This window comes from Dryobates pubescens, chromosome 5 (genome assembly GCF_014839835.1).
Source record: "Dryobates pubescens isolate bDryPub1 chromosome 5, bDryPub1.pri, whole genome shotgun sequence".
Classification (NCBI taxonomy): domain Eukaryota; kingdom Metazoa; phylum Chordata; class Aves; order Piciformes; family Picidae; genus Dryobates; species Dryobates pubescens.
The window spans coordinates 21,518,618-21,590,400 of NC_071616.1; the positions used below are offsets into that span (position 1 = coordinate 21,518,618).

A 71,783-nucleotide genomic window follows, 5' to 3' on the forward strand; every position below is an offset into this window, starting at 1 on the left:
ATCTTCAGCGACAGTCACTTTTAGATATGTCCTTGGTTAAACTTCAGCTGTGTCACATGCTGGTTGAACCTAATCTTTGTCGTTCAGTTCTAATAGCCAACACAGTACGGCAGATCCAAGAGGAAATGACTCAAGATGGGACTTGGCAGATGATAAATACACAGAGTACAGGGCAGGCATCCCTGGATCGTCTTGTTTCAACAGATATCCTCTGTCGTTCATCTAGGGAACAAGCTGAGGGAAAGCATGTTCCAGGCTATAGTACTTTCAATAAAGACTTTGAGGGCAACCAGGCACAAGATAATTCAGAAACAGCCTCTTCAGTGCAAGCTCCAAGAAACCTGCAGAGCAATGCATGGGAAATGGAGAATCCACAAGAAAATAAAGGAAACTTTCAAAAATCATTAGATCAAATATTTGAGACACTGGAGAATAAAAGTCCTAATTCAGTTGAAGATCTATTTTCAGAAGTTGACAATTCTTACTACGATCTTGATACTATGTTAACAGGCATGATGAGCAATACAAAAATGGGACACTGTGATGGGCTTGAAACATTTTCTTCTCCAGCAACTACAGCTTCTAACTCAAATTGTAAATCTGATCTTAATGAGCTTGATCATATTGTGGAAATCCTTGTTGAATCCTGAAGCTCCTTGTGTAGGAGATAAAAATTTGTTAATGGGAGGAAAAGACTCAAGAAAGCTATTTCCACAGTTTGTTCTGAAATCTGCACATTTATTTTACAAATATCTATATATTATATAGATATATATATTAAAAGCACTTCATATTGCAAAATAGTGTTAACTCTTAAAGTTAACGTGCAACCAGCAGTGTAATAACCTGATCTATTGTCCACTGAACTGTAAGGACATACGGTAATGTTCTTAAGTTTGGGGTCCAAGGCTCTTGAAATTGGGTTCCTTTTGCCAATTTGTTTTAGCTTTTAATGGAGCATATGCTCACTGAGAGTGATTCTCTCATCTCTTTGGTATACTTTCTCCCAGTAAAAACGGTAATAAACATAGAGAGAAATTGGATAACTGGTTTCTACTTTCCTCCAGTTTCCACTTTGTTACCCCACAAAACTCCCATCTTACCTGCTGCTTCTGTTCCAAGTCGCTACATGGCTCTTAAAGAGCAATATGCAATAGTTCTGTTGTCTTAGCTAGCTTGTTCTGGTTTTTGCTACAATTTTTACTTCAAAAATAGTTTTAAAGTGTTTACTGGTGTTTAGATTTTTCCAGGTATTTTCCTAAAATATATTTTTACTACAGATGTTATCTCAGCTGCTAACGTAGTAACTTTTGATCATATCTGCAGTTGATGTATTTTTTAAAAGAATTTTCAAAAAGGGATGTTGTGTTGTGTTTGGTTTTTTTACTGTGGGCTACCCAATGTAGTTCAGTAAAGTGTAAGCAAATGTAAATAATGATTTTATACTTTACATTAAAATGTAAGACCTGTTTTCATGATTCTGTTTTGCAGAGTAGTACTTTACTAAATTGAGAACAGTTAACGCTTTTCATACCCATATACTTGAGTATCATTAGAGGAAGGGCTTTGATCCAGCTAGACACAATTATATCTAATTAATTTTGGACCATACTTTTTGTTAACTACAAACCTAAGCTACGTAGGGTTTTATTTATATTTATTTATATGGAAATGTCATCAAGTGAATTGTTTATCATGAAGTTTACCATCCAATATTTGTTTATATGGGATGACTATCTTGAATTAATTGCTACCAAAAGTGTTATTAGCAGCCTTTAAATCTCAAATGGTATGTCATGATGTCATTTAATGTGCTCCTCTCTTACCAAGGTTTCTTCTTGACTTTTTTTAATAAGATAATACAACATGGGATGATGGTCTTTTCAAGTACTCGTATTTGGTTTAGATGTATATAATTAAGCTTGTTCCTATGAGACTGTGTGGGGTAAAAGGATAGAACATAGACAGTGTGTGATTTTTTTTACAAAGTGATAAATGTTTACCTTCACAAGCTGGTACTGGGGAAGTGCTCTGAAGTAGCAGGGAAGTGTAGAGAAGGAGGAAAATACTGATTGCTTTGTGGAATGTGCTAGCATTGGTTATGCAAAGGGAAGACATCTACCAGTGACTTAGTTGTTTTCTGAAGACCCAAACCAAGCAATTGCTGAACACCAAGAGAATACCTTTCTGTGTGTATCTTCCAGCAAGTGACCTTACCTACTACTACTATCCTCAAATTCTCAAACACCTGTAAGGGGAAGGTGAGGACAGAGGTTGTTAAAGATGTTCCACAGTCACCTCTGCAAAAGGACACCACTGAGCTTATGGTTTCAACAAGTGCTTTAGAAGCATCTGGTTTGGGGAAAACTTACGCTACTTCACTAAATCTTTCAAACTCAATAGTTGAATGCTTTATTAGCTGAGTCACATGAAGTCATGCAGTTGGTATGAATCTAGTGAATTAAAAAATGTTTTTTGTATTAAACTTGGCAGGAGATAACACATTGTTGCTTTAGTAGTTAAACATTGTTTCCTTAATTAAAGCTTAATAACTTCATAATAAAGAATGAAATACCATATAGACACTTGCAAGTTCAGTCCACATGATATAGCTGGACCAAAGCAACAAGCCAATACTGCATGTCTTAATCAACAGAAGTACAACTGAAAGGTGTAGCAGTAGTATATCCTCCTGAAGCAGGATCTGATTATTGATAGGAAGTCTCATATTGCAAAATGAAATAAGTCTGTTTTATTTTTCAGTGTTCATTGTGATATCGGAGATTGCTTCAAAATTACAAATCCACGGGAAATTTTTCTTGATGCTTTTCTGTGTGAATAGGTCCACTAAATCTGATAGCAGATGCCTCAGGGTAAAGCAGAAAGCCAGGCAGTTTGACAGCTTTATAAAAGGGACATGAATATTGAATAACTAAATGTCTATGTCCCTCTGGGAGGGTTCCCCAAAACTTTTCTGAATTGTGGTTGAAAACCTACAGATTTAACAACTGAATATTACCCTCTGCTCACTCTCTATTTTGATTAAGTGAGCAACAGCATGTTAAGGTATTCAAAAAGATGCTCTCCCTCACCTCCTTAGTGTGCATCAGTCTTCTTGTTACAGGTAGGACTTAGTATAATTTGTTCCTAACTCTTAAATGATATCAAATGCATATGAGTGTGTACATACAACTATGTATCTTTCATGAAGCATCTAGGTGGGTGCACTCCTTTGATGAGGAGGCTATTACTTAGAGCGATTTCTAGACAGTCTTTGTAGCTTAACAGGAAAAGTATTGGGTAAGTATAGCATTTATGTAGTTAAGTATTTAAACAGAAATATCATGTTTTATTACATTCTTAAAACTTATGCCAAATCTTATGTGCTTTTACATGTCTGGTATCTTGGCTCAAGTCTTCCACAGGTATAAGAACTTGTATTGCTGAAACTTGCACAGTCACTATACAGAACTCGTGTGCATAGAACTAGTCCAACCATGAAAGGACCAGTCAGTGTAAAATCAGCTTGTCTTCTTACTGTTGTTTTTTTTTTGAGTTTCTCTGTCTGATTCAGCTGTGTATGCTGGGTAGCTTCACTTCTGGGTTTGGGGTGGTTGGTTTTTTGGGGGTTGTTTTGGTTTTTTTTGGGGGGGGTTGTTGGTTGATTTGGTTGTTTTTTGAAAAAGCTTTACTTTCTAACTCACATTTTTGTTATTTCTACAGTATATTTCCCCTCTGTGGATTCATCTTAAATACTGAGAGACATCAGAATTGATGGGTACCTGTAAAATGGTGAATTAAAAATTACTTATTTCGTGAACTCTTACTACAAATAGCAAGAGATAATCCTTGCTGATGATTTTTTTTTTATTATTATTATTATTTTATTTCTACATATGAGTGGGAAATAATTTTACTCTGATAAAGTAGGAAAGGCTTTCGTTAGATGTTGATACCACTTCTAAGCAGCCTTTTTTCTTTACTGTGCTTCTAGGGAAGAAAGCCATGAAACTCGAACTGTCTGACACAAGGTTGTCAGTCTGAGTGATGTAACTCAGCTGTAGACTTGCGCAAAAGAAAGTGCTTTAAAGTAAATTACCAATGTTTCAAGCTAACATCAAATCTGCTTCCTTCTCAGGTAACCATAAATATCTACCTCTGTGCTAGTGGCTTTATTTCTCTTCACTTACCAGAAAATCCAGAACACACAGAGTTTCTGGAGCTTGGGCATTCAGCAAAGGCAAGAAATGCAAGAATCTAGAGTGCATCAACATCTTCTATGCATGCAAACTTGTTTATTGCTTCTGTGCTTGTGTGGTGGTTGTTTGGTTTTTTTGGTACATGCTCTCTTCAAGACACAGCACTCTGAGTTTACCTAGGAAAAGATGTTGCCCATCTTTAGGAATTTGCTGCAAGGACTAATCTAGTAAATGAAGAGGAAATCTTGGGATGAAAAGCACCTTTCCAGACTCTGTCAGACACGCAGAAGTGAGGGGTGTCAGACTTGAGCAGGTTAGAGATTTACTTGAAAGTCTGCACACTTGCCAGGAGTTACCTGTTTTCAAAACTGTCCTTAGACTGTTTTTGAAGTCTGAGGTATGTCTGGACTGCATAAGCAGGCATTTTAAAAAGAATTATTGTAAATTGACTGATAGTATAGTTTTATGTTGTAATCAGACCATTATTGATGACTTGTGCTGCAGAATATTGATTTTGAATGTATGACTGCTTTGCAGTTCTGCAATTTACTCTATATTTCCATATAGCTAAACCAGCTGTCGAAAGCTAGGACAAAAAAACCCCAAACAAGCAAAAAAAAAAAACCCCACCCCTATTTATTTGCTGACATATTGGATGAAACAAGTAACAGTGCCTTCAAAAGTTGCTTCTGTTCAAACCGAAAGTACGCTTATGTCTCACACCTAAGATGTATAGTCCCTTATGTGAAAACCCATAGCTGATTATAACAAATTTTGAACACTCAGCAACTCTTGAGCATGATTTCACACTATGTGACTAATACCTAAAGTACAAACCCACCAATTTCCAAAGAAATTAAATATAAATCGTGGGAAAATAGTCTTTTCACCAGTTTGGCTCATTAAACTATTATCTTTCTCAAGGATTGTCTGAACTCTTTTTCAGTCTCTTGCAAAGTTGACAGTTGATATAAATTTTCCAATTTTTTTAGTGAATTTCCATGAAGAAATAAAATCCCACTGAATATTTTCAAGTTGTCAGGAAAGACTTATTTCAGATGCCTATAGTGACTTCTTTTTGGGCGTTTTGTTTTTTGTTTGGTTGGTTATTTGTGGCTTATTTATAAACCAATGAAAAATAGTAACATTTCATTACATAACATGATTTTCCTAAGTGTGAATGGTACAATTACTCCTTTGCTTAACCAAGATCCCCCCAAAAGGAGTGTATTATAACCTGAGGAATTCTTGTGGTAAATGTTGATGCATGACCAACACGTCAAAAGGAAAATATAAAAGCTAAAGGCAGCTTTCTATTGCAGGGCAAACATTCAGTAATTTCAACTGTCATCTTTTTAGGGAAGAAATGAAGATATAGGTGACTGCATGACTTCTTCATAAACAGAATTAAAAAGAAATAGTATCCACATGTCTGCTGTATTTGGAAGTCCCCTAGGTGCCTGTGGGAAGTGGCAAGTATATACTGCAATAGTAAAATGCTACAGCAAACAAATAGTATGCTACATTTTTAATGTGCTTATTACAGACAAGTTTGGGACATCAAGGAAATTTAATGCAGCTTCAACCTCAAGTTACATGAGCTTTCAAAACTGGGCTTCTAAAGTGAAGAGCAGGTATGTTGTTAAAAAATTACAAACAAGCTAAACCCAAAATGAGACTTAAATACTCAGAAGAGAAAAACTGTTAATTAGAACAAATTTTCTGTGTTCGAGAACATTACTGAGAGATGATAGATTTGGAAAGTACTGTCTGCTGGGATATTATTTTTTTTTAAATTAATTTTGGTCCAGTGAGCTGACTGAAGTTTAAGATAGAATTGTTGAATGGTTTTAATTGAAGCCTAGTACATAGTTTGCTTTTGTGTCTCTGCTTTGTTTGGAAGGAATGGGAGAAAGCACTTTTTCCTGTAAATTGTGACTCTTTTGACAAAATACAATAATGGCTTGCTTAGTGTTTTGACAAAGGTTCAGTAAGGTGGTGGTTTAAAAAAAAAAAGAAAGAAACATCTTGAGCATGGCTTTTTCTTTAAAACTTAAGTGCAGGATTAGTTAGTAGTTCACAGAGGCTTTATCAGAAAAAAAATAAGGTTTTAGTGAAGTAGGTGCTAACCTTTGTCACTTTCCTATGGAAGTAGGGCATACACGATTGCTATGTCATTTATCATCAGAATTGATCATTAATTTCAACCAGAAATTTTAGAAGTTTTAATTAAGATAATTTTTTTTAAGTGTGAAGGTGAAAGATCAGAAGAGCGCAGTGTTCAGTACTTGATATCCAGTAATCCAGGTGAGGAGAGACAAAAGTTTCCAGGCATGAGACCAACTTCAATTAGATCTTGCACCTTAGACACAGAGGCACTTAATCACCAGTATAAATCCATAGGAAAGCAGTTTTCATTAGTTCCTGTGTTCCTGGAACCGCGTGTTTGAATGTATGAAGGTAAGTAGAAATACCAGACCTTCAGTAATCCTGCCAGATGAGTTATGGAGAGACCCTGATTCATTTAGGGTTTGGGTTTTTTTTCTGATTCATACGAAATTTGCTGCAAAAGAGAAAATGAGAACAGTCTCCTAGCCTGCTGCAGTGAGTATGGTCATACTGAAAGACCACGTTTCAATCATAAACCCTCCATATTGTTAAGTTCTCTCTTTGCCTCAAGTATAGTTTAAGGCAATTTGGGAGAGCAGTGAAGACTCCTAGAACATGATATCATTTGAGAAACTAAGGGCCTTTTAGGAAAGTTTTTAAGAAAGATCTTATATGTGAGCTCAAACCTGAATTCTTAACCCTGAGGACAAGCATGGCTTCTCTAGCAGAAGATGCAAGTTGCATAGGACAAACTAAGCTGAACTAGATTCTGGTTCTCTTAGGTGAATCCCACTGTTCACACAGGTGAAAAAGTGACAAAACCCTTTGCAAATGATCAGTGTATTTTATGTAATTTCCATTAAGTTCTTCAAATGGTAGGCCACAAATCTGAAGTTCTAATGCATGTATTTAAACAACTCCACATCAATTTTTTTCATAGATCTTGCCTGAGCATATATGAAACAACTGAAGCACTCCTAAAGCACCTGCTGTAGAAGGCATGCACACACGTTTCTATTAAAACAATAATTGGTTACAAAACAGCTGGCCACATAAGGTTAATAATTTAAGAAAGAGTGAGGACAGCAGGGTGTTGGTGTCTTTGTGAAGAGGAAAAGAATGGCAGGGTGGGTTTGGGTACTGCATTAACTCACTGTAGCTGTAGGGAGAAATGAATTCTCCACTATGCCACAGGTATGGAGGGAGGATGTAGGAGAGTCAAGTCTAGAAAACCTAGTTTTTGCTAGTTATTAAAACTGATGGTTAAGTAACCCTTTTATGTGCTGCATTAGACATAATCATTCCAGATTTGTCTCTTTGATGCCAGCTACCTTTTTATGCCTATCTTGCATCTATTCCTTGGAGGTAATCCCTAGCATATGGCAGGAGTCGATCCTGGTGAAATAATCCTAGTTGCCCCTGGCTGACTTGACCAGAATCCTGAATGTCTAGGAGTCACTCTTCCACTTAAGCTACAGTGTATGGTGGGATTTGGTATGGAGGGTCTTGTATTTCACCTACTCCTCCCATTTTGCGTTGCCACTGGTTGGTTCCCTGCTTACATTTTGTGCAGCAGATGGACCACAGAGGTAGGGGTGTCCCCCCACAGCCTTTTGGTGAGTCATCCTCTCCAACAGCATGTCAGAACATGCTGTCACAAGACACATTCATAAGTCTTCACTCCTCTTCTGTGACCCCTGGCAGCAAGGTCAGAGCACAGCTGTGGCCCATTGCAGGAGAGAGGTGGTGTAGAGAGAGATTCCCCAATCCTGCAGGGTCAGCTACAGCTTTCCAAGCCTCTGCTGCTTCCTATAGATCATGGGCCTGGCATGCTACCCCTTCACAAAATGCTCATTAGGCGGCACAAGGGTTAAAATCTGTTGGATGTGGGCAGTTCAGAGACCCATCCATTGTCTTTATACAATCACAAAAAGCCACTGGTCATTTATGAAAGTTGTAGTTTTATCTCCACCAGAGAACTGCAGATGTTTCTGTTGTATTTACTAGACCAATGTATATTCTATGTGTGCATTTGGTCTCGTTCAATGCAGAAGGAACCTGTGTCATGTGCTTGATTTTTTTGTTTTGTTTTACTGGCCTACAGATTAACTTCAACCCATCTCTGAGGAAGCTGAGCAGCTTTTTGGGGATTCATTAGGTAACCCATAATAGGGATCCACAAAGGTTCAAAAATCAATTTTTACAAAATACTTGAATGTCAGATTTTGAAATCCATTTTGCACAAATGCTTGTGCCACTCTAACTTGATTACACAAATGCAATCAGAAAGCAAATACAAGAGGTTTGAGCATGGCCAAAACCACCTCATTAAAAAAAAAAAATCACAAACGGAAGAATTGTGCAATATTTGTAGTTTTATTGCCGTCGGAGATACGTGCATGCCTTCTCTCACGACTGCCCTGGAAACGGGAGTTGTCAGAATGCTGCTTTACAGAGGCCCTGGCGATTCTTATTTAAATTTGACAATTCCTGTAAGAGACTGCGAGTTTAAACGGGAAGAGGAAAAAAAAAAAAAAAAAGAAAAAAAAATAGGTGGGGGGTGGCAGGCTCGGGCCCCGCCTGGCCGGCGCCTCTGCGGAGGGTTCCAAGACCCACCGTGGGGCAGCCTGGCCCGCTGTGACCGCCCGCCGGGGCCTGGCTGCTGAGGCGGGGCCGCGCCCTGCGTTGCCCTGTCCGCGGGCGGCGGCGTGTGCGGTCGTGCCGCGTGCCGCCCTGTGCACCGCCCCGTGCCTGCCCGCGAGCTCCGCCCTCCCGCTCCCCTTCACTCGTCAGCGGCACCAGCGCAGGCGGGGCCACCTCCCGGAGCGCCGCGCCGGGGGATGGGGGGACTCGGCGGCGCCCGTCTTCCGATTGGGTTAGGCCGGCGCGCGGCCCCGCCTATCTTTGCTCTCTTTGCTTTCTCATTGGACGCTGCCCCAGGGCCAGTCAGGGCTCAACCCCTCCAACTCATCGCCCAGTGAGAAAATGGTTGCTGGGCACGTTGCAGGGATGGTTGTCCAATAGAAAGGCGGCCAGCTGGCGGGCGCGGTGCACTCTTTCCCCCCTCCTCGTTGTGGGTGCTACCGGAGGAGGGAAGGGCGGAGCAGAGGCTGCCGGGGCCCGGCGGGGGTGGTGCTCGCCTCCGCCTCCTCCCGTTCGGAGTCCCAGCTCCGCTGGAGAAAGCCCGGCCGGCTGGCTAGGAAGGGCACAGCAGGCTGCGAAGAAACGGAGGGGTTTCTCCGCTCACAGGTGAGGCTCCGGGAAGGGTCAGGCCGAGACGAACCGGGCTGTGGCCCTGAGGGAGAAGCTGTGAGAGGGCGGGGGGCAGGAGAGTAGCTCCCACCCTCTGCGGGCGTGGAGCTGGCGAGCATGGGGGCAGGGAGACGACACGGCGCGGCAGGCGGGCAGTAGCGGCCGCAGAGAGACGGCTGGGTACGGTGGCCAGCCGAAGCGGGGGCAGTCAGAAGCCCCCCGAAGGGAGCGCTGGGCCCTGGTGGGAGGGGGTGGGGGCAGGGCACGGAGGTCGGGCAAGGGGAGGGTGGGGGCTGGCGGGAACAGGGTGGTGAAGACAGGTGAGGAAGGATGGCGGGAGGGGGAAGTGTGGGCACGGCAGGCGCTGGGGAGTTACGCCTGGGTCCGGCGGTGCGGGGGCGGGGTGAAGCGCGGCCGGAGCTGGAGAGGCCGGCGACTAGGGCGCTAGGAGCGGGGACTGCGGTGGAAGTTGTTAGCGCAGTTATAATTAGCTTGGCCGGGGTCTCTGGTAAGCTGGGGAGGAGGAAGGGGGAGGAGTGTAACTTTTCGCAGCTCGGGAAGCCCAAGGTTGTCTCTGGTTACTGCTGCCCACTACCGCGGGGGGAGGCGCGGGCGGCCGCCGGCAGGAAGTACCAACTAGTCTCCTTCCACAAAGGCCAAATGGTGGCAGGCTCCCTTGGGTTTTATTAGTACTTGTGCACTCGCAGGAGTGGCTGCAGGGGAGGAGGCTTTCCCTGAGTCGCAGCTTTTTAATTCTGCCAGTCGTGATCGCTGCCTCTTGAGAGTTAATGACATTATATATATATATATATGCGCATATATATATATACGTGTATATATATATATATGTTGCATTTTTAATAGGTTTTGTTTGTCTCAATAAACGTGTGCATTAGGCTGAACTGCAAGTAGGTGGGTAAGGCTGGAGAAGCATAAACCTGGTCTCTTCTGTGCATATTGTAAATTCATCTCACTAATAGATGCAGTTAATACTTTCTGCCGTAGATAGTCCTTCAGGAGGCTTGCAGCAGTTTCCTGCTTTAATTTTGATTCACTTAAGATTCTTTAGTTCAGGCAGTTAACTTCAATTAGGAAAATACCATTGACATTGAAATTAACGCACTAATCTAAAATGTCTAAAGCGACCCATAAATGGGTATAAGGAAACTACAAGGAAAGAAAAATACAAAGATCCACTCTATATACAATTCATAGTGAAATCAGCTGCTGTGTGTTAGTTATAGTGTGGTTTTGACAAATTGTAGAAGCTAAACACAGTAAACTCTGAAATCATATGGGGGAAAAAATCGTACCTCAACAGTGAATTTTGCAGAAATCCTTTAAAGTACATAATTAAATTGGATAACTTTTTGGAGTTCCTTCTACCAAAAGGTCAGACTCTGGAAATACAATTAACATTAATAATTTTTTATCACATGCTTTTATCACTCTTTTTTTTTTTTTTTCTTTCAACTAAGGTGCTGAAGTCTAAAATTTCTCAACATTTTAGTACTCTTGTCAGCTTTCTTAGGATTCTTTAATGCTAAATAGATGTCACATTCTAAGACATGTGTTCTTTTATATTCATTACACTGAAAATGCAGTGACCTAATGTGTACACTATAATAGTGGACTTGCAAAGTCCTGCTGTTTCAAAGCAAATAGATAATGAATCTTCATTTGTCTCTTTGGATTTTTATTTTTTTTTATTTGAAAATAGCATGAATCCCCTTGTGGGAAAGAAGTCAGCTTCTAGAAGGAGGAAGAAGACACTAATGTGTTCATTGCTGTGGGTTAGATTTGGCATTCTTAGGTTGTGGGCATTTTACTGCTGTTTTACTGCATCTTTACAGTTCAGGATTCTGTAAATGGAGGAGCCCTTGGCTAGCATCAGGCTATGAGTTGCAGTGTAAGATGAACTGTATTTGTTTACTTGTCCATCTGTCTTAAGTGTAAGATTGCCTTTCACTATGTATTAACATTTGTAAAATAACATGAACTCTTGATCTTGAGGGACTGCATTTATCTGGATCCTTGCTCTTGTGGTAAATTTGTGAAGTAATTGGTTTGTTGGGGGCAGGTATCTGTGTGTATTGTACATGCAATATTGTAACAGGGCTTTAATCCTTGGAATTCAAAAACTTGGATTCTTGGAGTTGAGACCTCAGGAGCACGGATCATGCAATTCTCTCCACATCTGGCCTAGTCCATAGTTTGCTGTCACTTCAGCCTTTTCATATTTCCCAGAGTTTCCAGTGCCTTGATCTAATCCATGATTTAATCCATGTGGTCTCTTGCCAAACTGCAGATGTTGCTTCATCAGGGTTTTGATGAAAATAGTGTCACACTGAATATTATATGTAATCATAGGATATCCTGCCAGCTGTCTTTTCACACTAGTTTCATATATGCTGAAAATGAGAAAAGTAAGGGAATCTAATAAAAATCTAACTCCTTTTGCCGTCTGTGTTAGGGGGTAGTTCTTAAATGCACTTCTTTACAGTTCATGGTATTGTCTCTCCTGATAACATGATTTCAGAGATGACTGTAACTGTAATTTGGTGTTCAGTAACTTGAAGTATCAGTGCAAGGTCTTACCCTAAAACCTAATGCTTAGAGGATCACCATTCTGTTCTGTCATATTCATTTAGGAAAGATTTTTCCATGTTTTATGTATTAATAGGGGAAACTAGTAGATCCTCTTTTTTTCAGTGTAATGATGAGGTTTGGATTTCTCACTCGGTGTAACTGTTTCCGTAGAAATTAGTGCAGATTGTTTAAAAAGTTGTATTAAATTTTGTGCTTAATAGTTCTGGTTTAAAAAAAGAAATAAATTACATAGTAATAAAATACTCTCTTTTTTTCCCCTTAAGTCACATCATCATACCTTGGTGGATGACTTGGCCTCTTGATTAGTTTGGGACTCTTGGATGATCACACTTCATGCAAAATTTGGAATCTTCCTGCCTGGACTCCTTTCTATTTTCTAAGGGTAACTGCTTGTATGTTTTTATTAAATCATATCTCATGTGCATAGTACGTGTCCTGATCATCAGATGTAGATGTTATTTTTGTGGCTTAGAGTGGTAAGCTGAAAAAATAATTTTCTAAAATGAGATTTATAATGAAAATTGAAATGCTTTGGGCTTACCAAGTAGTCTTTTGGTTTGAAGATTCTGAATGTGCATTACTTTTTTTTTTTTTTGCTTCCTTTACCTAGAAGAATTATAATGTAACAAAGAATTGCCATAAGATCACATTTCTTGCAAACCTGTTAGCTGAAGCCTCAGTATTACAGTGAGGTCCACTGTACACCTGATAAAATTGAGTGTTACGGACTTGTGAGAAAAGGTGCTTTGAATACTGAAGAAAAGTTATTGTGTGCTACTTTGAGAGAAGATTTAAAGTGATTTCTGACTCGGGTATTGAAAATTATTTACCTACATGTCTTGTACAGAGAGCTAGACTAAATACCTGGTCCTCGGCCAGGAAAAAAAGAGCATTTTTATTTTGTTAGGTTGGTTTTTTTCTTGGTTGTTTTTCGTGCTAATCATATGATTTTTCTGCTAAAGTATAGACATGCTGATTTATAGTTAAAAAGCTGTAAGTTTTGTTACTAATGGAATGGGTCTTTGTGTAGATCACTGTAACCCTAAAATATATCAGTGTTATGTAGGTGAATACATCCAGTATCTTTGTATCTGAAGTTAATAGATACTGCAAAGAAAATGGCTTGTGAACTGTTCACTTGATTAGAACAAGCTGTAAAGAGGTATGTTACCACATTTGCAGTTCCAATGATCATTTGTCTCTCCAGTGGGATACTTTGGTGGAACTGTGGTGGTTTGAATCTTTTCTGTGTGCCTTTATATTCTCGTTTAACTACAGTTTTGTTTTACTGTGGTAGTTTCTAGATTTAGTAATTCTTGATCATGTGTTAGTTTTTGCTAACTGCTATTGATTCTTAAATTACTCCAGGTCCTTCTGCTTAACAACAAATCCTCCCAGAATAGTCTGTTATTAAAAATATACAGCTGTGAGGCTTATTTGTGCACATGGAATTAAATGCACAAATGTAGAGGGGGAGAAGAAGAGGAGTGACAGTGACTTTATTTTTCTTTATAGTGATAGATAGGAGCTGCTGAGAATGTGGTTCATTTACTGTTGATAACAACCCAGATCCGCTTCTTTTAGCTTGTGGATGGTACACATCCAAACAGAGGAATTTCTTCTCCAGAGTGAAGTGTTGTGACCTGAAGCTTAGCTATGGTAATTTGTAAAGCAAAGCTCTCAACTTTATGAAATATGATGGGAGTAAGGAACTTAAGATGTCCTTGAAGTGCAGGAATTTTTCAGTTCACTTTAGACATAACATAAACGGGTTGGGGTGACTGCGGGAGTGTTGAAGTTAATTTTCAAGGCAAGGTAAAATGTACTCCAGTGTGCTTTGTAAACATCATTTCAGCTTCTAAAATGCCAGTGTATGATAGATATTTATTCTCTGTTTCCACAGATAGTGAAGTGACAGTGAGAAGGTTTTGAATTCCAGATTAATTCTGTGCTAGACTGAGTGTTCTTCTCATTCCTTTTCTCAATTAATACTATTCAGCCTACTCTTATTTTCAAAGTGCAGGAAGGGATGTTATGTATGTCCTTAAGTGTTGGGGGTTTTTTTTGTGTGGTCTTGGGATTTGTTTTTTGAGGGCGAGTTCAGTCCTTTATTAAGTCTGAACAGTAGCATAACTTCATTCTCACTTGCTTTAATGGTAACAGACTTCAGGTGTATTATAAGTCAGGATTTGGTGACCAAAAGCATTGGCATGAATTCTTCTTTCTTTGAGCAGGCCTTTTCTGGTCATTTCTAACTCCTGTAAGAAGCTGTTGCATAGGAGTTTAGGTATGGGAGTAAGCTGGTAAGACTCCTCCCTGTATGCACAGTTTAAGCCATTTGTGCCTTCCCCAACAGTTATTCATCTTGACTAAACTGGGCAGGGCTGGGGAGGTGGGGAATCAATGGACATTTTTGTGTATTTATGTCTCTTCAGGTCCAGATTACTTTTTACTTCGGTGTTTTCTAAGGTGTTTAATCCTCCTTCCCTCACTTCCTTTCAATTTTGCTAGCAGTCAAGATGTGATGTTATGGGGATCTCCAACACTTGCTGAGGACACCAGATCAGATGCACTGTTCAGTGTAGTCTGGCAGCTTACTGTGTTACGTAAGTCATGTTTAAGTGATCAGTGTTAAGTCCGGATGGGAGAAAGGATTTACACTGTGTCTGTTAACTGTACCTTCAGCCTTACCTTTTTCTTGTGCAGCTTTTTATACAGAGAATACTAGTCAAGAGTCAGTCCACCACTTAATTAAAACTGTTAATGAAGTTGTTCCAAAGCCTAAGCTAAAATGCATGTTGGGTAGGGGAAGGATGTGGCATGCATCAGGTGATTCTGGGAAATAACCAGAACTGCAGGAATGTTTTCCTCTGCACTTCCTGCAGATAGATGTGTGTTTGTGAAATGTGTGGAATAGGGGAGAGCCGGAAATGGGTTTATCAATCAGCTTCAGTTTGTTACTGGCACAGGTTTACTATCCAAAGAGCCTTCTGTCTGGTTTTACTGTTACATATTTTCTACTGTTACTAGCCAATTTGCAAAGGAATTGCCCAAATTACAATAGCAAGTAGTCTATAATTTTGATTTTAATACTTAAGTTGCATTACTGAAAACTAGACAGGCAGCTTTCACTCATGAGATGCTTGCACCTATTCAAATCCGCTATTCCTTTCCTCTGAGAAAAAAATACATTTTTGCTTTGGGACAGTCTTAGCCTGAAAAATGTAACACTGTGGCTATATGAAAAGTATTAAGGAACTGTGAGTTTCATAACTTCCTAAAAAGAAAAGCCAAAAGGGACTACTATGAATGAAATTATTTTGACCTGCATAGTGCAGGCCAAGTACTTTATTGATGGTCTTGCTATTTAAGCATATTCTTTAATGGCAAGTGAATAACTCTTGTGTAGTTGACTATACTGCTTGTTTTGTGCATGGAAAGGTCGTGTTCAGACAATGGTAACTGTGACACTTCTGTTTTATATACTCATGCTTTTTGAAGCTTTTCTCTACAGAAAATGAAAGCTCTGTGCAGTTCTAATCATAAATATGGTTTAGCTTGCTCTTAAAACGTTGTTGTTTGGTTTTTTTGGAAGGTGAGGAAGAGGAAATTAAGTACTTTGCCCTGATAGAAGTAGTTGAGGGGTTTCACATGCTGTGTTCTTCTTTGTGACTTTTTCCAGCTGTACTTCCTAACCATGTGTCAGTGGCAGCTGCACTGCACTATCAGACCCTGTGACAGATGGAGCTGTGTTTTTTCCTCTGAAATGGTGGCACGGGTCCTGTATTGTCCACAACGCATCGCAATGTGAATTTTTTGTGGTAGCCTGGAATGTTTCTTCTGAGTTGCTGCATGCTATGACCAGGGCTGTTTGTTCTGTGTGGGTTTGCCAGCCAGGGACATGCCTCTTCCCTCCCAGGTTTTTTTCCAGCCCCAGTATGGTGTAGGGTTACAGTGCATGGATGCTTCTTCCCATCTTAGTAGGGAGGAGTTCTTATTAAATGCACTCCATGGAACTAGAAGGGACTGAGGAGCATGCTGTCAGGGGCAAAATTTCTATGTGCAGACTCCTTTGTAGTTCATTGGCATGGATGGAGAGTTTGGCACTCCAAGATTTAGAGTTCACTTTCCTTCCTTTTCTCTAAATTCGCAAAATAATTGTAACTAAAAAAGCATTCTGCCATAACTGCCTTGTGGCTCAGTTTGCATTACTGTAATGAGAGAAGATGAAAAAATGCCAGAAGAAAAACCACTGAGATGTGGTGTTCCTCTTTGTTGTCATTTTCATGACAAAAGATTCTAAAATGGAGCATCTGAACTAAAAAAAAAAAATTCGGTTGTTGAACTTCTACTTAAAGTTCAAGAGAAAGGTGACTGAGCTTGCTTCTGTTATTATTGAACAGCAATGTATGGTTGGCATAAACTTTAAGCTTGCATACAAATTAATCAGATTGGAACATTCCAGAATCCTGTTACTTGGTCCAGTTTTTTGAGATGTGAGTAGATTCCCTGAAATTAGGCTGGAGTAAGGGGGGGTGCAATTTCTAGACACTCTTTAAATGTATGCCTAACGTGCCCTTCTTTCAACTGACTAGGCTATTCTGTCAGCCAATGGAAAGGACTGGCAGCTGTCAGTTGGTGACAGAGGATTGTCTGGCCATGGTAGTGGATTTTTGTGTGGACTTGTGCTGATTTTCCTTAGGACCGGAAATTGAAGTAGGGGAAGCGCTGCATAATTGTGATCCACTTCTTATTTTGCAGAGTAATGCTGTCAAAAGAGAGTGTTTGAGTCACGTGTGGATTTTGAGGTTGGGGTGTGGGTGTTGCTATGCAGTGCTACATTAGAACAAGTTACTTAGAAAATAGGGAGTAGTTTATTAAGGATATGACCCTATCAGAAATTCTTGTGCTAGAAAGTAAAGTAAAAGGCCTGATAAAATGTAGATTAGCTGGTAACAAAGGGCCTTTGTATCTTTTGTAGGTCAGCAGCTGAGTGTGTTTGACAAGAACTGAAATTTAATGTCTCCTGTAGCAACCATGACACTAGTCATTTTAAAATCCACCATACCAGTGAAGGTCTGGTTTTCATTAGCCTTCTCCAAATTTTTGTGTAACCTCTGAAGTCATCTAGCTTCTGGAGGGAGGCAAAAATCATACTAAACAGGCAGGATTTCTAAAACAAGACAGGACTATGGTTGTGCATTTCTAAAAAAATAAAAGCAAAAAAAGTCTTTGCTGTTTACAGAGTGGGGAGTCTGTTCAGTAGAAATATTCAAAGTTGGAGCAAGTAATATTTCTTGCATTTAATTTTTATAGTTTAGATTGCTGACATGCTCAAGCTTTGTTAGATTCTTTTCTAGAATGCTCTAGGACAAATTTTATTAGGGAAAATTGGGGAACGAAAAGGAAGGTGTCTACATATATGAGCATGAAATGTATAGTCTAATTGAACTACCACATGAATTTAAGTGTTTTATTTTGCTTTTGTGAAATTACATATCCTCACATATGATTGCTGGCTTTCTTAGCTGCTTTCACTATTTAAATACTAGCACGATGTTAGAAATTAACATTATTTGTGTAATTCAGACAAGTCTTGCATTTCCTGTGTGTCTAACAAAGTGTCAATACAGATCTAAAAATACATTAAAAGCAGTAATTTGTCAAAACCAAGCATTCTGAAAGTTTAAAATGTCAGAATTGCTGTTCCCTGTATGTTCTTAATTCTGTTCCCTTACAAGTGTGTATTTTGGTCTGCTTTAATTAGTGGTGAGAGAAAAAGAAAAACTCACACTAGTGTGCAGGGAACAAATAGCTATTTTGATGTATATTTTTATTCTTCATAGTTACAGCATGGGGTAATGCCTTGGGCAATACACATATAAATGTACTTAAAATGGAGAGTTAATAATTTTATTGTGATTTTTGTGTGTGTGATTTGCAGACAGTAATGGTTTTTGTGATATGTTATGAGTAGTTATATTTAGCAACAGTTCTATGGATTGGTTTTTTTCCATAGGTTGTGTCTACAATTACCCACTAAAACACTGTGGACAGTGGTGTTGGTAGTTTGAGAATGCCTCTCTCGCACACACAAAGCCCCCAGAATACTTTCTATTGTTATATTTGGTGTCTGAACTTTGTACCCTGATTTCTTCTGATTTTGTTTGCAGTCGAGAGCTCGGTACTGTCTAGTTCTGTTTGCTCTAAATGGGGTGATGTAATTGGGGAGTAATAGGTATTAACTATGGGAAGATCACCTAGGTAAACAGGCACACCACATGCAGACACCCTTATGGCTTTTTTAGCGAGATTCAGCTGGTGCTGTGGCAGGTCAGCAGAAAATTTTGGAATAAAACAAGTTCTAAAAGTTTAAACTTTTGCAGCACTTGTAAAACTACACGTAATTAAAGGATTCTGTTGTTTTAATAGTGAACATGTTAGTAAACTGAACTACTACCTGTTATGTAGAACTGCATTCTTAGGACAAATTTAATTTCATGCATGTGTGTGTGTGTGTGTCCCCTAAAAAAAAAAAAAGGTGGGTATGACCAGGAAATCCTAAAATCCTGTAGCAATTATCTGTTTTCTTGTGTGCCTTACTGAGAAGTATGCACTGCTTGCTTACTTTCTGTTCCTCCAAAGGAGCTGAGTTCTCCAGCAGTCTTGTCTAGGCAGATGGATGTAGCCATGGAGCCCTGCAGTGCTTCCTGCAAATCTGGAGAAATCCCAAAAGTAAAAGAGGCTTTATCCTGCTGCCTTCTCCTTGTCCCCAAAAGTCTAGCAACAGGCTAGCAGCTGGCAGCTGCAGCAATCAGCTGAGCTATTGCTGGCAGTGTCCATTGCTCACATGAAAAGGAGGTTGGGAGGCCCTCTGCAGCGTGCAGGGTCTGGATCATTGTGTATGAATGATCTGCCCTTAATCTGCTACTGGGTGTCTAATTTATGATTGCTTAATTTTCTTAAATTGTTTGGGAGTGAGGTGTCTGTATTACATGGACACATCCTGAGTGGTGCAATCAACAATTCACCAGTGTTTCCTGTGCACAGTATACTCCTTTTCTGTGTTTATACAAGTGATTGCATAGTGCTTGTTGTCCCTAATAAAACACTTTATATTTTGAATGGTAATTGCTAAGTATCCAAGCATGTGTGTGTTTGGATCACATTTATTTTAAGTGTGCATGCATACAGTTTTTTGTACCACAGTGTTCTAGACCCATCATATTTTGATGCAAAAGCACACAACGTAGACTGAAAACCACCTAAATTCTATTTATTCTTTTAGCTATTTGCCCAAGTTGGTCACTTTTAAAGTGCCATTTAATAGCCTTTTGCTGGATGTCCTGTGTGTTAAGTCAGTAGCAGGTTGTGAACCAGCAGCTATGGGCACTGCTCATCATTCTCTGAGGTCTGTGGCCTGGCCAAATTTCCTCCCACCATTTAATTAAACTACTAAGCTATGGAATGGATATAAGGATCCCATGGGAGGCCCTGTTGTTCTTGCTGGGTGGTTCAACTGTAGTAAAACAACCGTAAGTCACCAAAGAACTGGGAGAGAAATGGGTTCTATAGAGAGGGGTTTTCAGAGACACTGAGCAAGACATTAAGAATACCATAATGAGATGAAAATAAGTGTTGCAACTCTTTAAAGTCTTATCTACTGTACCTAGGAACATATGTTAAAGTGTTGAAAAAATTACAATCCTTAATATAAGCATCTTTTATTTCATTTGGACATTCAAGATGGTTCTCATCAATGAATGTCTGTATGCTGTGTAATTCAAAAGGATAAGAGGCAAAAAACTCACATTAAAGATTTTAAATAATTCATATTCTTATGGTAAAATTAAAAGTAACCTTGAAACCCAAAACTTAGGTGTCTATAGCTTCTTTTTTTTTCTCCCCCAAAACCCCAGTTACTGTATTTCTTCTATGTTTTCTGTTTAAAAATAAGTGGTTCTTCTCAAAGACAGTGTAGTATGTTGTGCAGGATTTGATAATGTCTTTCAGTGCTCTATGGCATTAAAGGCCAAGTTAGACAATACATTGCATGCTACAGACTTTTCAAAACTGTTTTCCATCTTGCCCATGGTAAATTCATATTTTCTCTCTTTTAGGTTCATGTTGGGCAGAGGTCTAAAACGCAAGCTGAGTGACTATGAGGAGAACATGGCTGGTCTCTCGAGTGCCTTTGATTCCAGTCGAAATTTGTCATACCCACTTAAGAGGCAGTTGGTGCTTAATATGTGCCTCACCAAGCTACAGACATACAAAATGTTGGTGGAACCGAACTTGCACCGCTCTGTCCTCATAGCCAACACAGTACGGCAAATTCAAGAGGAAATGAGACAAGAGAGTAATCAACAGCCAATTAACGTCTGCCCTGGCATTACTCCTAGTTCTCACAGCTACACAGGGATGGAGTCATCTGGGATTTCTCTTCAGTTGCCTTCAGGTATTAGTCAGCAAGAATCTAACTGTTGCGATTTGCGGTCTGTGGAAGACCCGATTGAAAATAGCCTGCTGATAGTTTCAGATGATGACATGTCCTCTGCTATCTCATCTATTCTGAAGGATTTAGACTTTGTAGAAGATATAAGCCCGCCTACTTGTCTGGTTCCTACTGCAGATGACCAGCCAAAGTTTCCAGAAAATACTGGTCTTAAACTAGAAGATGATAGGCAGGATTTGAAAGGAGCTGAATGTGTATTTGGTTCCTTTGAGATTTCAAATTCAACTAGCTACTTGAAGGATTTGGCAATAGATGACATTTTTGAAGATATTGACACGTCAATGTACGATTCAGACTTTTGCTGCCCTCCGCTCATGCCGCCCAGACCACCATCTCTCGCTACAGAAGAACCATTGAAAACCTTTCCATCTTGTAATTCTTCTTCCGCAAGCAACATCCAGATATGTAGAACAGATCTGAGTGAGTTGGACCACATCATGGAAATTCTGGTTGGATCCTGATACTTGTTTTACCCAAAGATACTTTTTAACTGCCACTTTCATTTGGTTTCAGGATATAAGCCACTGGAAAAGTTGTAAAGAATTCTTTAAAACCCAAACTAAAAATAATTTGTCCGTAGTGGGATTTTCTAAATAATTCCAAAACTTACAAACCACAAAAGTGGCAGATTTTGGTTTTAGAAAAAGAAATATTTATTTATCAGAACTGTGCAATCATCTTTTTCCTTCCAGGGCGTGTGTGGAACTCCAGGCGCATACCCTTACCACCCCTCATGCCTCTTTCAATAAACTTTTTTATGTGCAATTTTTAATTTGTCAGAAGAATCTACATGCAAAACAAATTTCATATGAGATGATCTTTTACAAAGCCTCCACTTTATTTTTAATATCAGAGTCTATGCCAGGTGGGCGCATGTCGAGTTGCAGAGCTGGGTTGCGTGGATTGCAGGCACATGACTAGAGATGGGTATATTTTAAAGATGAGACACGCTTTGCTTGCTTTCGCTCGGAACAGCAGATCAAGATGCTTATCGACAAAGTCTCTTGCATTTTCTAAAGCATTCAGAACTATTTATTTTTGTAAATTTTATAGTCTTTCTACATTTTACTACGTTACTTCATCATAGTTCAAATGTACTGGACTCGTAGTTGGATGTGTTTAGCACTACCTCTGAGCTGAAATGCTTTAATTGTTTCCAGTGCTTTGTCTAAGACTGCAGATCTTTTGGGGTGGTTTTTTGTTTTGTTTTGTTGTTTGGTTGGTTCTTTTTTTCCTGGGGGAAAGACTTCTAACTCTAGGCTGATCCTTTGACAGTGACCTAGCTGATTTTTGCAATCAAGGGTATTCTATGTTTTAAAACTTTTAAGTATTTACAAATGTAATTTATATGTAGATTGTGCAATTTAACATTTTTTTGTCAGTATTATGTGCTTAGATTTTGAGTAATCTTGGCGTTCGTTAAATTAAAACTTACTGTGTACAGGTAGCTTTTTAATCTGTTTTGGAAAACACTGTCCTTCAACCCTGCTTTCACCACAAAGTTTAAGATGATTTTTATGTGCAATATTATTTAAAAAGATACATGTTGTATACCTGGCATTGTGGAAAGAAACGCTTCGAACTTAAAATTTCCAGCACCTTCAGAGGATACTTGGCAGAGTCAACGTTTCTGTATCCTTTAAGAAACAATGTCGAGAACACTTCACCAGTGCTTACCACTCGGACTACTCCTGAAGTGCTCACTGATGTGGTGAGTCATTGCTGATGACCAAGTTCCATCGTGAGGCAGTCAGTGCCTGTAAGATCTCAGGGGTCTGGCTGCTCTGGGCCTGCCTGGTCTTCAGAGGCATCATAGTGGTTGCTGCTGCCTCTGACTGTTCTGGGAAAGGAGGGGTGTGTGCCTGTGGCAGGTGTGGATATAAGCATCTATGAGTGCACTCGCTAACTGAAGGTGAGATTTGCGGTGAGAACTATTTCTCCCTAAGACAGTTTGGATATTGTTTCAACCTGAACTGAGGTCTGTATTGATCCTTGCTGTCATCTTCTGAACTACACACTTGCACAGTAGTTTTTGGGTTGTTGTTTTTTAGTTTTTTAATTATAAAACTGCTTTGAAAGTTGCGGCACCTGTCTTGTAAGGAAATTTGGAGTTGTAAAAGCTTTGCTTTGGTTTCTTGGGTTTTGGGGGGTTGGGGGGTTATTGTTTATTGCTTTTTTTCTGCTGAGACTTTTTGTGAATAGGGCATCAGCAGAGGAAGAAAATGTTCCCTGTGTGTTGCATCTCACAGAAGCTGAAATCCTGGCCCTGTCATAGGGGCCAGGGTGTCACCTTGTATTTCTAGTCTTAAATGATGCCGTGGCACAGCTGCCGTATCTCCATTTTTTACTGTGACTGTTTTGGTTAACAGTTAGCTGCCGATCCAATTTGGTATCCCAAACCAATGGAGAACCAGTTCAGGTCACATCCTTGCAGCCATCTGGGTTGTTTAGCAACTGAAGGGTATAAATGTATTTATATGCATATAATGTATTGATTCTAATATAAAACTTCTGATCTAAAGTATTTTGAATTGCTGGATAAAGGGATTTGTTTGAAAAGTGTATAAATAGTTCTTGAAGAGGTACAGCTTTGGAATGTACACAGATTGTGCATTGTGTATAGACTACTCTGGCTTTTCCTCAGCCTCTACTTTTGTACAAAAAGATGACTGAATAAATCCTTGAAATATTAAGGGCCTTCTGCACTGTGATGAAGCAGAGTTGTGGTTAAAAATGTCTTTAAAATCAGTGATGAGGGATAAAACAAAAAGACTGCATCTAATTACTTTTTGCATTTGAAAATATGGAATGTTACTATGCAGTAAAGATATTTTGGTATGAAAATTTGTATTATGTAGCAAATAGAGAACACTTAATAAATCCACTTACCTTTCAGCCCCTGTGGGAACATAAGAGAAGACAACTTGCTTTTCAGGATTGACATGCTAAGGATTTTTGTATACTTCATTTAAAAAAAAAAAAGAAAAAGATGAAATTGTTGGTAAATGTTTTATCAATAGTTCAAATTATAATTTTTGTTCAAGTGCTACACAGTGCTGTTTCTAATTGGTTGCTTGCATCACAGTGCCAAGACCATAAGCTGGTATGTAATGCAGTTCAGTTATGTATGGAATTGCGTGCAAAGGGAAGTTTAATTTTTAAATATGCACAAACTAATTTTAAAATCCTTCCATGTAAAATGAAGTTAGAGGCTAGTTGTGGTGGACCTATTTATTGTATGTTTGGAAATAAAAGCCACAGTTTTGCAGTTTAGCCATTTCTATTTTGGAGCCTTCTGTGTTTGATTTTAACACACAATGTTGTGGTACTTTGCCACTCTTCATTTGGTCTTTTACTCTTGAAGCTGTACCGGTTTCCTAGGTGGTTGCTTTTGTACCTTTTTTCTTTTCTTTTTCCCTTCCTTTCTCACTGTTGTGCAAGCCAGCCAACCCTAACAGAGTTCAACAGTAGGTTTCTGCATAAGCCAAAAGACAGATTCCGTGACAAAAGGTACTTTTTATTAGTGGTGCTGCTGCAGCTCGAGCTAGGTGCTACCAAGGGGGACAGCATACAAAGAAATCCCTGGGCAATGATAATTCCCTTAGAGTTGAAGTTCCCTGCCCCTCACATGACAATTTGTAATCTCAAAGTCTGGCTTGATCTTCAGTTTTATTGGTTGGATTTGTTTGCGGTTTTGTTACTAAGCAGTTGCTAAGTGGTCATCTTACACAAATCACATCCTCCCAGTTGGTTTTGGCCAATTCTGCAGTTACATTGTAATACAGTTGCTATGGTTCATATACCACCATCTGTAGCCTTTGCTTGCTTCAGCTGTTCGTGATTGTCTGTCTAGTTGTTATTAATGTTATACGTGTTTGGCTCTAAGTTTCAACTAACTTCTATAACATCTCGTTTGCTTTCTGTCCCTTCCCTGCAGAACAAGGCATGGTGGCATTTGTGTTGTGAAGAGGCCACGTGTCTGTTAGCATTTGGTTGTCCCTCTGGGCTTTTTCTCACCTAACTGCTGTAGTACTCCCAGCCCCTGCAGTTCTTAGTGTTGCTTCAGAAGTTGCTGTGCCTCAAAGCAAGTATCAAAGTGTCCTTGATGCATGCACTTGACACTTCAGGCTTGTCAGTCTGGAACAAAAACACTGCCACTTGGTGCTACCAGAATGTCATTTGCTAGTCTGTGCTAATGTAAAGTACACCAGCAACTTCAGGTTTAAAGGGGTCTATCCTCTTGCGGACTTCTGAGATCCTGACTCTTGCAATGAACTTCATTTTATTGATGAGGCTGCACTGGCTCCTACTTACAGGCCAAAAATTCTTTCTGCCTTTTCTCGTGCTGCTCACAGTGTGAAAAGCCCAGGTCCAGAATTAACTTCTGCACAGAAATGCCGTTCTGGCTATGACAGTTGTCACCCAGGTATTAACTCTGTGTCTACATTACTGAGCAGGACAATATTGTAACTGCAGTGCAGAACTGCTCTTACACCATGGGTCTTGAAGTCTAGCAACAGCAAACGCTGCCTTGTGGAGGTATGCTGCAGCTAGTCTTGTAAGAAAGCATTTCTGAAATACTGTGTTCAGGAATTGTAGGGTTTCATATACTTTCATCACTTTTAGCCATGCTGAACTTGTGAAGTCTGCTGAGCCACACAACTCCGTGAAATGCTGGTTTAGAACAGGGCTAGCTGGGGAGGGGCAGATACTGCCTTGAGTGCACTGTCTGTCAATAACCTATCAATTAATTCTGTGAAGATGAGTTACCAGTTGCAAAACTAATTTTGACCTACTGAAAATCAGTGGCCACTGTGGGAAACTTAGCTATTGAAATTTGGGAGGCTTGCCCTCTACAACTGCCTGAAAGGAGGGTGTAGTGAGGTGGGGGTTGGTCTGTTCTCTCTGGTATCAAGTGGTAGGACAAGAGGGGGAAAAGAAAATTGCACTGGGGGAGGTTTAGATTGGCTATTTGAGAAAATTTCTGTTCTGAAGGGCTGGTCAGGCTTTGGAACAGGTTGCTCAGGGAGCTGGTGGAGTTGCCATCCCTGGAGGTGCACAATAAACGTGGACAGGGCACTTTGGGGTATTGTTTAATGACCATGGTGGTCTTAGGTTGACAGTTGGACTTGATCTTAGATATCTTTTCCAATCAAAACAATGCTATGATTATCAGGGAAGCTGGAAGATTTTTGGCATTGAAGTATTTGTCCAGCTTACACAGGCCTCTTGCCTCGATTTAAAAAAAATACGCGACTTCACTGTGCATTTCTCCTCATTAGGCACCACTTATCCCAGCAGAGCACTTAATGCTTTGGCACCCAGGCTGTGCTGGGGGGATGACAATTTCAGAAGTTCACCTCCCCATTTATTGGAAGGATCAGAGAACAACTGCTAGATGGAACTAGCCTGCTGTGTATGCTGGGTGGGTTCTGTTTTCTTTGAATTCTCCAGAGGGGTCCAGCAAATTGAACTCAGATTTACAGGGAAGTTTGGGGGTTAACAATTTTAATGCAGCTTGATTTTAGCCAAACTGGAGTGACAAACAGAACTATTAAAATTGATCTTTGCTATTCAAAAGATCAGCGTGCTTTTAAATGCTGTAAAGACCCTGCACTTTGAAAAGCCACCAATGGTGGGCTTATGGAATGCTTGTAAATCATCATAGGGTCTGGAATTCCCCTTTTTTTGTTCCCCTTTTTTGTTTGTGGGGGTTTGTTTGTGTGGGATTTCTTTGGGGGTTTGGGGTTTTTTTTAAACAAAATTCCACATATTATTTGGACTTTATATAAGTTTACAAATACTAGCACTATGCTGTTTCTAAAACAAAGCTTCCCAAAAAAGTTGCCTTTCTACTCTGCTCCGTTTCAAGGATTGTTTCTTAAAATAAGTTTCCTGAAATTTTACCTATGTTACACCTTTGACCAGAACATGCATTGAAATGTTTTCAATCTCACAAAGCTGTTCACAGTGCTGCTTCTACAAATGAAACATCTCAGTAATTACATTGCCAAGTTGCTCTTAAAACTTGGTTCTGTGGGTATATTTTCACTCTTGGGGGTGGGGGGGAGAGTCATTTCTCTCTAGCTCTGCTGCCTAAAACTCTTACCTGGCTTTAGTTTTCACCTTTTCAAAATCCTAAGCAAATATCAGAAGTCTCTGGTATTTGCTTTCTGCAAATAGAGTACAGTAACATGTTCAGTTCATCAGAACTCAGTGTTTCACAGCTGAGAGCTCACACCTAAGATGAGAAATGATGAAATGGTAGCTTAAAACATACTAAGATTCAAAGTTTTATTTCCTCTGTGCACCATTTCCATAGAACAAACACCTGCTACTCCTCAGTATGGCTGTGCTTTCAGAGAGTGGGCACACAGCAGTCGCTGGCACATGTGGCTGGGTGCCAGGGAGGGCAGGAACAAGGAAATGACTAAAGGAAATGAACAGCCAGTATTTGTGCAAAACACCCCAGAGGGGTTTCCGGCACCCCTCATTTCCCAGGATAGCAACTCAAGACAAGGCTACTTTATACTATGCAACATGCCTGAAAATGATCACCTAACACTTGGTTTGTCTCTCTGAGCATTCTGCAGTCAGTTAAGAGTATGAGTGCAATTTTCTCTTGTGAGTACCCCCAAACAGGCACATTGTGTCCAGGTTCTGACAAGGGCTGGAGGACTGCCAGGACTATACAACCAGGAAGCCAAATTGGATTACTTTGTCATTTCAAAGCTGCTATTTTATTTCCTTGAAGAGATGAACTTGTTCTTCTCAGCCTGGAGACAGAAAGTCTCTCAGTTATCTTGTGCAGCCCATGTTTACAGGTAATAAGGGCTCAGGTGGCCCAAAGAATCTGTCCAAAAGAGAAAAACCTGAAAGGTTGACCCCATCACCTTTGGAACCCAAATAATTTTTTTTCCCCACTGAATCATAAAGGGCTGAAATCCTTTTTTCCCAATCCATACCTTGGATTGGGAAACCTGTAACACCTGCTACTATAAGGGAAAGACGATTTATTCACCCTTCTCTGGCAACAGGAAAACATTCATCCAGCATCAGCACAGGCAAAGGCAAACTCGAAGGCCCAGAAGGAAAGAGGGCCTCAGCTCTAGTGCGTCAGCCAGTGCTACACATGCTACAGATTGCCCCCTGAAGTCCCTCTGCAGGGCCCTGCTCGTCTGAAGCACAGAAATGGGACTTTATTCTGGTAACTGATTTAAAAAATGTTTGTTATGCACCTCAACTATCCATTATTTATTAGCAATTTACTATTCTATGAGTTTAAAGCCTATTTAATACATATTTAAGTGCTCTGAAAGACTTACAGAGGAAATGGAAAAATAATTCAAATCCAGTGTTAAGTGGAAAAGTTAACCCTGCTCTTGCATCCACATGGAGTTTTCAGTCTGATGGCACAGAATTCCCTCCAGGGGCTGGACAGCCACTGAGCTACTGTCAAACAGCACTTTTCTAAGTAGCCGATTACCATCTACTACTACACAGTTCATCCTCTGCTTAATAGCACTGAGGTGTCATAATCATTACTGAAGTTAGAACTTCAGAGTGGCCAAAGCCAATGGATAAAAAAAGCTGTTGTAGTTGGCAAGGAAACACCATGGATTATATGAATGACAGTGAAGTGCTTCCCCTCCAGCACTCATGCACAAAAGAGATGGGCACCACAGCCAACAGTTACTATACATTTGCAGCACTGTCAGTGCCAATCCCGAACCACATCACTGTTAGGCTTTAACAGGCATGGTTACATGTGGCTTAAGTGGTAGCCAAATGAATCCAAGAAGCCCTGCTCAAATCAGTTTCAGAGAGGTGAGATTTATTTCAGTCAGAAACCAATGCCAGGACAAAATGATCAACCAGCTATACCCACATCATCACAGTAGGCTTCATCAGACAGAAATCAAAACAGTTTTATCTTCCTAAAGCCAAGGGAAAGCCATCAGATGTAGGAGGCTCCTCACATTATGTTCAATGTTGGCAGATCTCACCTGATCCAAAGTGGAACAACTATGAGGAGAGATGGTGATAAGGCACACTTCACAACACACTCAAGGTGTGTTTAGACTTTGGTAGAGAAACAAGGTTTTTGATCAAACAGGCATTAGGTCAGTAGTTCAAGAGAGTAGTCCACCAGAGTATCTTTAAAGTGTGAGTGCAGCTGAATTTACTGTAAGAGATGACCCTGCAGCAAAACCTAGTAGGACAAAATTACACCTTTGACTTCACAACTAAATAGAATAATTATCTTCTAATAATGTGGCTTTAGGTACCTCATATACAGCAGTCGTCACTTTCCTAAAGAACATAGGTAGTCTATAGTACCAAGCCAGTAACAAAATGAAGGTAAACTGCAGTCAGTTAAAAATAAATTAAAAAAAAAAAAAAAGGCATTTGGTTCAACACCCATCACTGTGTGTCGTGAAAAGGTGCTTCCTCCTTGGGGTTGTTACATACTGCATGTTTCCATTGGGCGGTGTGGCTTTCAAAAAGAGGTTATAGCTGAAAAGACCATTTCTGGAATCTGGTGATACAGAAAGCTGAGTGGAAAAGAAAAACTATGTTATTCATTTTTCTTTTTCGCCCCACGGTGAATTAATTGACTCTGCATATTTCAATTGAGTTTTTATAAAACTGAAAAAAAAGGACCTAACTGGGAAGGTACACAGAAAACATCCCACTATGCAATTTAACTTACTTAACGTTAGAAATGGCAACCTAAGTTTCCTAATGAGCTTTGCTTTGAGACACCAAGCCACAGGGTTTGTTCATGGCCTTCAGAGGCTACTCCAGGAAAATACTGTTCATTTCCCTTAACTTTGTATCATGATTCCTTTTAGTCCATCTACCATGAACCACTTCTCCTTTACCTAAACCTTGTCTCTGTATTTTACACAGTTTCAAGTATGTGCCAGCTACTGTGATCTTGCCCTCAGGTTCTCACTGAAGAAGGCAGAACTGAATTATGAAGGAGTAAGTGGAAAGTCTCTTGGTTTTCTTTCTGAATTCCCCTCCTTACCATCTCTTAGGTACAAGGTTCCCAGAATGGTTATACATCTTCATTGTCCAATGCAGTAAATGAAACAGAGCAATTAAAATGCACCTCAACAGTTGTTCAAGTTTATTCTCCACTGAGGGAGGGACCTTGGGTTAAAAATAATCACCCAAGATACTTCATTAAAAGCAGAATGCAACTCACTTTTTTAAAAGCCATGGGGATTTACAGACTTTTCCTTTCAACTTGCATTGCTTTAGCAAGAAAGAAGCAGAGTTTATCAAGACCTGTTTGTCCAAAGATACACATATACTGACAATAAAGTACTTTGGTTTCATTTCTCTATACGTTTTGTAACACAGCTTAAAGCCAGTTCCCAAATCATTATCATTATAACAATGAACCTGTTTTCTCCTTGAGTGAATAAACCAAACCTGAATCATTCTGAAAATCTGAAATGCAACTTTGAATGTGATCTCTTCTCTACAGCCTTTGCTTCTAATGTTTGCCTTGCCATATATTTTAGGAGTGAATTACAGTCATCATTCCCAGTGATCAATGTCTTGATCCTTCTACAAACAGGCTCACCTTCGTTATCACATTTCTCTCTCAACCACTGAGTAATGTGGCCTAAAGTCCAGAGTATGTAATGAATAAGTATCCCCCCAGTATTACGTTGCTTTGCCTTTGGTACATTGTTGCTATACCTGTGCTTATGGTGGGGTATGTTGTTTCGAGAGCCTACATGTCTCAACACGGGATAGCTGAAATACAAGCTGGTAGACCAGTTGTGGAGAGGTGACCACAGCCACAGGTGGGCCAAAATGGCCTCAAACTGTGGAACCAGCAGCTCTTTACTGAAAGGTTCATATGTGCTTTACTTCATACTTCACTTTCCCACGGCCTACCAAGCCACAACCCCACTGTTTTGTCTTATTTTAACAGATTTTTTTTTCCCCAAAGTGCTTTTCCTATCTGCTTCAGTGATACAGCATGTTGTTATCGCCACACTCCCATTCTTTCTCACATGGTTCTGAGGTACAAGATGTCCCATCACAGAGATGCGAAGGCCAGCTAAACATTCCATTAACTACTCCCTTGGCTTCCCACAGTACATTATATTGTACCTCTTCTAGAGCTGTCAGCTAGATTTCAAACAGCCAAAATCAACTTCACATGTAAACATATCAGGACCAAACAATTACATTAGAACACATGCTAGCTGGCTACAGCACAGAGGCACATGTAAAAGACACTCTGTGGTTCTCTGAAGTGCTTACCTTCAGAATAGTTCCTACCTTTGTCTGGATCAGTGCTTTGCAGTCATTAATACTGAATCCATCAAATCTGAAGTTCTCATTATCTTTAACATTGGGTTCCTCAAGAATGTTATCCTGGCTCTCCAAACAGTCCTAACAAAACAGAATTTACATTTTCTTTTTGAATTTCTATCTGATTTCAAAGCACAAAGAGAAGTTTCCCCTCAAATAACAGTAACAACTAAACTTTACTTTCCAAAGATGTAATTTGATTTATCACGTTCTCCCTTTGCATTAAAACAATTTTATGCCAAAACTTGTTGTACACACAAGAATCTAATTGTGACTTGAATTAATAAAAAAGCTTTTTCTAATTAAAATTAGCCTTAACCAACACCACAACAGGTGGTGAGAAATACATCTTCATTAGTACTATTAAAGGCAATACAATCTTCCAGTAACAGAAAAGAAGTAATGGCATAAGTTTAAGCTGCCCGGGAATTGATTTAATGCTGGTGTATCTACGGGCAAGAAGGGAACAGAAAGGGAGTTGAGCTATGTTGGAGGAATGTCTCCCATTCTCTTCTGTTATGTGACAGTTATATAAAAGCAACTTTAAAGTGCAGAATAGATACTATACTTTCATCACTGTCATTCTGTTTGTATATCTTGCATGAAAGGCCTATAAAATCAAACCAGAATGCAGTACACATACTCACACTCCCCCATCCTTCAAAAATTCAAACTGTTACTTCTGAAAACTATGTGTGACTAGTTCATCCCAACTAAATAGTCAGGTTGAAAGCTGAACTATTTCTGATACCCTTATCTTCTCAAAACAAAATATTAAAGACATCTCCTTTCAAGATCTTTCAATACCATTGGTTTGGTCTTGATTAAATTTAAAACATACTCTCCCTCAAGCCTTGCAAAAAGAGATAGAACAATCTGAGGAAAAGGGAAGTAGAACACACTTTCAGTTCCTATACAGAAAAAAACATCCATTAATTACTTTAACAGGCTCTGTGATTCAAATCTGATTTTCACTTAATGGAAGGACATTACAAGCTAGTATTTTTCTCATGCTCTGAGCAAAAAGTAGAAAGCCATCTTACCATACACACATCTGAAAGCTAATTCTACATCTGTACTTAAGCTGAATATGCCATCTAACAACAGGGCTCTACACAGTGGAGACGTCAATGTAAAGATGATCAAAATTTGATCCTGCACAATTTCATAGTTACTTCCACGTAACAATGAGAAAAGATCAGACTATCATTCTGAAAGGCTTGCTAAAAGAACTTGTGACTCACCCAGAACTAGGTCCACATGCATCTACACATATAGCTTACAGAAGAACAGATTCATAACCAAGTGTTTATGATGGCATACTAGCAAACCAGTGTTCAATTACCTTTTGATTTGCTTCTATTCCAAGAACACTCAAGAGGGTTTCTTGGCAATGAGATTTACCCCAAGTACGTCTTAAGCTGGGGATATTATCAAAGTCTGTAAGTGCTCTCCATATGTTTCCAGAATGGATGCTAGGAAAGAAAGTACAATTTGAGGTTACAAGGTGTTCAAAGTGTCCAGTGAATATACATGCCTTAGTTATTTTTGCTACATACAGTCATATACTAGCCTACTTTGATCTAAAATGCAGCTTCCTTAGAACTTTTTCTACATTCAATCAAATGATCAACCACTTTTCATTTTCTGCCTCTTAACCCTTTCTCCTTCCCTATCAGCCAGTGTTCCTCTGCTGCAGCAGCCTGCTGCTCAGGTGAGTGACCTGCATCTGCTCTTCACTACAAAACAAACCAAAGGCACATGCTACTGAAACCGGGAGAATTAAGAAGCTCCCTCTACATTGTACTTGAGTACATTGGGTTTTTACATTGCACTCATCCTATTCAGTTGCTTTTGGCTTAGGACAGTATGCAATAATCACTGATCTTAGTTACTCACCACAGTAGAACAGAGCTTTTATGGCTGTAGTTAGTACTCACAGTCCTGTTTACATATATCATATTTCTCCATAAGTTTGAGGCTGCTTAAAATGTAATGCATATACAAGGAACTTGACAAAGGGATGCCCACATTAAATGCTTTAATTGTATTTCTTGTGATTCTTACATTTCCAAAGCATGGACTGACCCAGTTTTTCAGATACAAACCCTCAGTCAGATGTATGCAAAAATAACTACAACACTGCTCAGTAATGACATCACTGCTCAGAAGTGCTGATCCTTCAAAAACAAATCTAAAAGTTTTCCATCTGCCTTAAGAGAAAGCTAAGTTAACAATACTAATTCCTGTTAACATAACCCCAGGAAAGAAGCTAAATGCACCACTGGTTTAGAAGCGTATCTGGTTAAACATGAGAAGAAGTTACCACTTGTGGGTGGGGGGAGGGGGGAAGGAGGAAGGAGTCAAGAGGGTTGTCAGCAGAAGCAGCAGCAATGTTTCTGCCTCAGATGGTGAAGAAATAAGCCAAATGTGTTGCAGAGAAAGGAGAAGCAAACAGGAAGAATAGGCTGCCTGCTGGGTGTTCTGGCATTCCAGAGGCTTAGTCATAAGAAGGCACACCAACAGCAGGAAAAACCCTAAGCAGGAATTTGTAATTTTGATATATTCTCTTCCTTGTTTGCCAATGGCTAAAACACAATCCATTTCCTTTAAGAAAACAATGCAAAATTGGCAAGATCTATATGTTGAAGACCACAGTGATTAAGATGATTTTTATGATCACCTGCAAGTACCACTGAACTTTAAATTATTAAGTAAAAAAGTTTAATGGATGACAAATAGTTTTAAAACAAAATTAAGAAGTTTGTCTAAACTCATTACCAAAGTTGATTCTTCCTAAGTTCAGGAATCCCAACATCATTATTTGTATCAAGTACTTGATCTAAGCTTCTTATGCTCTCTCTGGACTGTGATACAAAGACTTCTGGAAAGCCCATCTTAAATATATCCTCATAGCTGTAGTTTGCCTAGAAAAAAAACACCAAAGGTTTATTATATATGTAACACAGGCCATCCACAGAGTTCATGAAGTACCTAGTCCAAAAACTGCAACATTCTAGAAATAGTGTTATTGATTGGTTTTAAAATCTGTATTAACATTAATAACACAGAGGGTCTGGGCCCATAGTTCAATGTTTTGATTATTTACATTGAATTAGAAGAGGTGAAGCAAGAGGCCAAGAGTTTCTAATGAACTTTAGTCTCTAGCTTCCCAGCTACTAAGTTATAGACTGGTTTGCCCATTAGCATTCAAGACTCCTCCTTCTGCTGAGCTAATTGAGTCAGCGACAAAACTCATGCACACATCAATTCAAAAGCTCATTTTGCTAACTTAGTATTGGAACACACCTGATTCAGCCAAATGCAACAACCACTAAATGCTATAGTTACCAATAAACATTTGTACTGTGTAAGTCAGATGGGATATGTCTCTATATCCTTGCATTTGAACCAAACATATTCCAGCCTCTGTTAAAAAAACAGAACCAGATTTACATATTTGTTCCTCCTCCAGCGTTAGGAGGGAGAGGTTTGGAGAACTGAACATGAGTGATCCAAACAGGCCTATGGGAAGTAACAAGGTTACCTAAATACTGATACATATACAAGGAAAAACGTGCATAATTTACATCCTATCCTAAAGGGATGTTATCATGCCATCTGTGGCTTTGTCCTTTTATTCCTTCAAGGAAGGAATTACTGCAATTTTCTAAATCAAAGCAATTAATTGACTACAACACCCTGCAGAGGGACTGCAATCCAGGAGCAGCACTGGTGTGTGAAAGCTCAGGGATGAAACTAGCTAGTTTTCCTTGCCTAGCAACCATCAATTCAACTTGAAAAACATAGGTATGGATACTCCATAAGCCTAGGTATGGATACTCCATCTTTTGGCAGTTTCATTTAGTTGTAATTCAAATAGCTGACATAAATTAGAGGTATTTCCACAGCTTCATTATACTGAACTCAAGTGCAGTGTAAGAGAGTATGGATTTAATCTAATGAGTAGGCAAAATCAACAGAGCTTCTAGAAATACAATTTATCCCACCCTTGCCTTGTTAAACTGCTTATCATGATGGACGACTGCTGGGACACTCAAGACTCCTAGGTAAAATAATTTGAGTCTTGCCCAAAGCATCATAATACATTAAATCAATTTGTAAATTATTTCAGTAGGCTTAACTCAAAACAGGGATACTATCTGGAGGAGAAAGATGTCTGAGGAGAACAATTCTGTGAAAACATACTTGCTAAAGCATTCATGGAGAGTCATGCTCATAAAATACTTCTAAGCAGGCACCAAAACCTAAATTAAATGGGAGCTAAGGAAAGTGTTAAACAGCTGCCCTTGGCTTTGGAGTGGAAATTACAGCCACAGAAGTTGAGTTGAGGGAACCACTGCACTGTTTCAACTGTAACAACTTGTTAAAGCCTGTAATGTTACTCTGACACATACACAGGTCACTGGCTTACAGTTCACCCAAGCCAGAAGAAAAATGCAAGGGTTTATTATTATTATTATTACTTTAATACTCTCTGCTTCAGTGGGTGTTTCCAAAACAATTTTGAGTATATTCCCATTTACCTTGTAGCTTTGTACTAATTATAACAATATGAATGCACAAATTTCACATCCATGCTTTTTGACCAAATCCTCTGTACCCTATCAGAACACTCCAGTGCTTAAGCAAGTGCACTAGTGCCTCTCACAAAGGCTGATATTTAAAGAACACATGAAAAATCCTCAAAGTTATTAAATCATGTAGGCAAAAAATCCAGCTACTGTAAGGAAAGTGGTGATTGTTTTCATTTTAAAATATATTGCTCTGCTCCAGACTGACATAATTTAATTAACTGAAGTACTAGATATTGAAGGTCAGGCCACTGATCTCAGATGATCTCTAGAGCTCCCTTCCAGCCTACCTGGACTTTTTTTCTATTGACCATACCATGGACAAAGGCACAATCTGAAGAGTTTGTGATCTCAAACAAACACTGCAAAAAGCACAAGGATGAAAAACAAGCTACATATATATTCCACATACAAAGAAATCTTCAGCAGCTCTGCAGCTGTTTCTCTACCCTGAGACAAAAAAGAGACCACTTGAAAGGCTAAGTATGGTTAACTTATTTAGCTCATACAGGACATTTCCTTTTGCCTTTAATAAATGCAAAAATAAAGGCTTCAGTAAGATTAAAATCTACTGCTTTTGGAAAGAAACCAAACAATCTGCTATATTCTATTTCAGATTCAATTATTATATACTTTCTCTCTTCAGCGTAACACTTCTTTTCTCCATTTTCCAGCATTACAAGCAATTTAAATTCTTTGTTTATGCACACCAATAACCAGGTTTCTTGTGAACTCCTCTCTGAGAGTGCTGGACAGCTTATCCTACATGCATTTATGTGCTTTCCCTAGTAACACTCCTGCAACAGGTGAAGTTATCAGGCAAGGACAAAAGGCCTGTCTTCAGAAGATCCTCTACCCATACTAAAACTCCTCTACCCATACTAAAACTCACCTAATAGACTACAAGCATTTATTATTTACAAAACTATTACTGAATCTCATTAACTCCATGGAAGTCTTACTTGATGTCTCTCTTTTCAATAATGTTTTAATTTCAGATAAAATTAGTAAGAATGAGAATGCTTTGTTTTCCATTTGTACATTGTTCTTTTCTTTTTGTTACTTTGCTTCATGTTGGCGATGCATGTTTGGTAAACATGGAAAGACATTAATTGCAACAAGGTTAATGGCTGGACTTGATCTTAAAAGGTCTCTTCCAAACAAAACAATCCTGTGATTCTAAGGTATAACCTTTAACCTGAAGCATTTTTTTGTGCTCATGAGGCCACATTACATTATAAGTTGGTAGAACTGATCATCTAAATAAATGACTGTAACATCCTATGCTAAAAAATTAATTATGTTATTTTTATTCTTTGTGTCCGTGTGTGTGCGATTAACTTCCACCCACAATCAGTATACAATTCCAGAAAGAGTGGTGGATTATTCAGGCAGCAGAAGTTACTCCAATTTCTAACTCAAAGTAATGCTGGTTTACTTCAAAAAGCTTGCAGGCAACTCAAAGAAAATTTTTCCACCCTGTTTGTTACCCACCTTCCCTGATTTTCTATTTCCTATGCTCATTCTTGACCAGCTTTTAAATAGCATGTGCTTCGGGGCAAGCTTCATCCTTTCTGCGTGCTTACTTATTCCTACTGTCTAGAAGCAAAGTAGCATGTTACATTCTTTAAAGCTACAGAGCAGGGTAACTTGTCAAACACTGTAAAGAAGATGCTTTTGTTCCACATGAGTTAACTGCAAAGTAGCTTGACAGTCTCTTCCTGTACAGTGTTTTCCTCTATAGAGAAGAAATTCAGACACAAATCTTGAGATGTAGGAAGCAGTAACACAAGCATTTCTGGTCTTTGGTTTACTATTAACACGTACCTCATTTAGAGAGCTTGAATCCACCTGTATCCCGCTCTCTTGAGATGGCTCGTAACAGAAGTGACCAGCAGAAGTGCCATAATGTCCCCTGCTTAAGTCTAAATCAACTTCACAAGTTTTTGTTGACTTCACCAAAACAGCAACATTATGCCTGAATCTCTTCAATGTGTCTAAGGATTCCCTGAAGCCTTCAAAATCACCCCAGGAACTACTGGGTTCCTGGTACTGAGTACAACTGCTCTCAGAAAACCCTTCAGAACTTCCCCCTTTGCTATTCACTATGGGGAGGTTTTGCTGCATTACTTCAAGATTAATAATTCCATTATTTGTCCTTTCATGCCAGTTACAGTCACTTTCATCAAGAGACATATCACCTACTTCAACTGCTAGGTCTTCTAGAGACATCTGTTGTAATGTGTCTGTATTACTGAGACTTTCTGCAGACAGCTTCTGCATCTCTGTTTAAGAAAAAAAATCATTTGTTGAAATCTGTACTGCAAAAAAAAGGCTACTGAAGTTCAGTTGCATTAGAAATCTGAGTATTTCCAAAATAGAATCAAGTTCTTCATTTCACATCAAAGAATAACATGGCTAAGTCAAAACAGGATGTCCTTCAGCCTCTCCTCCAGTAGTCAGCATGTGCATGTTATTGAGTCTCACTTTTTGTGTAGGATATTAGCCTGCAGAGAAAGAATTATAAATAAATACTTCTGTGGTAAGAGCTGTGTAGGAATAAAGATAGATATTTGATAAAGTAGGAGAAAGAATGCTCAGTGTAAACCAAACACATTCCAGTATTATACAACTGAAAATGGCTGTATGCAAAATTATTTCAGGTTAACACAGAACTACCTGCCCACACCAGAAGCAAACCATTAATGACCAACATTCAGAAAATACTTAGCAGAGGTTGTTGGATATTTATTGAGTCCTGCACACTCAATCAGGTGACAACCCAAAATAATTACAGCAAATATCCAACACATATCAAATATTTTCCATAGGTATTTTATCCATCGCATGCATGCTCAAACAATGCTGGTTTTGTTTGCCCAACCTCTCCCTGTCCAAAAAATTACTGAACGGGTGAATTTGACGTGCAGCAACACGGGAAATTGGCCCTTCAATCCTGTGAAAAGAAAAGTGCTTCCAACTACTGAAGCAATTAAGACAGATTTAATGAGTTCAATTTGGCATCTGTAAACTATACAGATAAAACTGCATTTAGCATTTCAGATTAGTCACATCTTCTCAAGCACTTTCCCTCCTCACAAGTTGCTTTGCGGGGCAGATACACTAAAACCACTTCTGAAAGACTGGCTGCTATTAGGTCTTTCCTGTGCTGCACGGATAGTGCCAGTTTCGGTGTTTTGTTTGTTTAGGGTTTTTTTCCCCAAAGTTCACCTCTCAGGTTGCACAGGACCGGCCAGGAACGGACCAGGGGGAGGAACGGCTTCACTCTTGCCCACCCCGCAGCCGCCCCTCTGCCCCGGGCGAAGTAGGAGAGAAGAAGCCTCGGCAGCCGGCCACCGACAGCCATTCTCCGACCCGCCGGGAACCCGAGGGCATAAACGCCTTCACCGCCCGGCCCGGCCCGGCCCGGCCAGCCCGAGCCCCGGCGGTGACCGAACGACCCCAGTCTGAGCGCCGACACCTGCCCGCCACGGGAAGTCACGGTCCCGGGGAGGAGGCAGGCAGGCTGAGGGGGTGTGTGTCTGGAAACTTGCGAGCCGCCTCGCCCCACCGTCCCCACGGAGCAGAGGGCCGCAGCCGTGCCTCAGCTGCCCCCCTACCGCGGGGGCGGGACGGGCACAGCCGCCGCCACGGCGGCCACGGGGGCTGAGCCACCGACGCAGATCGGGGCCCCACAACCCGTAAGGAAACAGCCTTACCACCGGTCCGAGACCCCACCACGGCTACCCGGCCGGCACCCCGGGCGGAGCCGAGCCGGCATGTCCCCAGAGGCGGGGTGTAGGTGTGCCGGGGCGGGGCGGAGCAGTCAGGCCGTGCCCAGGCTGTGAGGGAGGGGGCGACTCGGGGAGAGCGGAGCACGGCTGAGTACAGCTGTCCGTGCCCACAGACCCCCTCATTCGGGGTGCTGCCGCCGGGGACGGGCAGAAGAAGCCGTCTAGGGAGCGATGGGTCTGCTGCTCCTGCCAGGCTTCTGTCCCACCCAGGGGAGCGGCAAGGGGCAGAGGAGCCTCGCCTCTTCCTCAGCCCCCTCGTACCCAAGCCCGACCGTGGCCCTGATGCAGTCCGCGTTCTCTCCCCTTCCTCTGTTTTGCTAAATACTTCCCCGGGTCTCCAACCTTGTCCCTGGGCCTCGGTCACTGCGGTTGTCTTCACTTATGTCTCGCTTGGGTTAAAGCCACAAGTCACCTCTTGCCCTCTAGGAAGAAATTGATTTTAAAATCGTGATGTGGAAAAGTACTCACATTTTCCCAGCTCCTTTCTGTGGTCTGTCAGGCTACATATGTACGGTTTGATGATGGTGGTTCTATGCATTTAATTTGAAAACAGCTAAAACCTTCATATAATTGCAGAATTCCAAGACAGGGGCTTAAAAAAGGTAGCAGTCAGTCCACCCACTAATACAACCTCATGATAAAATGGTAGGATAATCAGCAACGGTATCTCAGGATCTGTTCTGCCTCTCCTTTTGCTCCATGAACTGTTTGGCTGTCCTGCCTCTGCTGAGGCTGAGACTTCATCCACTTGTAGCTGCTAAAGCCAGAAGCTGATGATCCAGTTGCTGTGGTGAGGTCACCAAGAGTCTGAGGTGACCATCTTGCCCTACTGTGGAGGAGCAGAGGTGTGGGCTGCAGGCAGTGTGCCCAAAGCTGGCTGCTCCAGCATCTGAGTGGCAGAGGGAAGAGCCTAAGGAAAACTCAGCCTCCTTGTCTTCGGGGCTGAGTTAAACATCTGGGCAGTCCCAAGCAACAGGGGACAGTTGTACAAAGAAGGAAATAGGTTTTCTGGAACAAGGCCCAAAGTAAAAAGCTTTTTCTAGTCATTGCAGTATGTAAGTTTTCCAAGCCAGGCACAGATACATGCACTTCCCTCTCACACATCTGACTCTCATTTGAGGCTGTAGTACTTTATCTGTGAGCAGGAGGCTGAATTTAGGAGTGATGCCCAGATAAGGAGCCAAAGAAACTTCACTGGCAAGTGTCTGAAAAGTTGGGTTGTGTTTTTTTTAATTTGCTTTCTTTCTGCTTTGGAGCAATTTCTTATTCCTTTGTGGCCATCCTGCGTCAGCCTGCAGATTTCAGGCTATCCAACCTCCTCAACGAAACTGTGATTCAGCCCCAAAGCTGTTGGGATAGTCATCATCCTGCACTGCAGTATGCTTGTGTTGCAGGAACCTCAGGAGTTCCAGATGTCTTTTCAGTTTTGAAGAAATCTCAGTATATTTTTCAGCTACCAAGATTATTTTATATGACTTTACATTTTTGCCTTTGTCTTCTCAAAGGAAAAGGCTACAGACTACACAAAGTTTGAGATGCTTCTCTCCATACCACGCTTTGCATCCAGATGGGAAAGGGTGCATGGTTTTGGCAAACCTTCTGCCCTGCAAAGTTGAAGCTGTCTTTGCAGTGGTGTGAGTGGAGCAGTGGGAGAGCCTGGTGCCTCAGACTTTAGTGAAAGAACAGTAGAAACTACTCCCAGAGTAACAACAGTAACTTTGTTAAGAGCTTACCACACCACAGTGTTGTTTGTTTCTGTCTGTAGCACACCTTATAACCCACTTTGGGAAAACCTGTTGCTAACTCTTGAGTCCCTGCAGAGGAAGCAGTTGGCTGCACCATCTGCTGGATGTACCTATTGCTGCCTTCACTTGCAGGCAAATGCATCTGAAAATCCACAGAATCACTCCAAGAAAAATCTGCAGTGGTGTGTTTTGGGCAGATTTTCAAATCAGAAGGAGTCAGAATGAGGTACAACCACGCTGCAAAGTGGATTTCATCTGCCCTCACCTCACTTTTCTTGTCAATGTGATAGCTGCTGCTGAGATGCCTACTTTGCATCCTAAATGAAACCCTCTCATAGAGTGATTGGTTTAAGTTTAAAATGTTAGTGTGGCTGGGTTGAGAAGTTTCCCCCTCTCAAGTATACTGAGAACAAAATTCATGTTACCTGTTTGTGCCTGACACATACCTGGCCTTGTGCCTGACACACACCTGGCTTTGGAATTTACTTCAAAGTTGCTGCATTAAATCAATAACTTCTTTATGAACTATTACTCTTATTTAAAAAAGCAACAACAAACACCAAACCAGTCTCTATTTATAAAGGTAAATATGCCAAAAGCTTCAAATGTGGACTATAAGCTTATATTTAGACACTTGAATGTATGCATCTACTACAGCAGGACCTCACTACTCAAAATTTCTCCAACATAAAAAAACAACTGACTGAACACTCATCTACAGCTGCTATTGCTGCTTCCACCACATTTCCTACTAGAAATTATTTGAGTTTAGTACACATCCCCTAGAATTAGTCTTTTGTTTTCATTTTGTTCTTTGAGAAATACCAATTTGCCATGAAAAAACCTCAACAGAATAACTGAAAAGTATTTACTTGCAGAGCAAATCAGCACTAGACTGATATAAATTTTTGTTTGTTCTGTTCCTGTATTACTGAGCTGTGTGGTTCCCATGTAAATGATCAGGGTGACATTGATGGCTTTTTCTTCACTCATTTTCTCTTGAAAAAAATACAAATGAGCAGTACTTTTGTATGCAGAATTTCTAGCACTTTGTGGAGAGTTTTTAACTGAAGAATTAAACAAGATTAACTTGCTATTTAAATGACTGAAATATTTTCTTTAACTCTTATTAAATATTTGGATATCTTTTCTTGTTAAAAGAATAAACTGGCTTTAAAATTCCTTCATTTCCATAATAATAGTAAATTCTCAGCTTTCTGGAAAAAATATTGTAGATATCAGATCTAAACACTGATTTAATTGCCTATCTATGACTTAAGCTTGAAAATGTGATTGATTTTTCTATTAAACTTCCTTCTGGAAGCACAGTAGGTTTTGCCATACCTTCCAGCTTTGCTCTGCTGTTGGTATGGGTGGTTCAAAAGGTCAATGAAATCCATTGTCTTTTTCCTGAGGTATAAATGAGTACAGCATCACTTCAGGGCAAACTTGTCTTCTCAGTGCACGACACGTGGATTACCTGGACCCACTGCAAAATACTGCTCTGTGTTGTGAAATAGTGGGATGGGAGTTATTGTCAATCACCTGCAGCAGTTAGTACCTGCACTAAAAGAGAACCAGGATCTTTCCAACAGCAGATGGCAGCTCTCCCTTGTCTCTTCCTGCACACAACAAAACTGTTCTCTTGAGCAGGAAAAGTAATTCATCCCCTCTACACACTACATTAAAAAGATACTGGACCAGCTGCTTTATGTGCTGACCACAGAAAAGCCATTGCACAGGACCTCTACACTGATAGGCTGTCAGTGTAGATGGACCTACACATAAAAAAGACAACATCCTTTGCCAGGAGGGGTAAGATACACTTTATGTTCCTCTCTTCTTCTATCAGGTGTGGAAGATAAAGGAAGTGTAATCCACCTCTCAAAAAAGCTAGATGTGCAAGAGACATGTATGACCTGGGTTCAGAGGCTGCCTTTAGCACTTTTGTCTAGACTGTGAATGTGGTTTTGAAGAATAGCTCTCTTCTGCTTCTATGGCTAGTCTGCTTCTTGGAGTGATTCTGAGGAGCAGAGACTAGGTATCTTCTGGGGGGAGGCAGTGAAATGCCATTCCACTCTCACACTTCATGGAAATGTCTTCCAAATCCATATGTGGGCTGCACTACTTTAAGATCCTCCATCATGTTATGTAGCACATGTGCCAAAAGAAGTCTCTTAAACCATTCAGAGCTCCCACAAGATCCTGAAGTGGTTCTTGTACTTTATATAAAAGGCCAAGTGCCATAAGCACCTTCCTATTTGCCGGCATCTGCCAGTCTTCAACTATTTGCCACCACTTCATCATGCACTGACCCTCTACTCTGCCCTGGTGAGACCATACCTGGAATACTGTGTCCATTTTGGGGCTCCTCAATTCAGGAGAGCCAGGAATTTGCTGGAGAAAGACCAATGGAGAGTTTTGAGGATGATTGCAGGACTTGAACATCTCTCCTATGAGGAAGGCCTGAGACATAGAGCTGTTTAGTCTTGAGAAGGCTGAGAGCCATTCCAGAGGCCAAACTGGCTACACAGTAACAAAGGCTCTGGAGATGTGGCATGGTCCCACAACAGCATCTCCTTCCAGAGCGATCAAGCTGCTGCACACCTCCTGAAGGAAGCCAGATGGCAGGAACCAGAGGAGAAAAGAGTTCATCTCCTTCCAGGGATTAATGTATGAGTCCAGTCCTCAGAGGGACAGTCTTATTGCACCAAATTATTTGCTCCTGTAGGCATAGCCAATGGCCATCTAAAGATCTTGCTTCTCATTTTCCACTTGGCCAAGAAAAGAATCCTCAAAGCAGACACACACATCTCTTAAACCTCCAGCTTCTCTCCTTGCCCTGAACACAGTCAAAGCAGAAAAACTAGGAGCATATCTTCTTTTTATGGTACCCATTATGAACACTGGTGAAAGTGGGCCACACATACCTTGGACCTGCTAGAACTTGTAGAAGGATGCTACATCTTCAAAAAGGTGGTTGCTTAAATTATGGCAGTAGTGTGTGGTACCACAGTTGAATTGCTTTCAATGCTTCACAATCACCTACCTACCACTGCTCCTTGCTCTATTATTGTTTCCCCACAAGCTTCTGTTCTGTGTTGCTTTTTCTGCTGATCATTCCCAATATCTTCATAGAAGTGTTGAGTGCAAGTCCAACAGGCTCTGCTGCCCACGTGGGTTTTCCAGGTACATCAACACTGGTTAACTGAAAGCATGCCTTGCCATTTTGTCCAATCCCCTGCACTCACTGTAAACTGAGTTACGATCACTGTAGTTTGCAGCTCACTAATCCCCTGTTTTAATGCCTGATTAGGTCCCAAATCCATTATTGTTAGTGAGATGTGGATGTGGGGAGGGTAGGAGGATTTAATCCTCTTGGCTGAGAATTAAGCTGCTAGAGGTACACTCGACTGGTGCTGTACCAATGTATTAATTAGCTTGCCTGGAAGTTTTGTTGATGCTGCTCAGTGAGGTTGTTGAAAGGTCAGACACTCTATTAGAAGGGTTTTGTTTCAACTCTAAGCCATAGCACTTGACACTTAACAAATCTCTAGGAAAAAAAATAATCAAATGAAGCATTTGCATAAAAATGTTTTTAAAAACTTGAGTCCCACTTCAAGCAGCAGTTGAAAGAACACTGAATCATAATTATTAACATCTTTGTAGCTCCTTATTTACAAGAATTTCACTTTTTCATACTCCAAGTGAGCTTCACAAAGATTCCAAGGCAGGTGGAGCAGTGGTCACCAGTGCCCTTTGTACAGGAGGAGACAAGAGTAAAGGTAGTTTATCCACCCCCAAAAGAAAGACATTCCTGGTGGATGTCTCCATGTGCCAAGCCCCATGAAAATGAAATTAGTTATCAGTAAAGGTGTTGTTTTATTGGTTAAAGAGCAGCTCTGCAGTATGAATGAAAAAAACATGCCACCCTTGCAAGAAAATCAAGACATGGAATTAAATGGCAAAAGGGCAGAATTTGTGTGAGTTTTTCATATATGTGTAAGACAGTCATCTGCCTTTCCTGAGAGGTGGTGTTACTACTTTAGTAAAGCCACAAAGTATGATTGTGGCACAGACAACAGGCAAGGGCTCAGCTATCAAAGAAAATAGATGACAATTTCTAAAGCTGAAGCAAACTGCCAGCTGAGATTTCAACCCTTGTGGTGCCTGTTCTTTCCCCTAGGAGGTGGGAATGTGTTCTCCCAGACTTCTCACTCAGTTTTAAGATGGGACACGTGTCTCATAGCTGGTTGAGCCAAGAATATGTGTCCAAGGCATTAGAACAGTGCAAGCGCCAGCTGGCAGCGGGTGAAGCTGCAGTTACTGTGTGGTGTTGGGCTGCAGGCAAGCCTGAAGCAGCAGGGCAGGCTGGCAGCTGGAAGGTCTGGGAACAAACCCTACTCTCTCACCTTCACTGAGAACATCCTACATGTGCTCTTGGCTTGTCTCTTCTTTACCATCACAGCATGTACCACACTGCAACAAATGTTTCAGAAGTGTGCATAAGGCATGTGGACTGCATTTAAGCCTCCTTGGACCATATTTTCAGATGCTCTTTGCAGTGTGCAGTTAATATGAAGGCAGTCTTCAACCTCTGTCTGTATTGCAAGTGACAGACTAAATACCGCTAAATGGATCACAAAATAGCTGTTTTGGAGAAGAAAAAACTGCTAAACCCACAAGGTTACAGCTAACAGGCAGGAGCTGGATCGGGAAGGAGGCTGCTCCCCAGCTCTGTATGAGCGGCCAGACAATTTAGACAAAAGACCGAAGGAGGGCAGGCGAGAGCGCGCAACCGGCTCCTCCTGTGCTAACCGCACTTCCAGAGCGAAAGCTGGAAGCAGGCAGCATGTGTTTTATTTAATGGTTTCTTTTGCTCCATTTCTGAGGTCACATTTAAGAGAGCAAAATAAATCAGCTGACAGAGCAGGGAACCTCTGCTGTAGTAGCTGGGTCTGGCCTGGAAATGCAAAGTTTAGATCTGGATCCAAACTCTCCCCAAATGCCAAAGGACATGCATTGTAAGATTCAAATTGTGTTAATTTTTGTTTATGGCTAAACAAACAAACAAACAAACAAACAGAAAGAGCTTAGCATGCATCTATTTGCAACTGGCCTAGGCTTCCTGAGTTATTGAAAATGAGGTGAGCAGGACTCTGTAGAATATTATCATAAGGATACAATTAGTGATGAGAATTATGCCACACATTTTGCATTGAAGGGAACAGTTGCAGTAAAAGGGTTTTCAATTTAACCAACATCAAAGCACACAGTTTGTGTAACTTAAAAATGCAGCAAAATACAAACTTCCAATGCACAGACACACCAATAGCTTATGTTTTGAAAAAGCTCTTGTTGAGGAGTTTGGTGACACTTGTGTGTTCCATTTTAGAATATTTTGTAACAGGGCACTAATTCATTGTTTGCTTGAATATAGATGTTTATATGGGTATGAATGTGTCAGGAAAAACACAGGTAATATGAAAATGTCACAGAAAGGTATTTTGTTAACTAAAATCCTCTCTAAAAGTAAATTCACTGAGCTATTACTTTTTTTACAATTCTTAACCACATACTAGCCTGTTCATCTATTCACTGGTTGCTTTCTGCTTATAAACTATTGATGTTTCTTATATGTTATTTAGGAGTAGAAGATTGCAGAATAAGGTGGCTTGAAAACTTCAGATTTTGGATTGTCAGTGTAACACCTGGATGTGGTTCTCCCTACAGGCAGTGAGATCAGTTCATTAGTTACAACTGGGGGGAAAAAATGGTCCCTTTTTTGAACATAATGACACCAAGGTTTTGAGATTTAAATCAATTTCTGTGGAAAGGCTGTTTGGCAGATATTCTGAATACAGAGAGAAGGGAACTGAATTTAGTGGAGTAACCTCCATACTTTAAATCTTTACCTTGTTTAATTTTTAATGTATTAATTTTGCATTTCTGTATAGCATCTTTAATTGTAGAAGTATTGGGCTAAATTTAGTTCTTGTCAATGCAAGCTCCACTAAGTAAGTAAAGGACAGGAACACATTTGAGAAGATCTTCCCAAAGGGCTAGGACAGCAGAAAGTGCCTTCTTTAAAACTGGCTTCATTTAATGTAGGGATTTCAACATTCAGTGAAACAGACCAGATTACTGATTTCAAATGTCTGCTGTGTAGCATGGGTAGTCTTGAATGAATTACAACTACCAGCAATGGTGTGTGCAGAGGTGCAGGGTGATTCTAGCACCATACCCATTTCCATTTCTACACATTTCCCAGGAACTAAAGAGACATTTTCTGCAAGAGTCTATGGTTTTACAACAGTACTTTCTAGAAATAAGTTTGTTAGCTGTGCCCTGAAGTCTCCAACAACCTGAGAAACTTGAGAACAATGTGTCTGATTGGAGCATATGTGTTGTATGAGGAGACACCAGGGGATACAATTTTTCTAGTTTTTCTTTGTGAATAGGCAGTTACCTTCCCAGCTGTTGTATACTCTGGAACCACTGTGAATAAAAAATATACAAAGTGTAACTGGCCACTGCTATTGTAATTTAAAGCAGTTTAAACCATCAGTGGATCATACAACAAAGCACTGGTTTTCTTAGAGCTCATCCATGAGCAAGGGGACTATCAGGGCTGAAGGAGGCATCTCCTTCAGCTGAACCCTAGCAGCTGATCTATGCTTTTCATATGGAGTTAGCAGGTGTGTTCCTTGGATGAAGCAGATGGGAAGCACATGAGAGACTAGTATAGTTTTAAGGGGGAACTTTAGCCTAGTCCCGGGCTGCAAAGACTGAAATTAAAATAAACTACCACTGGATACAAAAGGAAAAATAATGATAAGGTCTATATAATTCATTGGATTGCTAATGGGAATACAGAGCAGAGTCATAAACAGTTCTTTCCCTCTTTTCCTGTCACTTCTGCTTGCAACTTTCCTCTCTCTCTCCTGTGGCCTTTCTGGGGTATCTCTGTTTTGACTACTATGTGAGGTAACAGGAAGGAGGGAGAGAGGTGGGAGGAGGAGGTGAATGGGTCCCCTGGATTTGTCCAGGGGGTCTGAGGAGTTTCTGTGTTTATAAATTGTATGTGTGTATATATATTTTGTACATATTCATTGCATTTCATATTCATACGTTGCAGCTTGCTTGTATATATAGCTTCATTTGCTTCCATCCCAAACTGAGCTGGTCTGGCAATTTCATTTTGTGGGGTAATTCTCTCAAATTAGTTGGGGGGTTGGTGGGGAGGAGGGGGTGCAGACAATTTCAACCCACCACAGAGACTATTACCAGGATTGTAGCACCATAATAGCTTTTGATATTTGCCCAAACCTTTCCCATAACTTTGAGTTGCCAAGGTTGGCTCATCCCAGTCACAAATGCTGTGCTTACAATAAATGTGTTTTGTGGCTACAGAGCTCTTCTCTAAAGTCTTTGCTGCTGGTGCAGAGGAATAAACCTGTCTCAGTGTTTCACTAACTTTTCATTTCCTTCATTTGCTCAGATTTTCTGAATGTCCAAGTATTAAAAGATTCTTCCCTCTTCTTAAAAAGCAATTTACCACCCTCCCCCCCAACCATCATATATGAAATAATGGTACAATAAGACAAGTTAATACCAAGCTTTGGTTGTTTCAACTGATCCAACAGTTTTCCCCAATTAATGGCAATATTTTTTTTCTGGTATATGAAAGTACATCAGAGTTCAAGATGAGCTTTTGAGTAAATTAATCCAGAATTTTATATTTCTGAGTTGGATTCATAGAGCTAAAAGAGTAGGTGTATATGGAGCAAATTAATCAGACTAAATGATTCACAGTGTGTGTATATATAAAGTTGCAAAATAGTGATCTTAAGGAAAACACGCTCGGAGAACCATTAGTGTTTATTTTCCTATTATTTGAGTAATTTTGAAAGGGATTTTTCATGGATATAGAGTATTAAGTAAGAAATATGACAATATTTGGCCTTAGGGGGATTGTGTTCTTATCTTCTGATTTGAAAGAGGCATGGGGTGACATGTCCAAGCTGTTCTAGCTCTTCTAGCTACATAATACCACTTTGAAGTAGGTTAATAATCTTTCTGAGCAGTTCCACTGCCCCCCACCAAAACTGTCCCATTACAAGTTGTCTTCAAATAACAGAAGTAGCTCAAAGAATCCTTAATCAGCAGGGCTGTGTGATGCTGCTTTTAGATATGTTGCAAAAGGGGACAAGAAAAGACAAGAAATTAAAAGTAACTGATGTGGTTAAACTGTGGAGATTCATGCATTTTGAATTCCATGGCCTTACTTTAATCAGCTCTGTGATCTGTTTAGTTAAGCTATTGTAAATCCTGGTGTAAGCACTATGAGGGATATTTGGTAAGGCTAAGACAAGGAAGACTTGTTTCCCTAGGCTCTTTCTACAGTCACAAGAGACAGAAAAAAGCTTTTCCAGGGGAGCAGCTGGGGCTGTGCATCCACTGAACTGATTTCATGAAAACATGCTGAAAGAGTGATGTTCCTTCCCCCAGTCTATCTGCCTCCTCCAGCTAGCTCTTGTACTGCCTGGCTTTTCCCCATCAGCCAGGTCAGCTTTCTAACACAGAAGGAAATGATGCCATACTTTTCTGCCAGGTGTGTCTGCTGCCATCCTCATGGCTGAGCTGGCATACAGGATGATCTGGTCTTCTCTAGGGAGGGACTTTCCTCACAGGCTGATGAGAAGTACTTTGAATCATTGAGCATCTTCACAGAACTCTGTGCCCTACAGGGTATCACCATTTTCCAGCATTATGTGTATGCACTTATGTGTATAAACACGTATGTATGTATGCAGTTCTATATCAACATGTATACATATACCTGTTTAAATACTAACTGTAGAGATACACTGAACCCATACATTTGCCTAAGAAGAGGTTACATAAACGTATAATAACTACAGTGAGGAGCAGTTTGTTTAAAAAAGGGTTGCTACGGCTGCAGTGGCTTTTGTGTCTGGCTATTTAAAAGTGGGCTTAGGCAGAACGAAGTGACAGACAGATGTGTATCTTTGTGTGGTCAAATTACCACTGGCCGTTGGTCCATCTCTGCTTGCTAGTTGTGCAAAGGACAGCATCTCTCTGGTGTCCTGGGTGAGCAAGTCTGAAGCTCACTATTCATGGTCATCTTAGGGCAGCTGTGACTCAACCACTCTGAAACTGTTTACTCGCTTGAGAAAGGAGGTGGATGTGTGTCATTTCCTTGCATAGACATATAAGCATCATTTTCCTTTATCCTATTTTTCTGTTTGTTTTGTTGTTGTTGTTTGGGCTTTTGTTTGGTTTTTATGTGTGGTTTGTTTTTGGGTTTTGGTTAGTTGGTTTGGTTTGTGTGCATTTGGGATTTTTTTATTTTGTTGGTTTGTTTTTATGATATGGCAAATCAATAGGGACCTACAATGCAGTGCAAACTGCACAGGAAGGACAAGGCTGAAGGATACATATTCTTAAATGGGTATTAATTTGAACAACAAAAAATCCAAGAGGCACTTGAAAAAACAAGACACTTTAAAATGGTGTCCTTCGATTGCCCATGTGAGCCTATGAGGCAAGTCATGAAACCTAGTTTGAGAGGCATGGGAAGGAAATGCAGCATGGAGTTTGGGGCTGCAGAAGAAGTGACTTTAAAGAAGAGCAAATTAGTATTTCACAAAGTGAAAGGAATATTTGACACAGTCTCAGGCTGCGCCAGGGGAGGTTCAGGTTGGATGTTAGGAAGGAAAAAGTTCCATACAGAGAGAGTGATTGCCCATTGGAATGGGCTGCCTGGGGAGGTGGTGGAGTCGCTGTCATTGGAGGTTTTCAGGAGAAGACTTGATGGGGTGCTTGGTGCCATGGATTAGTTGTTTAGGTGGTGGTGGATTGGTTGATGGGTTGGATGCGATGATCTTGAAGGTCTCTTCCAACCTGGTTTATTCTATGTATTCTATGTATCTCTGTGGGACAGTCCAGCTTCCCAGAAAGAAACCAACTCCATGGTGGGCAGTAAAAGAGGCGAGCTATGTTTATGCAAACTATGGCACAATGTGACTGAGAAACACCCTCTGCACCATTTTATCTTCTAGCTTGGATGCAGCTAAAAATTCAGTGCTCAAACTCCATGGAGGTTACTGGAAAAACTGTCAGAGCTATCCAGGCTTAAACACATTTCTAAACCAGCAATTTTTAAAATGCAGCAGTCTGTGTATCAAAAATGCTCATGCATCTTGCTGCAAGGTAGTCCTAAATTTCTGCTCATTGCAGTTATTGCTATGCAAACATTGCTGGGGTAACATTTTCTCTTGGAGTCTTTCTAGAGTACCTGCTTCATTCACCATGTGTGCAGACATAGGACAGATGCTCAGGGAAAGAGCTGAAACCCCAAAGCTCACAGAGCTGACGCCCTTTATCAGAAAAGAGGCCACCCAAATTCTTAATTTAAGGAGGGAGGCAGGAAAAGAATCTTTGGAGAAGAAACAGCTTCTTTAAAGTGTTTAAGGAAACCCTTTCCAGGGACAACATTAAAAATGCATGGGTGGGGTGAGAGAAAAGAATTCTTATTTATGTATAAAGTTACACACAGAGACAATGTCCAAAATCACTGGAAAAAAAAGAAGAGTCTGTGTGTCTCTGTTTTCCTGAGTTACGACAGCATGTGTTTAGTGTTATGGCTATTCCCTTTTAGGGGCCAAAGTTAACATCTTCCAAAGCATAAGGTTCTGTGTTTTTTTCTTTTAAAGCTCAGTTAAATTCTAGTGCTTCAAACCTACTTAAACATATATATCAAAGAAAAGGGGGGGGGGAACAATGAAAGAAATCTCTGGGAATTCTTTATTTAGTTTGCTGTAGTTGAAACAATTATGCAATTGAGTAAGTAATCAGGCCAGTTCAAATTGGTGGAATTTTGCAGTGTGGAGCAGAACAAACTATATTTGAGCCTGGAGAAAATGGTAATATAAGAAATGTATGGCTTTTGTTTGTTTGTTTCCCCTTAAAAAGGACAGTCTAATCTAAAGGAACCTTATTGTAGCTTAAGGAAACAAACAGAAACACTTCACAGGATGACATATTGTGCACATCCCACAGTGCAGAGCTGTCACAGGACAGTTGGATGCAATGAAAGGTGGCTAGAGAGGGCATCTTTGGAGGGTTTGCACAGTTCTCCTATCCCAGTGCACGACACTGAGGTTATTTTCTGTGGGTTTATGTGCTCAGTGTGTTGAAGTGAGCAGGATCTGGAGGCAGCAAGTTGCAAGGGCAGCCCTGTGCCTCCCCATCCTGTCTTTTCAAGCGTTGCAGATGTCAGATCAGCAAGATGGCAAAGCCACGTGTGTGTTTCCCAAATGGGTAAAGCAATTTGTCTTAAACTTCTTTTTGTTTGTGAAATAATGGATTTCACTTTTAACAAGATCACTTCAAACAAAACTGCTGGGAGCTGTGATTGTGTAAATTTTCTAACAGACTTTCTGTAGAGTTGTTGCTAAGAGGAACATAAAAAGGAAGGTCATAGAACTTGTGCATTAGAAGGATTTCTTATGTAGCAGAATTAATAAAGCTACAAGGGATGCTACTTACCTCAAAACCAGTTCTCCCACATCCTCTCCCCTCTGATGGCCTTCAACTCCAAGCTGGCTGCTAGTGACATCTTCCCTGCTCTGGTGCCATGCTGTCAGTATCTGAAACACATGGGAGCAGCAGTGTTGATGGCAGGGCAGGCTCAGTCTCTCTGCTTGGTTCTGCCAGGACCAAGTGTTCTGCCATGGTCTTCAGTTCAGGACTAACAAAGCAGGGTTCTTTTTTTCATACATGAATGACCTAAGAAAATACAAGTTGTTTTTTTGTTGTTGTTGACACACAGGTTTTCTTTCATTATTTTCTTATCTTGACTTAAAGACAGGTCAGGACTCAGTGGAGCACTTCATAATGCCTGGAGAAGGGGAGTACTGACAGCAAGAGCCACGATCCCTTTCAGGAGTCAGGTCTGGTAGAGTGAAGTAAGCACAAAGCTGCTGTAGTTTTGGCACCTCATGCCTCCCTCAGTTAATCCTATACGGCTTAAAGCAGGGAAATTGAACAAGAAGAAAAAGGTCCCTTAACTAAAGCCTGAAGGATTCTGTATGGAATCAGTGCCACTCAGCATCAGTCAGAATTCCCATGCATCCAAGCTCAATTTCCTGCAATTTGTTTCATCTCACCAAAAAAGTGCATAACAAATCACCTTCTCGGATAGCACAGGGAGACAAGCCATAATTCCATAATACAACACTTGCAAACTAAACATTATTGAGGCCTCCTTGGAAAAAAGTAGTGAGACCGTGACTTCTGGTGGTTTTCTTCATGAGCAGAGCAATTCGGTTCTCTCATAACAGAATGATCAAAACAAACTGTTAACTTGATTGATACTAGCACTGTCCAGGATGCTAAACATTTAGCAGCTGATAGCTAATTTGTACAGCTGTTTTCATCTAACTGATCCAGTGACTTTTCCAGAGTTTCAGAGGGGAACCATTTCCAGTTTCTATATTTTCAGAGAACTGACAGGAGAAATAAGCCAGATCAAACATGGGCATATCCCTTTTCTACACATTAGACCAGGGAAGAGCAAACCACAGGAGAAACCATGAATTCAGTGTTTTCAGAACTGGATGGTTCAGATAATCCATCCAATGAGCCAAGGCAAAGAGAGAGGAGAAAATACTTTACTATAGGTCTCCACTACAATGGTGAAAACTTACCTTTATGGGAGAGGAGCCACTTTGCCATGGTGTTTGCTCATCTTCTGAAGCTTGGCCCCTGGGTTTAGCCATTCACGCCTTCCTTGCCATTTGGATCTCTCTACTTCACCCTTTTATCTGAAATTCAAGAAGAAATTATTTCTCACAACTTAAAAGCCCATCTGCTCTTCAGGGGTGTTTGTGTTTTGCACAGTATTGGAGGCTTGCTGTCTTCTGTGGTTATAATATTATTAGCACTGCACTTAGGTGGCCACCATTCCCTGGTACTCATTCTCTGCAACGAGGACTTGTATGCACTTAGATGAAGTTGCAGCAGTTTTGTCATTCTGACCATTTCTCAAGCCCAGTTGTGAATCTCCCCATTCCTTCCATGTAAGGAGAGACATCTTCAGGCATAAAAGCTTTACAAGGACTTAACAGATTTGATTAGTTAGATTAAATAGACACAAAGATGAAATTTACAGTGGTCTTCCAGAGGCTGAGCACTGGGTGGGAACAAAAGCCTCCTCACTAATATGAGATCTAATCACTTTAATCCCTCTGTGTTTTAGAGGCACAGACAGAAGACAGAGATGCTAGAAGAAAACCAGGCTTTCCAAAACTTTTATAAGGGTCCAGTGAGTCCTCAGCTCAGTCTTTAGACATTTTTTAGGTCAGTGGTGGGACACAGACTGGTAGGAGTCACAGTAGGGATCAGGTATGGTGTGATGGACCCTTATGAGTTCCTGCAAGCCAGAGAACAGAAACTTTCAAGGTTGCATCCAGGCTGCTCACTGTCCTGTGAGGAACAAGTGTGGCTATTCACATCACTTCCTGCTAGGGCTGTCAGACCATGACTCCCCAGTAGTGTGATGCCAACCCTGTATTTATGTGGCCTATTATAAATTACTTAAGTGCCAACATAGACTTTCTTTCCTTCACTCACTCAGAAGAACGTCAAGCAGCAATACTAGCTAGACCCTGGTCCTTGGCTGAGTGCTGTGCTTTTCACCTTCACAGTAAAACTTCAGTGTGTGAATCACACTCAACAGTTATGATGTTGCTCACAATTACCTGTTGCACAGTCTGGAAGCAAAGCAAATGAGCAATGGCTGCTCCCACACTCAGATACATAATTGACCATTGAATTTATTACGTACAAGAGGAATTCACACATATCACACACACACACAATGGATCCCCTCAAAGCAATCTTCTTATATGTCATCAAAACAATCACAACTGGTTTCAAAAATAAGCTTGGGCTGCAAAACATGAATGCCTGTTAGAAAGTCCGTGCAGCAAGGTCTTCTCTCTGACACTGACAAGAAGTGGATTTCTGGGTGAAGAAGTACAAAGCACAAGTACTGAGATACCTATTCCCTGCTTAGGCCATCCCGGCTATAGGTAGTATCTGAAATATCTGAACTATTTACTAGCTCTTGAGGGATTTCTTTTCCCTCAGTTTGTCCAAACCTGTGTAGGCTTTTGGCCTCCACAACATCCTGCAGCAGTGAGTCATGATTCAGTTATGCATTGTGTGAACAAGCACTTCCCCTTGTTTATTTTAAACTAAATCTACTACTTGCTTTTTTCACTGGGCACCCTTCGGTTCCCATGTCTAACAAATAATGCTCTGTTGTTCCTCAGCCACCTTCTCCACACCATTTTTGACTGCAAACACCTCTTTATTACACCCCTTTAATCATTCCTCATGTGCTTTCCATTTACTGCTATTTTATCATCTTGGTATCAGAAATCCAACAAGATCAGTGTCCTCAAATGCAATCCAATATTTCCTGTGGTAGCACAGGGGCAGAGTAGCCTGGTGTCACCTATATTTGTCAGCAAGCTTGGAAGTGGACGGAGTCAGATAGATTAGGCTGTTACATCACAGGATACAAGCTTGCTTCCAGTGCTCATCATGAAAAACATAGAATTTATTTGGCTCTGACAGTGCCCTTGTTTGTGGAGGCCACCTGATATTTTTCTTCCAAGACCTTGCCTGCTTTATGAACTTTCTGATTGGACCCCAAGTCAGACCTGTAACGTGCTCTTTTGGACTTGTGCTTTCTGAGGACCATGCAAAGATGCCTTAACCAATAATGATCCTCATGTAGTGTATCTGTCACTTCATAACCCAAAGGTTAAAGTCACCATGAAAAGATGAAAAATATCCAAAAATATCCCAATCATATCACTTCAGGATGCTGAAACACAAAGGAAGACATGCCTCATCTAAATGCACCAGCTCTCACTCCATTTTGCTTCAGTAAGTTTAACCATAGCAAAATTGAGTTCAACAACGCTAATCATCTGAACACTGTGGACAGAACTCTGTGTCCTGGCTAAAACAAGCCCAGATTGACTTTGTTTTGTTCAGTAATGAATCTTTGGACAAAGTAGTATGAACTACAGCTCAGCAGCATTCAAAGGAGATAATTGATGCCCAGTTATCATCAACTTGGCTGTGCTTGTCATTGAGTCATGTAATTGCAAGATTTTGGAAGTTTGAGGCACAGAAATGCTATTGAAAACACACATCCCTTAGGGTTGCAACTGGAGCATCTTTCAGCTTGAAGGTTTGCTAAAAGAACAGAATGAACCTCAAACAACACCAGAAATTTTTTAGGGTTATAGAAAGTTAGCTAATTATACAACATGGGGTGAGGATTTGTTTACCAGAACAAGCAAATGCTTGTCGTGTTTATTGACATCTCACGGCCAGTTAACAAGCTGGAACACTCTTTTTTCAAAACAGTTTGACAATGTATTTTGGAATGACTGTGAGTCATGGGACAGACCTCATTGGACTGGTGTAAGACAAAGTTATACCAGAGAAACCCAACAGAAGGGCAGAAAAAATTGCCCTCTATACCCACTGTGTATGTGCCCCTGAGGCACTTATTAATATTACAGCCAACAGAGGAAAGCACCAATATAAAAATATGAAAATGTTGAAAAATTACAAATCCTGGTAGCAGCTGCTAAGTCCATAGAGTAGTGTCAGAGGTCAGGTAGCATAAAATACTCTCCTAACCCTGATGACCAAGGACTAACAGATTCCAGACCTGAGGTTTGGTAAAGGAATTTATCCTCCAGAAGTGATATATTGAGGTTACATTTCATCAGCAAGGTCACAGCAGTGAGATAAGAAAAAACAAGGGAATCTGTTACACATCATATGTTTGCCTCCCTGGACCACAGTGTTGCAACTCCTAATTTGAGCCAATGCAATCCTGAACTGTAGGTGTTCACCACTGAGCAAAGGGGTTGTGTAAATAAAATGTGATGCGTTTCATCACCCATGACAACACTGAGCTCCTCTTCTTTTAGCTTGAGGATTCCCTATATGGGAATATCAGATAAGAGGTCAGAAGGAGTCTGTGGTCTCCTCTGCTCTAAACAGTGTGGGTTTTAATGTGTGAAGAGCCTCAGACTGACCTGTGGCACATCCTGGGTACAGCCTCAATCCCATCCTGGTCTCTGAGGAGCCATCACCATGCCACAACTACCACCTGCTGGTGGTTTTTACCTGGGCTGGCAAGTCACTGATGAAGTCCTTACTGGGCAGCTGCCTCTGGTACCTAATGACCCCATTCGTGATGGACTGGGTGCAAGGGTGGGATTTCCCTTGTGGTTTCCTGGAAGGGGCCAAGTGAGATCAGACACTGTAGTGATGGGGCAGGTAGAGACTTTTAGCAAAAAGACACATAAAAACATCTTCTTTTGCTTTACACAGAGACAAGTAGAGTGCCTGGGGACAGAAAGGGGACCTAGAACCAGGGTTGGTATGATTTCTTCTACAAGATGGTAAGACTGTCCACAGAAGTGCCTTGATTTCTGCACTTTTTGCTCCCTAGCCTACTCAGTTTTTCTGAGCCTTTCTATGTATTTGTTATCATGTGGCTCTGGGCAGAGGAAGAGGAATTTCTTTGATTTTCCATAAAGCAAGAACAGACTCTACTCAGTGCTGGGAACTGAACATATTAACCCTGATCCTGTTCTTGATGAAATTGGAACAAATTTAAGGCACATAAACTAAGGCATACCTTACAAAAGCATGAGAGACTGAAATAACTTCTACTCTGGACTGAAATAGAAGTGGCAGAGATAAAAATTTGCAGCTCCACAGCTTGAGCTGTGAAGCTGGCTGTGAGAAATCTATTACATACTTGCTACTCCTACTTTTTAGCCTTGGAGAAAGATTCCTTGTCGGTGTTATGCTTGCCATAGAGAGAGATCCCTTATTTCACTACTCTGGCAAGCTGCTTCCAACAAGGCAGGGGTTATTGGTTTTGTGCACTGATTTTTTTTATCCCTCTCCTGTGTTTGGTACAAAAAAATATTTTTTCTCCTTTCTGAGTTTGGATGTTTCTGGCCTTTAACCTCCATCTGTACATGGAACATTTCAGGGTCAGCTTCTGGGTGAGGAAGGGGTCAAAGCAAGGGGTATCAGAAGAAGAATGGCTCTGGAGACCATCATTGCAAAGGACACTTAAAAATTGTTCCTGCTGTGCCTGGTGTGGAGTCATTGCAGCCAATGAAGATCTCTCCTGGTAGGGCTGAGGGTATAGCAGGGAGCTGTCAGAGAACTCTGCTCTACAGCTGCGTGCCCTTGTACCTTCAGGAATTAAAAAAAGGTCTTTCCCTTTATTCCCCCTTTCCACTCTCCTCATTTGCCAAGATTACATGGTGGAGAGAAGAGAGAAGATATACTGAGTTTGGCTGAGGTAGAATTAATTGCCTTCACAGCAGCATGTATGCTTGCTGCCTTCTGGGGTTAAACCATGACCAAGAGAAAAGTAGTAGTTCCTCTTGCCTCCTCTTGCACTCCCACACCCCTCCCATCTCTTCCACCATCTCACTACTGGAGGAAGCTCCCCCTGGCAGCACTGTGGAGTGGAATAAGGCACCTCATGCCTTCAACTCACTGAGGCTGAGAGCAGCCATGCATGAAGAAGACTTGGAGAGGCTTATTTTATAAATCTCCTCTGGGACCTTTATTGCTTTCACCTAAATAAAGCAAATGTTGGCTGAAAGCCTGCTCTACCTAGAAGCTGAGACTCTGTGCTGGATGGGATGGAAAAGCTTCTATCACTCTACACTATTTCTTCACTAGTGAAAAGTCAGTGACCTGCACAATTGTGCTGATGGTGCTATGGGAAGAATAGGTCTCCAGGAGAAGAAAGCTTTGACAAACTGGCCCTGAACAGTAAGCACAAGCTGCTGAAGAGCATCCAAATAGGATTTTTGACCCACTCACAAGCACACAGACCAAGCTGTAGCAGAGATTGTGGCACAGAGTGGGGGTAGTGTAATGACCAAGCAGAGGCACTCTGGTAACATCTCTCAAAGCAGCATGGGTTCCCCTCATGCTTCTCCCAGTGGCAGCTATACCCAAGCCACCAAGGAGTCATGTTGGCCATGACTTAGATGCATTCTAGATGCTCTGGGTATTACCAATACTGAATGCTGCCTGAATATTTGCTGTAGTTGCCAGTTATGACTGACAACCTTACAGGGAGGTTCCTCAGACCCACTTGTGATGGGGACATCTCTGTACATGCATCAGCAGCAGAAGGATTAAGCATCAGGATTTTTCATACCTCCATATGTATCTGGTAGTGTTGGAGAGATGGAGGGTTGCAGAGCTCTCTGCTGGGACCGAGTTTTGTGGGAGACACCAGGGTGTGGATGTACCAGAAGGACTTGATACACCTCACCAGGGAGAAGTAGGATGCTGTCACAACTCTGGTTAGGTCTGTGCAGACAAGCTGGCCTCAGCAAGCAGCCCCAGCACTACCTACACAAATTGTGGTGCCTTCCCACAAGATCAGAATCAATCCATTCAGCCTTACACCATCACCTTGTTCACTTGCTTTGCCCTTTCCTATATTTCCAATGGAAAGTGCAGTGTTTTTTTTCTGGTATGGCCATGCCCATGTACATCTGAGTAAGCTGACATTGTCCCAGACCGAACTTTCACCATTCTAATGGCTTCAGGTTTAATCATAAAGCACTGCTATTAATAATGAATTGTGAGAGACTGTCTTCCAGTAAATCCTGCTGTGGCTGCTTACACTTGGATCACTGCATTATGCTGAAGTCAGCTGCTCAGAAGCTATTAGCGTGGGGAGTACAGAAGGGATGAGAATGAGGCATTAGTCTGCTTTGTTGGGTGATGATTAAGGAGTAGTGCTGGGGTGACTGGTTTGATGCTCAGAGTGGCCTGACTCTGCTCTATGCCAAACCATGGGCAAAACCAAGGCTAAGTCCATTAAGAGCTAGATCAGACAGTTGTGTGCTTGATTCATGGTGCAAGAGAGATTTAGACTGTTTATGGGCTCACCTGGGAGCTCTGGCGAAAGGGTGATTTGATTACTGGGTGAGGGACAGATTAGCAACAGGGAAGCACCGAAATAGAAAGGCACTTCAGGCAGGGATAGCCCCTTCCCCTTTAGCAATGGATCTATAGGGATTTCAGGTGGCATCTGCTAACCCCACAGTTCATATTACTTGTACAGCTGGAATACACCAGTTTCAGGACCAGGGTACACAAGATCAACTGCAGGAGCTTGGCCCTGCTAGGGAAATGTCTTGTATTGCATTGAATTGTCTCTGAAAACAATGTCATTAGAAGAACTGCAAGTTTTGATGGATTTTATCTCAAAATTTCCCTGGAAAGTACATGTTCTTAAAGTTCCCAGATTATTACTGAAAAACTGAAGCACAGGAGCTCAGACACTGCCCTACTCAGCTTTGCAAGCCTTGCACGATGCTGGTGGTCAAAAATGGACGCATCTGTGTGACAGACACTGTGCAGAGACCTTGAATGAGCACAGGCCTTGCAGGCTACAGGATCAGAAGCTGTGTAGCTGGGTTGCAGCACTGCTATACCTACAGGGAGGTCCTCCGAGACAAAGTGTGTCATGCAGCCCTAGCTGGAGGCAGCACATGTCTCAGGGCTCCTCTCTGTGCAGTACATGCTGTGCTGTATTATGCTACCAGCCCACTAGGTTCACTCCCATGTCACTGCACAAAACGACCCTGAATCTCCTTTCCACTCTGCAGGTGTGCAAAGCAAGGAATATTTTGTGTTTCCAAATATCCCATATCCCATCTCCCTGACTTTGAAGCAGTCCACCTCCAGGGACCTTCTGGGTTATAGGAATGCGGGTGGCAAATTTTGGTGAGAATCTGAAATATTATCAGTGAGCAGTGATTTTTTAAATAAGAGCTAGCGCTGGCTACTTATGAGTTTTCAGCATTCCCAATCTTTCCACACAACTGTATTTTGATTTTATGTAGAATGAAACATTCTTGGTGTTTCAAGATCATTCGCATTTTTTCACTTGTTTAAGATTTGTATGGCTCTCTTTCCTCTTATTTTCCATCCTGAATCCTTCTATCTGGCAGTAATGGAACTTGGAGAATAGGAGGAAAAAAAGTTAAGAAGATCATTCACTTTTTTTGTGGTTTTGATGCAGATTGGAAAAGTTCTATAGGGGGAAAAAAAAGGGAGAAACATAAATTGTTCTAATCATCTAGGACTGCTCCCATTTCCCCCAGCTTCCAGTTTCCAAAGCTCTTAGCAGACAGTCCCACTGCCTGAGGAGAGCTGCTGCAGAGCACTTATTTTACTCTCCTGCCTGCAGTGTTTCAGCCTCCAGCCAAGACAGAGAGTGCTGCCGACCCCAACGTTTAACCTTTGAAAAGGCTTCTCTGTCTTGGAGACACATCGTGCAAATCTCCTCTACTTAATGCGAGTTCCTTGCCTGGCCCTGAAATATTGAGTGGCTATGGCAGTGAGAGAGTCTGTGATGGGTGATCAATTTAAGATGGTAAACAGGCTGTCAAGGACTGTTCCAGGAAATGCTTCTCTCTCTCTCTCTTTTTTTTTTTTAAATAGTTATTTTTATGTAAGAACATGAGGAGGGTAAGTAGAGAAAGCTAACAAGTGTATTTGCTTAGAATTAATAGCATCTGAATGAGATACACAGGCTTCCCATTAGCTAGCAGTAGCACAGAGACATCCCAGAACCTAGATTTTAGGAATGGATAAAGAATAGCAAATGCAAGTGATGTAAGTACAGCAGAAAAACAGATTTTTCAAGACAACACTCACCCGTTAGGCTGCTTGTCTCCTTACAGTTCACCAAGGCACACTCCTCTTTGGAATGGTGTTTTATTCTCAGGTCAAACCATTCTGGGCTCAGAGAAGCTAGAGATTCAGCTGTTTCAAATCAGTAATATTACCATCACCACCCAAAGCCGGGGAGACAAGGCATTTACACCTGTGGAGGTTTCCTCTGGAGATTTGCCACATGATCTTGGGGACAGCAGAGAGCTGTGAAAGGGCTGGGCAGGACCTTCTGTCCTGACCCTGACAGTTGCACTTAGTTTAGGAAAAACTGTTAATTTTGTTTCTCTCTCTCTCTTTTTTTTATTTTCTTTCCTTTTTCCCAGCACCAGGCAAATAGGGGTCCACAATGGGCCTCTGAGCCTTCCCACATATCCCAGAGATGCCCATAGCTTCCCTCATCCAGTTTCCTGGAACTCATCCCTTTCCTTAGGGCATAGCTCTGGATGCACTTCCCAGCCATCCCTCCAGCATCTAGAAAACAGGGTCTCTTCATTGCTTTTCTGATTTATCCTGTGAGAATTTAGCTCCTTGACTTCTATGGGAGTTGTGTGGTCCTGGCATTAAAGATTCTGGGCCTCTGGACTTGTTGCAGATTTCCTTAGAGTGGGTAAACCAGCAACACCACTTCTTTCACAAGCTTTGGCAAAATCCCGAAGGAGAGCTAAACCAGCTCCTAATACCCCTCCCATGCTGATTCTCTTTGTTTCCAGCATTATTTCTTCACTTTCCTTTTGCTAAGACTCAGTCTGCTAAGGTGGGATGAAAGCAGGGTCTAACAGCAATGATGGGAAGAGCACTGGTCCCAGTTCACTTGGTCCCTGGGACAATGATAAAATGGTGCTTGGGCTGAAGGCTCCCCAGAGCCTGTTAACCTGGGGATGACTGCAAGCCAAGATTGTTCAGTAATTGCTACAGTGAAAGCAAGTCAGCAATAATGTCATGCAATATTCAGACTTCTTTAACTATTTAGTACTATCACAGGAAGATTTTCTCTTCTGTTTATCCTTGAACATGCTTGCTCTTGTCCCGTTATAGTTCTTTACCCTGTCTCTGGATTCTTCTCGTCTCTAGGTCATGTTTCCCCTGTAGTTTCACACTCCCTCGCCCTCTTGTACCTTTCTCCATTTCCTTTCCTGTGTTCTTAGATGAGAAGGGTGCATGAGCCAACCTCTTTGAACTCTTCACCACAATTAGGCAATGACAGACCTCCAAGGAGAGGGATGTTCTGGTCCTCTTTGGTGATAGCTAGTGTGTCCATGGGAAGTAGCACAGGAATAGCTGAGGAAGCCACAGAGCAGTTCCTGGTTGGAATGAGGTTGTGAGTGGTTTAACAGGGGGGCTTACTGCATAGGGTCTTGACTGAAGAACATGCTTCACTCAGCTTCCCACTTCTAGGCACTGGCTTTAGCTATGACAGTCTCCTGTGCATGAGGGGGAAGCTGAGGTTGTTACAGGTCTTGTCCAAAGTCACCCAGCAAGCCAGGATTCAAATACAGGGACCCTACACTTTGGTGCAATACTCTGTGTTGTAATTCTGTGGGCAAAAAGTCCTGAAAGACTTCTTCCTCAGTTCTCACCTTCCTGGAATAACAAAAATTACTCTGAAGTCCCATGTCACAGTTCAAACGTTACCTGCTGTGTCTACATCCACTCTCCCTTTGACACTGGGGTGGGGACAATCACTCAAGGCAGCAGAAGAGATTATTGCACAGCTAAAAAGCCCCTGGCATGGACACACAACAGTTCAGAAGTCACATGTGAGTTCTGCTGGCACAAACTGGGCAGGGAGTTTTACAAACATGCCAACTTTGCTGTGTAATTTCAGCTCTCCCACCAGTATATGTATCATTAATTCAGGTATATCCCTACCTTATACTTATTCCATTCCTTTTCAATCTATTTGAACTATGCCTTTCTCTTCTCCCTTCCAGAGGATGCATTGTCATTTCACGAGCGGGGGTGGGGAGGAAGGGATTTTCTTTTTAAAGTAAAGAAAAAATAAACCTTTTTTTTTTTTTTTTAGGGGTGTATGTGTGTGTGATATTATGATGACAGAAATCATCATCAACAACCCATATGTCAGGAAGATCAGTTACTGCTGCAATCAAGCCCTTTACCTTTTGCTTTTCTGCTTCTTTTTAATATAATTTATTATTACTAATCCTTCTTTTTACAACTTCTATTTTCCTTTATAAAGACACCTTTTCTTATACTTTTTGATTAACACTGTGGTTTAGCTACATGATTCTGCTTTCTAGAGGTCTAATGTTTGGTATAGAGTTATATTACAGCTAGGGAGTTACTGGGAAGGAAGGATTAATTTCTCACCCACACATTTCTCCCAGCAATTCAGATCCACTTATCCACCATGAGCTTTTGGTGTGTCTGTCTGTCTGACTAAGCACCAGCTGCAGCAAAATGGCCAGGAAGGAACACAGGGGGTGGCCCAAGAACAAGGGGCTTGCATGTGGGACACTGGTTTGGAGAAGAGAAGCCTTAAGTCTAAACAGGGTTAGTCCCTTCAAAAGGTTTGTTTTTTTTTTTTAACAGCCAGGGAAGTGACTAAAGGTGTATAAGCCTTCCATGACAGTGTCTTGTTTGACTGCTGAAGACAGAAAGGTTTGCCACAATGATAAATAGCACGCATTCCCTAATGCAGGGTGTTTTGCTTGTTTGAGGTTTTTTTTGTGATGGATAATGGCTAGGACTTTGTAGGGTAGAAACAGGGAGAAGAGTTTGGGAAAAGAATTTTACAGCTCTCAAACACACAGCTTAGCTGATGCTGTCAGAAAGGTGCCAGAGCATCCAACTAACCCCGGGGCCTGTGCATGGAGCTGAGCTCAGGGCTGAGGTGCAGTGCTTGATGACAACCTCTGCCTTTTTCTGGCCAAGACAGCTCCTGACTCAGTTTGCCCATTTGTAAAACAGTGCTAATTATATGTTTACTCTCTTTGTGAAATGCTTTGAAGCCTACTCATAGTAAATGTTACCTACAGGGCTGCTAATGGCTATTGTAATGAAATCATAATAAAATTATATTTATACATAATTTGTATAGCCATCATAATTAAATTATAATGGCTAATTTATTTTTTCATGACTCAAGACAACATGCACAACAGTTCCCATTAATCCAGAAGATCACAAGTTCTTTCAATATAGAACAAAACCACCGTTCCTTTAAGGCTGGAGTTTTAATGTAAGCAAGCCAACAAAGAAAAGTTTAAAGTACCAAGGAATTTCAGCATTGTTAGTATTCTACTGAGCATTCTACTTATTTAAGCAGAGATGCTTTTCAACTTTATTTTGACAAACACATAAATGTAGGAATAACAGAGTTCAGTGCTCTGCATCAAAAGGGAAGATCCAGAGCAGGTTTTGTCCACATTTTTGGCCTAAGCTCAGCATCCCTAATTCATAATTCAGACAGATACGTTGACTTTTTTGAAACTAGCAAAGGAGTTGATTTTTCCTTAATTTAAGTGGCTGTTGGCTGCCAGTCAGAGGGAACTTTTCTCCTTCCCACCGGTTTGCAGTACAAGAATAATTCAAGCTGTGCATTAATTTGAAAGCTCTCTTCTAAAATTCTGACTTCCAGTAGTTGTTCAATTTAATAAAAAGAAAATTGAAATGTAAGTCAAGTTGATTTATATATGACTCAAAATCCCTGGAGGCATGATCTCCAAAAATGAAAAAGAGAAACATTAATACAACATAACCAATGTCAGATTCAGGACACAGATCTCAAATGGAAGACGGAGTGAATTCCATTTCTGATTGACCAACACATCAATCACAGTTGTTTCAGAGGTTCTGTGACATTTAATGAGTTTGTTCTTAATAGGGCACTGCACACATTATGAGGCAGAAATACATTTAGCTGCTTAATGCCTAATTCCCAGTAATTTCAGTTAGAGCAAGGTGCAAAAATGCCACTGTGGGGTCCCTTTGCAGTTATCTATGGTGTTTTTATATTAGAGAAACAAGAAACAAAATTCAGCCTTTTGCTAATGAGTTCAACTCACCTTTCATTGCATTGCTTTCGTAAACTCACTAAACCCCATCTCTATTAGTCTCCTCAAGCTGGCAACTTCAAGTTGGCAACTTCTCTTTAGCCCTCTGGGCTCCCCAATTCCCCATCAAGCCTGTGAAGGGTAGGGATGAGACCACAATCAGCACACAACAGATCATAAGGCTCCTTTCCAAGGTCACCATGTAAACATCCCCCCAGCAGTGGGCCACCTTCATCCTCCCTAGACAGACTGTACCAAGATGTTTCTCCAGCTTGTGTGCCTGGAATTTGTGCAGAAATTTGGCACAGTAAATACAATGACGATGACTATGCTCTGGTCTTGCTTTGACATGAGAAGTCTGTAGCTTATACCATAGACCACATAGCCCCCAGGGCTGAGCAGTTCCCATCAGCTGAATGTTCTAAGAGATCTAGGCAATACTCACAGTGCATATGAAGCCTTCTCCAACAGCAGGCAGCAGAGAGAGCTCAGCTGCATTTGAACACAACTCTCAGGAGCTATTTGTAACATGCTTGGCATGTTAAGAAAGATGCCCTCAGTTCAGCTGCCTTCAAAAGCCTCTCATTTTGTGCACAAGCAATTCTGTGAAATCACTCTAGCTCTCCTGAAGTCTTGAAGGTGCTGACATTGTTTCCACAGTTGCAGCTGAAGCATTGCTCCTACTTCAGAAGAAACTCTTGACATTTTTATCTCTTAGTTCTGAGACAGCTATCAATGTGGCTCAGCTCTATGGCTACAAGATTAGATAAATTACTGTTTTCTGGAAATGATGCCTGGTGCACACTTCTAGATCAATATCTGGAGGAAAACTAAGGCTTTCTTTAGGTTATCTGCTGTGAGAAGATAAAGTGCTCCATGCACTTCTTGCTTAGACATGAAAGTTTTGTCACCATCTGTAATTTACGACTTCTGGATTGTGTTTAAAGATGTGTTAGAGCAGCAGACTCTGCCACCCAGTCCCAACATATGTGGCTTTTGAGTACTTAAAAGGGACTATAAGAAAGATGAGGACAGTCTTTTTAGCAGGAACTGTTGCAACAGGACAAGGAATGATATTTTAAACTAAAAAATAGGGGATTTAGCCTAGGTATAAGGAAGAAACTTTTTATACTGAAGGTGATAAAACACTGGCACAGGCTGCCCAGAGAAAGAGTAGAAGACCCATCCCTGGAAACTTTCAATGTCAGGTTGAACCGGGCTCTGAGCAACCGATCTGGTCAAAGGACTAGGTGTTCTTTAAAGGATAACTATGATTTGATGATTTTATATCTAAATAAGCAAGAAAGTCATCGGGAGAAAGGCAGGATTGGACAGGCTGGGCCCTGAGGCAGAGCTGGACTACTGCAGAGGTCCTTAGCACATACTAACCCAGCTCAGTGGGAATTAGGAATCTGGGTACTTGAAAGGAAGTTTAGTTTTAGGGACTTACTGAAGGCCATACAGGGAACCTGGGATACAGTTAGGAATTGAAGGAAAATCCCAAATTGTTGGTCAGAATCTGGACCACTAGGAAATTATCTGATAATGTTCTTTGTTTTGCTTTTAAAACAACTTAACAGTCACCTAAGAACATATGCAGAGGGCTTGGTCTGGCATAACTCAGCTCCTGACAGTTTTACTCTGTGAGAGCTTACCCTTAGGACCTACAGGCTTTCTCCTTTTGTCTCTGTGGGTATCTTCACAGCCATTAAGCCCAAGTAAGTTCCTCCAGCCTGTCATCTGTAGAAATATTGATAATTATTTTTTGCTTTGAGTTGCTTTTGTCAGCAACAGGTGGTGTTAAGAGAGTTTTATAATGGCTCAGGTGGGAGAGACACCAATGGGGGAGAAGGCAGAGATCTGGGAGATCTGAAAGGCCTCTGGGATGAGGGAGGAGTTTTTGAAGTAGCTAAAAAGACATTCTTCCTAGTATGAGTAGGCAGAAGACATACTGCAACAAGAGAGTGTAGGTAAAAACAGTTGATACTTTGATCCATTGGTTATTTTATTGAAACTCAGTCAGTAGGAGACATCACTTTGGATCTGAGTTTCTCATTCTTCTCTACAGCTCCAAGTAAGCACTTCACTCTGCCTATAGGTTAGTCAAAATTAATGCTTTCAGGTCTCATGGATACATCAGGTGCAGCTTTAAAATGGAGAGAGGTTTTGCAAGAACTAGGAGAAATCAAGATTTAGCATGTGAGATAAAGGAGGAAGCTGCTTTGATTACAGTGCATATCGCATTAAGGTTTACTCAATAATGAGATGACCACTCAGTCTCCATATATCCTCATTAAAGTCTGATAGGCTTCTCTTTTATACATTTGCTCTTCACTGTGCCAGGTCTTAAATGGTTCTCTCCCAGTAATGCAGCTGTACCTATTCAGCAGACACAGCTTTTTTAGGTTATTGAAGATGCGTAGAAAAGGAATCTGCAATGCTTCAAAGCTTGGATCTTAAATGATGACTGCTTAGCCTCTCAGAAGACTTGTGGAGCAGCTGCTGGACTTCTAAAGGTTAAATTCTGCAACCAAGTTCCATTATGCTTTTAGCAGCGTCATCTGAGTCTGGCTGGCTCAGTTACTAACACAGTGAGTGCTGCACTGGCAGCCCTGCATGGTCAAAGACTTGGATCACGCCTCATGTCTGCATTTCAGATTGCAATTGCTTTCCCTGGATCTACCAAGGCCTACAGAATCTTGGTGAGTGCTGTTGCCCACAGGGGAGGCAAACCCACCAGATTGCTACCAAAAGGGGGTGGAGGAAGCATTGGAGAGTCACCACCAAACAAAACCTAAACATTTCTGTCAACCTCTTACTCATTTTGAAATGAGTAGCCAGTTTGTTGTAGAAACAAGGCTTGTGCATCTAAGACACTATCTGGAGTCAATGCCACCTTCTGTGTAGATTACTCCTGTGACTTCAGACAAGTAAGTTGCTTTTTCCTTGCCTCATTCTCATTTGCCCATCATTCAAAATATGCCCATGATTTGTCTCCATCCAAAGTTGAGGTAAGGTAAGAGCTTTTCAAGTGGAGTCAATGGATTTGCAAGGGTGTAAAACCAGGTGAAACAAGCAGTGATCTGTTATAAGTCTATTTCAAGTTGAGGTGTCCCTGGCTGAGTTTACAACTCACTGCACACTGTGTATATAATACTTGGGACACTGTGTCATGGTCGCAGGTAGAGTCATTAGATGAGTCTATCCTACAATTAATGAACATAGCCATGTTCACTGTTGTCTAAATATGTTGTGCAAAACTTCTAACAGCAGAGTGTGTTTCATTTGATAGTCTCAGAACACTGATTTCAACTTTTTAAATCTGTTCTTTTCACTGGCCTCATGGAATGAAAACAGCACTCCCCCTTGTCTCTCAGTCTGGAGAACAAAGGGGAGGAAAAACCACATTTATATGTCTTTGCATTCCTGCCAAAGTGATTATCAAAGTCTTCAACATTTACAGCATTTTGAAGTGAATCACCAGTCTGCATCTCATCTGAGCATCTATTTTTTCCCCATAATCTGCTTTTAGAGGAGCTTCTAACTGCATCAGACCTTTTTTTTTTCTCCCCATTAAAATGCTGTCTGGATGATTGGAAAATAAAATAGCCAGTTCTCATTGCTTAGTTTCCATAGTGAAGGTTTGGAACAAAGGTCTGTGGGATTATTCAATTACTGCAATAATGGCCTCTGACCTGCTGACAAACAATCCAAAAGACAGAATTCATCTATTGGATTATTTTTAACATTAATCATATTCTATTTAGAAATCACAGGAGAACAGCTAGGATTCAAGATGGACTGCAAACTATTTGTATGTACTTCATTGAAATGGCTTAAACTTTTGTGTACATAGCTACACGAATGGTGTTTTTAGGTTTGGGGGTTCTTCCCCCTCTCCCCCCCCCCCCCCCCCCCCCAGTTTACATACTTTGCTAAATTTGCTTTAGGTTGCAAGGCTTCTTCTCTCAGCAGCACTTTAGCAGCACTAAATACAATGACTGGTGCAATCTGAGCACTCCGTGTAGATATTAAATTGAAGATAAACAAATGTTCTTGACCCTGAAACTGCAGAAGTGAGGCAAAGCAACACTACCTTGCACTTGAGGCTGAACTATTTGCTTCTATGGAATAAATGAAGAGTGAATGGACTCAAACTGACCCCCCCTAACTTTGTTCTGTGTCCACATGTCATAACCTTCCCCATGACTTCACTTCTTGCAAGACACAAATTCAGAGCAGCGTGATTCCCTGCTCAGAAAGGACCTGTCCCTGCACGACCTCCAGGGAAAGATTCCTGGGATCACCAACACATGCATCATCTAGACATGCTCCACTAATGTCCCCCAAGTTGCCATTTGTAGCCAGGAGCAGGCAGTGCTGCAGGCAGTGCTGCAGCAGTGCTGACACCACTCCCAAAGCACGGGGATTGCCGACTCACAGTTGAGGTCCTCTACGGAAGGAAGAAAAATACAGGGCTAGGAAAGGAGGTCTGTGGAACTGTAAATCATGATTAGGTTTTAATTTCAAGTACCAGTTGAAAAACACTCACTGTTCTTGCAAACTAATATAGATTTAGATGCTCTTACTGAAAATTCTGGAGGATTGATGGTACAGCCATATCAAAGATGCATTAAGGACACTGGCAAAACAAACAAGCATCTGAAAAAGGAATTCACAGAGCAGTAGTGCTGGCAACCCAGCTGTTTCAGAAACTACAAAGCACATCTGCCTGGAAACCTGATGATGGTAAGATACACAACTCATCAGGATCACAGTGGCCAGCTTCAAACTCCTTCTTCCTGCTCTGGGAAGAAGTAGATGTATGCTTTGGCATCAGAGGCAGTGGTACCATGGGCACCAAACTCTGCATACAGGCCCCTGTAGGGGGAACCACCACCTGCCTACTCTCAGCAGGCCTGCTGGATGCCTGACAGACTTGCTTGGTGCATCTTGCTGGTGGTATAACCATGCAATGTACCGATTACTGAAAAGTGAGTGGTCCCACTGGGCTGATTGAGAGGAAGGGATGGAAGCATTCTTCCTGTGCCACATCTGTTCTTCCAGCAATCTCCACTGGCCAAACACCAGCTGTGCCTGCTGCTCCTGCATCCCTGTGACCACCAGGACTCTGCATGTACTTTACGTGGATGTTTCTTTTGTGTTGTCTCACACCAACATAGTCATTTCCAGGGAAAACCTCCTCATCAGGAGTTCATTTAAGGGAGATAGGTTTACTCCCAGGCACACTTAAATGAAACTTCTGCTGCTACAAAGGGACAGAGGTCTGCCCTGGAGCTTCTGAAATACTAGATGGGACAAATCCTGCAAATTGCCTACTACAGAGCAATTGTTATGCTGCAATGTTGTCAGTATGTGACTGTGCCCTTAAGCAGGAGCTAAGTAGAGTCCAAAGTGATTTTAGATGTTTTCTATCCTGGCTCTGCCCCAGGGCTGGATGACTTTCATATGTCCCTTTCAACCCTTACTTTTGATGATGCTGTGATAAAATTTGAGAGAATGAGGGGAAAACAGAACTTTTTTCCCCCCTGAATGAAAAGGAGTATTTCTTAACAGAGGTATAACCAATAAATCACCAGTGTTCACTTTGACATGAGGTTATACAGCACCTTGTGACAGGCCAGTTATAAATGGCCCAGCAGAAGAATCTGTTTTGCTGTGGGTGACATCAGAAATAATTCTGTCAGAGTGTGTGACATAGCTTTGCATAGGGCTGTAGCATCTCGCTGA

The 71,783-nt window shown here is 41.1% G+C and overlaps 3 protein-coding genes across 6 annotated transcripts in view; 2 read left to right on the forward strand and 1 right to left on the reverse strand.

Annotated features, from left to right (window-relative positions):
* Positions 1–1,878, forward strand: part of CDCA4 (cell division cycle associated 4) — a 2,713-nt gene extending 835 nt beyond the window's left edge. Inside the window, 1 exon segment of the mRNA XM_009903513.2 lies at positions 1–1,878. This exon segment is cut by the window's left edge and continues 97 nt beyond it. Within this exon segment, the coding sequence (XP_009901815.2) occupies positions 1–650 (650 nt within the window). The 3' untranslated portion in view covers positions 651–1,878.
* Positions 1,879–9,411: 7,533 nt separating this feature from the next.
* LOC104302936 (SERTA domain-containing protein 2-like) lies at positions 9,412–23,968 on the forward strand. 4 transcript variants are annotated; one of them, XM_054161754.1, is made up of 4 exons: positions 9,412–9,557; positions 12,434–12,552; positions 14,682–14,776; positions 20,291–23,968. In XM_054161754.1, exon 4 carries the CDS (start codon positions 20,295–20,297, stop codon positions 21,144–21,146), a length of 852 nt encoding a protein of 283 aa, XP_054017729.1. In that variant the 5' UTR covers positions 9,412–9,557; positions 12,434–12,552; positions 14,682–14,776; positions 20,291–20,294; the 3' UTR covers positions 21,147–23,968. The 4 variants fall into 4 exon arrangements, with proteins under 4 accessions (XP_054017729.1, XP_054017731.1, XP_054017730.1 ...); XM_054161756.1 differs by having other exon boundaries at positions 14,685–14,776; XM_054161755.1 differs by lacking the exon at positions 14,682–14,776.
* A 5,131-nt stretch (positions 23,969–29,099) lies between these two features.
* CLBA1 (clathrin binding box of aftiphilin containing 1) lies at positions 29,100–38,123 on the reverse strand. Its single transcript, XM_009903822.2, has 5 exons — positions 37,449–38,123; positions 33,808–33,953; positions 32,372–32,501; positions 30,994–31,107; positions 29,100–29,240 (listed from the first exon to the last, which is right to left on the reverse strand). Exons 1-5 carry the CDS (start codon positions 37,902–37,904, stop codon positions 29,100–29,102), a joined length of 987 nt encoding a protein of 328 aa, XP_009902124.2. The 5' UTR covers positions 37,905–38,123.
* Between the last annotated feature and the right edge of the window lie 33,660 nt (positions 38,124–71,783).

Excerpts from the sequence above, each read along its gene's own strand:
- LOC104302936 (XM_054161754.1), top strand. The coding sequence starts at position 20,295 with ATGTTGGGCAGAGGTCTAAAACGCAAGCTGAGTGACTATGAGGAGAAC.
- CLBA1 (XM_009903822.2), bottom strand. The coding sequence starts at position 37,904 with ATGCAGAAGCTGTCTGCAGAAAGTCTCAGTAATACAGACACATTACAA. Across the intron at positions 33,954-37,448 it reads ATTCAAGCTCTCTAAATGAG|GCAAACTACAGCTATGAGGA; the intron begins GTACGTGTTAAT and ends TTTTTTTTCTAG. Across the intron at positions 29,241-30,993 it reads AAGCACTGATCCAGACAAAG|CTTTCTGTATCACCAGATTC; the intron begins GTAGGAACTATT and ends TTTTCCACTCAG.